Source organism: Hibiscus syriacus, unplaced genomic scaffold (assembly GCF_006381635.1).
Source record: "Hibiscus syriacus cultivar Baekdansim isolate YM2019G1 unplaced genomic scaffold, ASM638163v2 tig00110209_pilon, whole genome shotgun sequence".
In the NCBI taxonomy this organism is placed as follows: domain Eukaryota; kingdom Viridiplantae; phylum Streptophyta; class Magnoliopsida; order Malvales; family Malvaceae; genus Hibiscus; species Hibiscus syriacus.
The window spans coordinates 1,045,791-1,117,879 of record NW_024062628.1 but is presented as its reverse complement, the minus strand read 5'-3'; the positions used below and the strand labels follow the sequence as shown (position 1 = coordinate 1,117,879).

Here is a 72,089-nt window from a genome sequence, read left to right as displayed (position 1 = left end):
ATCGACTCTAATGATGTCTTTTGCGGCTGTGGTGGTGGTGGAGGTCTCACTTGATAGCCTTGATTTAGTCTTGAATTCTGAGCATTGCTGAAATTCGGATGATCCCTCCATCCTGGATTGTATGTATTGCTGTATGGATTATAAGCTCTTTAGGGAGGTCCTGGAAAATTCCCAATTGCGTTGACTTGAGTTGCTGTGTCATCTTGAATCAGTGGACAACCGTCTGTCGGATGATCAGGTAATGCACATATTCTATATAATCGGTTTTGTCATGTCTTCCCTGCAACAAGAGAGTTTACGACTTCAGTTAACTTATCTATTTTATTTTCTAAGGAATATGAACTTATCTCATGAACCCTTCGAAAAGATTCATTATTTGTGTGAAATTGTTGGGAATTTGTGGCCATTGTGGATATTAAGTCCCTTGCCTCAGTAGAAGTCATATTCACCAAGGCTCCACCGCTGGCAGCATTAATCATCTTCATTTCCAGGGGAGATAATCCTTCATAAAAGTATTGAAGGAGTGTTTTCTCAATTAACCCATGTCGTGGGCAACTAGAACATAACTTCTTAAACCGCTCCCAGTAGTCGTAAAGTGACTCTCCATCAAGCTTCTTGATTCCAAGTATTCTTCTTCGTAGTTCACTTGCTTTTGCCATAGGGAAAACCTGTCAAGAAAAAGACGATTCATTTGAGCCCATATAGTTACAGAATTAGGAGGAAGATAAAATAACCACTCCTTAGCCAATTCGGCTAAGGAAAAGAGAAAAACTCTAAGTTTTATTTGTTCCTCGGTTACTCCCTGTGGTCTCATGCTGGAGCAGACCATATGAAATTCCTTGAGATGTTTATGTGGATCCTCGTTCGGCAATCTGCAAAATGTAGGGAGGAGATCAATAAGACAAGTTTTCGATTGGTACAGAGTTTCGCCTTGTTCAGTAGGTGTCACGACTAACTCCCAGAAAGTAAGATCGGCCATCGGATTTATATTACCTGAATTCGATTCTTCTTCTGGATTTGTTTGTTGTCTTCTTCTTTCCTGAAGCGTCTGTGTGTGGATTCTCCTAGCTTTGACTTCAATCTCCAGGTCGTACTCTACTAATGCTCCCAGATTAGTCCTGGTCATAAATCAAAAGCAAACAAAAATTAGTAACGTTGACGAAGTCCCCGGCAACGGCGCCAATTTGACAACTGTCATTTTCGATGTCAAAATAATTCCTTTTTCTCAATTAATTAATAAGGAAATGTGTAGTGTAGAGAAATAAGGGTCGAATCCTCAAGGACTTAGAAAATTACAAATTTATGTTTGATGGGTTTTAAACCAGGTGAAAGACAGTAAAATGGTGGGTTTGGTGAAATGAGATTTAAATAGTAATAAAAACGATTAAATAAATAAAAACTATTAAGGTAAAAATAAGAGAATAAAGATTTTAAATGAATACCGTAAAAATAGCCTCAAGCCTTGCTTTGACTCAATTTTTTTAGATCATCGAATAAGATTTTCCCTCTAGAATTCACGTCAGTTACTTTGTCTACAAGGGCTATCCCCGTGACTCTATATTGTATACCGAATACCCAAGGCAATCTTTGATTCCGGCTTCAGTAATTGATTCTAACAACATCAATTGCCGTAGATAAATTACCGTTTAAGTTCGTCGCGACCGACTCAGATTGTTGCTTCAATAACAGTCAATTCCGATATCAATTCCCTCTTGGCAAAGCCATCTCGCCAAGTGTGTTCCCAGGAAGTCGAATTGCTTTCTATAAGCTGAATCTTCCTCCCATACATTTAATCGCAATAACCTCTTGACCAAAGTCAATAGTTGATATTGAAAACTGTTTTGATTTTGAAAAATAAGCGTGGAGATTGAGAGAGATATTCCGAAGATATTAAGGGCCTGTTTCAATTCTCTCGTTGGAATTGAGTCTTCGCGTCAGCTCTCGGCTTATGAAAAATTTAGCTAATCATGAAAAAAGTCATACTTAGCATATTAAAAACAACTTGAAAATAAAAAAAATATGAAAAGACTTTGAAAAGTAAAAAGATAAAACTTTAATAAAACTAGAGAGAAAAGAAGATTGTAATATGAGTGATGAGTTTAGGCTTACCCCAAGTGGGTATTTATAGCCTATTAAAGCCTAAAGGATAAACAAAGAAAATAAATAAAATAATCCTAAAGATATTTTTTTAATTTAAATTCAAACTTAAAACTAGTCTCCTAATGCAACTCTGCTCGTCCATCTTCCAGAAGGCGTGCGGAGGAAGTCTTCTAGAAACCGTCACTGACTGTACCTTCTAGAAACTGCCACGTCAGACCGCGTCGTGCCCAGAGTCATGCCCATGTCTCCAGCCGTGACCAAATAATAAAATAATGTAGAATGCGCCCGTTTTGTCACTAATTCTGGAAAATAAGGACCTGACGAAAATAAACATAACATGACCAATTTAGCAGCAATAGTTCCACAAAATCGAAGAAATAACAGGCAAAGATTAACGATTCTGAACACTCATCATGGTCCACCTAATAAGTTTGAATGGCCCTTACAAAAGGAAGGCCACGGCATTCTCATCTATCTAATTTGTGAATGCCCTCGTCGATAGGTGCTAATTGAATTTTCTTTACTTGATGTTGGGATTTGTGGATACAGTTTCATTCCTCATCTTTGAAAGGCATGGTGGCTGAAACTACACACAGACATTCCCTTAATATCCTGCAAATATGATGAAGTCCAAACTTAAGACAACATCAAAGTCATCAATAGGAGAGCTCCTACATATAACCGTAATTCAAGAATTGATTGCTTTCCTATCTCACCACTCCTCTTTTTTGGTGACTTTCAGCCCGCACCTCTCAATTTCCTCTGATGAAATGAATGTGTCGGTTACTTCAGTGTCTAGCAAGACCTTTGCAGCTCTTTCATTCAACATAATGTCGATACACATGAGGTTTCTCTCTAGTTCCCCCCTCAACTTATCCATTTGAGTGTGTAAAGCATTCAGAAACCAGATTGAACCCATTCCAATTTGTTCGGTGTCACTATCTTTAAATTCCTAAAAAAAAAATTAGCTGACCCTTATTCCCATATGTAATGGGGGTAAGGGGGAGATAGGATAGTAGGCTGCCCAACGCCAGGTTGAGAGCAACTTCCGTAGGAAACCTCTGAATTATGAAATGTCTTCCGTGAGACTCAATCCCATGACCCCAAGGTTAAGAACCTTGTACTCTACCAACTGAACTGGATGGTCATTTATCATTTATAGTTATCATTTATCAAGGCATTCAATGCACCCTTATATGGGCAGCCAGTCATTCGATGAGGGTCTTTACATACATAACACAACGTAAACGACCTAGATTTCTCACCATTCCGCATGGTGCATTTTGTGTGGGGTCTCTAAAGGAAAGCCTTATGTTTGCTCCCCAAGTACTTGTGAATCCATCCCTCTTGTGTCAACTTCCTCATATTACTCACATTAGTGTTACTATCGCTTGTTGGTTATCCTCTCTCACAAAGGAAATCCCCCGCTGTATAGAATTGTTAGTATAATCACTAAGATGTCACTGCAGCAAAATTGTTCTCTCTCAGTCACTGAGACATCACGCGTTCAACACTCGCTATTGTCTCGGTCACATTTCTGCTCGTTCTCTCAAAATCTTATTTTTAGTTTAAAATAGAATATCTTATATTTTTTTTGACATGTTTCGGATATCCACAATTAACATCACAAATTCTTACATAGTTACAAACATTCTCTATTAATAATACTTCTCTTAACTTCGTTCCTTCACTGTATTCCACATTCTTAGGAAAAAAATGTTTACTACTATTATTTAATAATAATAATTTAACTATTATTTGATATCTTTGGATTATTATTATTTAAATAAAAAAATTCTCATACAATTGTGAATATTTCTCATCATGATGTTTTGAAATATGTTTATTAATTAATATTTATTTTATTAGTGTAAATTATGATTGGTAATGATACTAGATAAAGATGAAATATTATATTAATAGATGCTTATATCATAAATTTAATTTTTATTCTAATCAATTTGAAAATTTTAATTATTTATATTAATTTAAATAATTAAAATTAAATTTTCAAACTAAAAGGTCAGAAGGTGATGATAATATTATAGTCGTATGAGGTATGATATTATGAACATTCTCTATCAAATTGTTAAAAACCTTCAAATAGATATAATCTTGTATTCATTCTTGAAATTAAATCTCATATAAATAATATTGTACTTAGTTAAAAGTTAAATTTAATATTAAAATTATTAGTTATCAGTATTACAAATTTGATATTAAAAATATTTAATTATTGGATTTAAAATATTAAAAAGCACTATGAAATTAAAATTAAATAAATAAAGTCAAAGAATTCCATTTCATATATTATTTATTATAATTAACATTTTACATAGTTTTTTGAACTATTTATTATATATGTTTGATTTTATCTTAATTATAGTTACTTTTATTATTTGTAATTTATTCTTTTGGTTTTGAATTACACAAACAACATATTTTATACATTTACCTATGATAACGATTTTTTAATAATAGAAATTGTTTTCTGTTATGATATAAAGTTCCTTTGTCACTTATATTCTTTTTCCCTTTACATAATTGGTGTTTGTCAATATAGCAGGTGTAGGACAATATAATATGAAGAGAGGACGATCATCCACCATCAAATTAATCAAATGAATGTGTAGGATAATATAATTTGAGTCCATTATAAGGTAGTAAGGTAGTATGTGTTGATAAACTTTATTACGTATTAATAATGTATATATATTTTATAGACGCAACTACTTGTTGCGGAAGACGGCTATCGGATAGAGCAAAATCGCAACTGATAATTTGAGAAAATAAAAATGAAGATAAAAGAGACACAAAATTTACGTGGAAAACCCCTAAAATATTTAGGGTAAAAACTACGGGCAACGGTAGAAGAATTTGACTATGAGAAAATAGGAATTACAACCTCTCTCGATCTACCAAGGAGAAAACAATGATAATTCTCTCTAGATAAAAAGGAGAAAACAACTCTCAAGAAACTCTCTAAAATCTCTCTAGTATTGGAAGAAAGCTAGAATGCTTTGGGATGGTTTTGAAGCTAAATGAGCTAGGGTATTTATAGTTGAAGCTTAAGGACTAATCTTATAAATACCCTAAATATTAGTGACTAAATTGTAATGTTCCCATTTATCAATTTTCCACAATTGCTGCTCCACCGAATTAAGCATGTGCACCGAAATTTTTGCTTGATTTTTTCAATATGTTTGGCCACTTTACATGACTTTTCAACAATCTCCCACTTGAAGATTTGATTAGAACAATCATATCTTCACACCATTCTTTCTACCTTGTACCTTCATGTTGCTTACGTTTCTGACAGGCCATAAGAGGATCGACACCAGGTAAATTTATCAGCATTGATCGCCTTCGTCATGAAATCTGCTATATTGTCTTTGGTATGGATCTTCTGCATATCTACCGTCCCTTCTTCCACCTTTTCACGAATGAAATGGTACTGAACTCGTATGTGTTTTGTCCTTGAATGAAATGCTGGATTCCTTGCTAGATGCAAGGCGCTTTGACTATCGCAAAACAGAGAGACATACTCTTGATTGTGCCCAAGTTCCTCCAATAGCATCTTCAACCAAATTGCTTCTTTACTGGCTTGTGTAGCTGCTACATATTCTGCTTCTGTTGTGGATGTAGCCACAACTGACTGCAATTTTGAAACCCAGCTTACAGCTCCACCAGCAACTTTGAACACATATCCTGTAGTAGATTTGCTTTTATCCAAATCCCCTGCATAGTCAAAATCTACATACCCATTGATTAGTAAGTTTGATCATCCGTAACATAATGCAACATTTGAAGTCCCTTTAATGTATCTCAGGATCCTCTTTACTGTATTCCAATGCTCTTTGCCTGGATTCACCATGTATCGACTAACCACTCCCACTGCTTGTGCAATGTCTGGTCTTGTGCATATCATAGCGAACATTAAACTTCCCACTGCTGATGCATACGGTACTCGAGACATCTCCATCCTCTCTTCTTCACTGCTAGGACTCATACTGGAGGATAATTTGAAGTTAATAGGAAGAGGGGTAGAAATTGGCTTACAATCTTGCATATTGAATCGTGACAAGATCTTCTTCAAGTAATTCTTTTGTGAAAGCCAAATCTTCCTATTACTTCTGTCTCGGTGAATTTGTATCCCTAGAATCTTGTTTGCTGATCCCAAGTCCTTCATTTCAAATTCCCTAGCCAGTTGTGCCTTCAATTCTTCAATATGATCTTTGTTGGGTCCTGCAACCAACATGTCATCCACATACAACAGCAATATAACAAAATCGTTATCACCAGACCTCTTAAAATAAGCACAAGGGTCTGCATTAAGTCTGTTGTATCCAAGGCACATAATGAAGGAATCAAATCTCTTATATCAACACCTCGGCGCCTGCTTTAGACCGTACAGATATTTGTTCAACCTGCAAACCAAGTTCTTCTTTTCTTTTTCTTCAAAACCTTCAGGCTGGAGCATGTAAATCTCTTCTTCAAGATTTCCATGAAGAAAAGTTGTTTTAACATCTAGTTGCTCTAGATATAAGTTCAATGTAGCACACATTGCCAAAACTACTCGAACTGTTGTTAGTCGAACCACAGGAGAAAATATTTCATTGAAATCAATACCTTCTTTTTGAGCATATCCTTTGACCACCAGTCTTGCACGATACCTCTCAACTTGATCGTCACCATTTCGCTTGATTTTGAAGACCTCATTTGTTACCAATTGGCTTCCTTCCTTGTGGTAGTGGCACAAGGTCCCATGTATTATTTTTATGAAGGGCTTTGATTTCTTCTTGCATCGCCATCATCCACAGTGAAGCATCTGAGATGTTTATTGCCTCCTGGTATGTTGATGGCTCACCGTCCTCTGTTAAAAGGAAGTATGCAATATTACCTTATATAACATAATCTGAGTGCCAATTGGGACGCCTTCTCATACGATCTGATTGACGAGTTGTTGGAGCTTCAGAACTCTCTGGTTCTTGTTCATTATGTGCTGGTTCTGCTTCAGAAGAGTCTCCTTGTTCAACCTCCTTTTCCACATGTATCTGTGTAGTCTCTGACTTTTCAGTGCTATCATTGTCTTCTTTTCTTTGTAGTTTATCTTCTACAAAGATAACATCCCTGCTGATGATCACTTTGCGGGCAGTGGGATCCCACAAGCGATACCCCTTGACTCCATCAGCATACCCCAAGAATTTGCATTTCCTGGATTTTGGATCCAGCTTTGAGATTTCTTGGGAGTTGTACATCACGTACACAATACTTCCAAATACATGGAGGTTTGAATAATCAGCTGGTTTACCAGTCCACGTCTCCATTGGTGTCTTCAGCTCTATTGCAGTTGATGGAGCTCGATTCACCAAATAACAGGCGGTATTGACTGCTTCTGCCCAGAATGATTTTCTAGGCCTGCATCCCTCAACATTGCTCGTGTTCTTTATAACAAGGTTCTGTTCATCCGCTCTGCCACTCCATTTTGTTGAGGAGTGTTCGCCACTGTGAACTGTCTTTTGATGCCTTCTCTCTTGCAAAAGTCATCAAATTCTTCGCTTGTGTATTCTCCTCCATTATCTATTCTGAAACACTTGATCTTATTTCCAGAATCAAGTTCCACCCGCGCTTTAAAGTTTTTGAAAGTTGCAAACACATCTGACTTCTTCTTAATAGGGTACACCCAACATCTCCTGGAGTAGTCATCAATAAATGAGACAAAGTATTTTGCTCTGCCTAGGGATGTGACCGGTGCTTGCCATACGTCAGAGTGAACCAATTCTAGAACACTTTTGCCTCTAGAATTTGATGTGTTGAATTTCAACCGGTGTTGCTTACTTGTTATACAATGCTCACACAAAGAAAGTGATGCCTTTGTTAAGCTGGGAAGTAGCTTTTGCTCCACAAGGACTTTCATTCCTTGTTCTGACATGTGTCCAAGTTTCTTATGCCATAGCATTGCAAAATCTGAACTACATGAGGCAACAGAGGCTTCTGCTTCTAGAAAAGTCTCTCCCTTCAGCATGTACAAGTTTGCAGCTATCTTTTCGCCTTTCAGCACCACAAGCGCTCCACGGAACACCTTCATGATTCCTTTCTGTGTTTCAATCTTGCTTGCATTATTATCCAACAATCCGTAGGATAATAAATTTTTCTTCAGGCCTTTCACGTGCCGCACATCTCGAGCAACTTTAATTGTTCCATCGTACATCTTTAATTATATGGTTCCCATGCCAATGATCTCTAAGGCATGATCATTGCAACTATACACAGATCCTCCTGAGACAGGTTCATAATGATGAAACCATTCTCTTCTTGAGGTCATGTGATATGTTGCTCCTGAATCAATGAGCCATATATCTGCAAATCTTTTTCTGCCTTCCACGGTGGTTGACGCTTCACAGCATAGAGCATCTCCATCATCTGAAGTGTTTGCGGTATTGCCTTGTGGATTGGAGTTTTTATTTAGACTCCAACAATCCTTCTTCAAGTGACCCTTCTTTCCACAGTTGTAACACTTTAAATTCTTCTTGCTCCTCGACTTCGATCTATCATGTTTGTGACTGCTGCTTTGGCCACGTTCTGTTGATCTCCCTCTCGTCGTTGTCAACGCTTCTGCTTGTTGCAGATTTACTTGTCTGTCTTCCTTGTTCTTGCGTCGATTTTCTTCTTGTAGAACAGCAGCTGCAACGTCATCGAAGACTAGACTGGTGACATTACTATTTGTCAAGTTGATGATGAGTTGATCATACGAATCCGGTAGACTTTGAAGTAGAAGTTCAGCACGTTCTTGTTCTCCTATTTTACAGCTTAAGGATGTAAGCTGAGAAAATAAGGTGTTCAGTGTATTTAAGTGCTCTGTCACTGAAATAGATTCTGGCATACGGAGAGTGTACAATTTCCTTTTAAGGAAAATTTTATTGTGCAACGATGTGGCCTCGTACAATTTGGTGAGATGATCTCATATCTCCTTAGCTGTCTTCTTCTCCTCGATACTTGACAATACTTCATCTGCTAATGCTAGATGAAAGTTTGCCATAGCATTTCCATCCATCTCGTTCCATTTGTTGTCATCTGCGAAATCCACCGGCCTTTCATTGATAGCCGCTAGACACCCGTCTTTCCTCAGGATGGCCTTCATCTTCAATTTCCACAGTGAGAAATTTCTCCAATTGAATTTTTCAATATCAAATTTCGTTGTCATAGCTTCTATTACGGATAGCTCCCACTATTTCACTATCGTGAATAGTTCTCTGGAACCTTCAAAGAATGGGTAATACCTTCTTACTTTCTTATGTTGGAGGATCCACCTTTTGGTGGCAACCACAAAGACAATAAGCAGATATTACACACTCTAATCTAGCTCGGATACCAATTGTTGCGGAAGACGGCTATCGGATAGAGCAAAATCGCAACTGATAATTTGAGAAAATAAAAATGAAGATAAAAGAGACACAAAATTTACGTGGAAAACCCCTAAAATATTTAGGGTAAAAACTACGGGCAACGGTAGAAGAATTTCACTATGAGAAAATAGGAATTACAACCTCTCTCGATCTACCAAGGAGAAAACAATGATAATTCTCTCTAGATAAAAAGGAGAAAACAACTCTCAAGAAACTCTCTAAAATCTCTCTAGTATTGGAAGAAAGCTAGAATGCTTTGGGATGGTTTTGAAGCTAAATGAGCTAGGGTATTTATAGTTGAAGCTTAAGGACTAATATTATAAATACCCTAAATATTAGTGACTAAATTGTAATGTTCCCATTTATCAATTTTCCACAATTGCTGCTCCACCGAATTAAGCATGTGCACCGAAATTTTAGCTTGATTTTTTCAATATGTTTGGCCACTTTACATGACTTTTCAACACTACGGGAATCTAAAACTTAAAAGAAGAATAACATTCCTTTAATCACTAAAGTCAGTAAATGAATTGGACCTTTTATAAATTAATTAATATGTATACACACTTTCAATATATTATATGTTTACTTATATATATATTGTTAGTATGAAATAGTACGGATTAATTTTTTATTGAGATTTCGAGTGCACACGTGCGGAAAATAATGCCTATTGATGATATATAATATACATATAATAAAATACCAACATAAATTATTATGATATTCCAACAACAAACGACGCATAAAAATAGTATGAATCGAATAATTTCGGTGGTTAAAAGAATGATTATTATTTTTAGAAATTTTTAGTTTGAACATCGATGACTATATGTATTGAGTATTTATTATTAAATAATTAAATCTTTGTAATCGTTCTAAATTAATCAAAAGAAAAAAACAATGCACCAAAACAGAGAAAAAGAAATCCCAACTAGATGTGTGTTGTGTGAAATAGCGGCTAGGTTTCACACCTGACCTGACCTGACCAAACCCTTTGTCTCAACCACGTTTAAGTTAGGGTAAAATACGTAAAATGTCCGTCGTTTATATGACAATTTTTTTGTTAAGTTATTCAGTTATGAAAAATTATAATATTGTCATCCGACTTTAAAAACTAACATATTGGTCCACAGTGGTTAATTTTTTGACAAATGACATTGCATTGATATAAATTGGAATAGTAACATATTCAGTCGTCACAGCTTTAACTGATTCTATACAATTTGATTCGCAATCTTTCTCCTCAACTCAACCAATGCTCAAAAAACCTTTGATTCTCTTGATGAGAACCAAAGTCCATCAACTACCAAAACTGTGTCCACTTGCATCTCAATCACTTATGTTAACCAAAAAGTGAGTTACAAAAGTCGAATCCAACTTTTGCAATCAGCGAGTTTGCTTCATTAAAATCGAAGGAAGAGTCAAGAAAGAGTTTAGTTCTCAATATTTCACACACACAGAGAACTGGTATATCTACTGTTACTAAAGATTTAAAGCTTCATCGCTTGCTCTATGTTCCTCAAATTACTAGGAATATATTGTCAGTGTCTAGGTTTACAGAAGATAATTCTGTTTTCATTTTAAAGATGTTCTTCTAGAAGAGAAATTGGAAGATGATTTGTATTTCTTCAATCTTGACTCGGCATCATATGGTTCTATTTACCGCACCACTGCATCCTACACTATCACTCATATCGATGATTATGTGACCAATTACACATACACTTATGTCACCACTCCCCTAATATAATGAACTTACTCACTAATAAAACTATCACTGTTCATAAGCATACCACAGCTTCCATTTTTTTAGGTCTGCTACAGTTTATTCTGGATCGTTTGAATTAGTTGAGGTTGATGTATAGGGTTCAACACCTATAAAATCCTACTGATAATATTATGTGTCATTTATTGATCTATATATTAAAATAAATGTAAAATATGAGTGTTAAATATGTCATTATACCAATTTATATTAATTCGACAACAAATTAATTTATTAGGTTTTAAAGCATATGATCGTTTTATAATTTTCTATAGTTAGAAGATCTAATAAAAACATAGCTTATAATAAAGAGACTGTTTATGTATTTTACATTTATATTTATACCATTGTATTGTTATTTTTTTGCCATGGCATCAAAGTTTTAACCTAATCTTTCAACTATAATATATAATTATAATAAATAAATAAATAAAGATCATCAACTTGAGAAATCACATTCCCTCTTCCATTTAATTTTTTCTCTCTTTTGTTTGTTTCTCTTAAGAAAAGAAATCATTGACCTTAGCTATGATTAACCCTGCCTATATCACCCTTGGCTTTTAAGCACCCTTTTCCCCATTTCCATGCTTCTTTTGTTCTCCTTTTACAATCCAACCACTCCCCTCATTAGCATGCTTGAAGGTAAAAATCTTTCCCAGATTAAATTAATAAGAAATGATCTTCCTTTTGAAGAATATGATGATTCAAAAACTGATGTTAATTTGACAGGGAGAGTGTTAATGAGATAGGGAAGAATATCAAGACAGACGCATGTTCTGAAATGGGGAGGAGACAAATGTTGGGTCCTCCAGGGAGCTTGAATACCATCACACCTTGTGCCGCATGTAAGCTCTTGAGGAGAAGGTGTGCCGATGAGTGTCCCTTCTCTCCTTATTTCTCCCCACATGAGCCCCACAGGTTTGCCTCTGTTCACAAAGTTTTTGGTGCAAGCAATGTCTCCAAGATGTTAATGGTAACAGCAACTCCCAACTCTCTTTTTCCACCGAGTTCCGAATGCACACACGACATAGCTACTCGAACTCAGATCCTCTAGGGAAACCACTTAGGCCAGTCAATAGGTTCCGATTTGTGTTTCTTATATGTGCAGATTTGTTGGGTTTACAGGAGGTGCCGGAGAGCCAAAGAGCCGATGCTGCAAACAGTCTGGTTTACGAGGCGAACTTGAGGTTAAGAGATCCGGTATACGGGTGCATGGGTGCAATCGTGAGTCTGCAGCAACAAATGCAGATACTCCAGACCGAGTTGAACGCAGTAAGAGCTGAGATACTGAAATACAAGTTTAGAGAAGTTACTACTAGTAACAACATCATCATCCCTTCTAGCCACACTCACGCCGCTTTAATTTCTGCTGGTGGGGCGCTACCAATTGTGCTCCGCCGTCTCCTCTTCCGCCAACCCCTCCTCCTCCTGCTCCGTCACGGCCTCCACCTTCCAGTGTTGTCCCATCATCTTCTTCACCTTCCACATCTAATTCTCTGTACACATCGTCAACTAGTGCAACCGGGTATAGCTCCATTTGAAGTGATAATGTTCCGTATTCCGATTAACCATATAAGCTATAATCCGATTTGTTCTTTTCTTTCTAATAAAAAAGATTATTAGTCGTAGAGTAGAAAGCTAAGAGGTGGATTTCGGGGGAGGAGACGCTGGACAAGATCCATCATTGATCGTCACACGTGCGGGTAATACGGCTTAGGGTTTGACTAAGCTTATAATAAGGAGAGGAACGTGTGGAAGGGAGACAAATAACATCTACTGATCCTGATCATCCCATGTGAAGTTGAAAACTTGTCATTAAACTCGGTTTTATTTTTTGTTTACTCACCATGTTTCCAGTGTCCTACTTCTCGAGATTTGAGTTTATGAAGACTAATAGTATTAAATTTGCATGTATCGTATAGATGGTTCTCATAATTAATTTCTTCAGTCATAAAAAATGGTAACCTTGTAGCCCTAAAAAACCCTAGTGTACACTCCTGCACCTGTGAAATGAGGTACAGAAGATCTCTGACTTACTTTCACGCGATATCCAGTCTTTTTCAGAATATACATGCATTTTTCTCCAGCTCGTATAGAATATAAAATAGAGGAAAGTGATGGAGCAACCACGATCCGTTTGTTTCTTATAATTATAATGCGTGAATTATAAAATTATATATACTCTAAGTTTTTTAGTTTATTAATAACATACGTACATCAGATGCAACTATTTTAATATAAATTCAAAAAGAATAACATTTTTTTTATTTTAATGTTACAACTTGTTAGGGATGAATGTACATGACAACAGGGTTTAAAAAAACGTTTGACGACCGCGATTTCGTCCGTGATAAAATAGTTTTGCCGCCGTCCGAGTTACCCGCTACACTCACAATAACGCCCGTGACGGCTACAGTCACGATAAACTTCAAATGATCGAAAACACGACCGCGACTACGATTTGAAACTCTGCATGACAATACGGTTTTAACTAGTAGAGGTAAATAGTATACAATTTCTTACCAATTCTCCAACGGAGCTTTTAAATTTTACTGGTTTTCAGATTATTATAACAGTAACGAAGAGAAGAAGACTATGTTGTCTAGTAGTACAACAACCCTGAAGGAACGAACAGTGATTTTTCAAATACAAGCAACAGAGAATGGGGTTACTTTTGGCTGTATATAACATATAGATGCATGCATAATTGAAGGTCAATTACGTACGTTTCACATTATATATTCTTAGAGGGTTATGGTTTTCTTGGCGTGTGGACCTCAACCTGATCGATGAGGTGAACCCAATGAAAATGCGAATAGCCTCCTCATTTAGATAATATAAGAACGAAAGAATAGATTATCATTATTATTTTCAAACAATGTATTTAAAATACCATTTTAAGGGACTGTAAAATGCATTTACCTCAGCTTAATTTATTTCTTATCTATATATGTATTATTATATTTAAAAGTTTGATTAAGTACGTGGTGTATTGCCAAAAAATATCGATTTAGTCTTGGTTAATACATTAAGTCTCAATTTTATTTTCGAACAATTCATTTTTTCTATATAAAGAAAAGAAAATGATTAGACACTAAATTAATAGATTTAAATATAAATATCTTTCACTCATTTATGATTATTTATTAAATAAATTTTGATTAAATTTTTTTTATATAAAACATTTTATTTCATTTATAAGAAACGTTTATAACAAATATTAGCTTCATTATCTTTTTTAGATAAGTAAATTCTATTCAAATCCAAAAGAATGCAGCTACTGCAACAGTACACCAATCGCGAATAAAACAAACATAAACAAGGAGTCTAAAACCCCAAACAGAATAACGAAAGAAACATATCCAAAGAAAATCATAAGACAGCATCAAAACAAAGGCACTCCTAGTTAGGGTCCTCACATTAATCCCCAGTTTCAGGGTTGTTCATTTGGTGGCCGACCGAACCGAATTACCATTAACCGAAGTAATCAAACTTTTTTTTAACTGTTTATCGAATCGAATTTTTTTTCGAAAATGTTAACCGAACCGAATAAATTTCGGTTAATTCGGTTAATTTTCGAATTAACCGAAAATTTTTAAAATTTTCTAATTCATATAAAAATTAAATATTTTTTAATTCAAAAAAAAGTTTATAATTAATTTAAATAATATATAATTATAAAATAAAAAATTTATATAAATTTTTTAATTAATTAATATTGATTTAGGTTTAAAAGTTATTAGATCTTAAATTATTAATTGGGTTTTAAATGGTTTGGGCTGAGCCCATATGTTATATAGAATATTTTTAATATTTTTAATTCAAAAAAACAGTTTACAATTAATTTAAATAATATATAATTATAAAATAAAAATTTTCTATAAATTTTTTTAATTAATTAATATTGATTTAGGTTTACAAGTTATTGAATCTTAAATTATTAATTAGTTTTAAATGGTTTGGGAGCTCATATGTTATATATAATATATTTAATATTTTAAATTTAATTTCAGTTAATTCGGTTGATTAACCGATTTCGAACCGAATTAACCGTTAATCGAATTCTAAAAATATTCTTAACCTTTAACCAACCGAACTAATTCGGTGGCCGACCGAATTAACCGAACTAATTCGGTTTAGTTGGTTAACCGAATTAGTTCGAAAATTTGAACACCCCTACCCAATTTACACGAAGTTGTAAATTCACACTATCATGTTTATCCATGCTGCAGCCATGCAACTTAGAGCACACAATGTCTTTAACTTTCCCATACACAACCTCTGAAGACGCTCAATTCCACTAAAGAGTTTGAAATTATGCTCCTCCCATATATAATACAAGAAGCTAGTCCAAGTAATCTTCAAAATACACACAATTAAGGATTTACCTTTCAACTTACAAACCACCCACTCTAAGTTCTCCTCCCAACCCCTTAGCCTACAAGGCAACTTGCAATTCTGCATAACTTTGTCCCAAACACTACAAGCATTTGAGCAAGCCTATCCTTCGTAGGGAGCCTTTCAAGAATGGGCATCCAAGACACAATGGAGAGCTTAGGAACATGCAAAGGAAGCCAAATTATCTTCTGCCAAGTAACTTTCTCCCTCTTATGCCTTATACTCTCCCAAATCCATATACAATTTACCTTCCACTATTAGAAAAAAAACCCCTTTAATGACGTGCATTGCACGTCATCTATGGGTGCAGATGACACACAAATGCACGTTATTGAAGTCACCGTCATAAATCTCAGATGACACGCAACTGTGTGTCATAAATATATACGCGCATTTATGACATGCATTTATAACGCACATTTATGACGCACATTGCGCGTCATTGAAGCCCCCGTCATAAATGAAAATAACACACATTCGTGTGTCGTGATTGTGTATCGTAAATTTTATATATATATATATATATATATATATATATATATATATATATATATATATATATAAGCAATCCATTTACATACAATATATTAACATTAAGTTATCAAAAATATTGTAATCATATGTCGATAAAAAATATCACGGCATAATAAAGTTTGCCACATAAGATACCCATTCTTTACTAATAACATCAATGTCATGATTTGTGTATTCTTCTTTCCCATCGCCAACCTAAGTAAAAAATATAAAATAAGTATATAATTTATACTTATTTAAAGTAAAGTACATAACTATCAAAGAGTACTAAAATGACCAATTTTATATATGCATTCTTTGAAGCATATGTAAAAATAAATTTTACACATTTAATTAGTAAAACTTCTCATATAAATTATATATATTATCATGGCTCGAATTCACAGTTTTCAGTCTTGCTAACAAGTACTTGCATTAATTTGTTTATAATAGCATCCTACTTGAAGTCCATATGATAGTTGTATGACTAATGTGTATGTATGATATGACAAATGTGTATTAGAAAAGTTTGCTTACATTCTTATTGACCAGCACTTCAAGTCCGTTCTCGACTATCTCTTTCATAAACTTACAAACATAATATCCACACTTGGTACCTCCCGACTGACGGGGACACTACAAACAGTTTACAATAAACGATTAGTCAAAATAAAAGCTGCAATTCAAACAAGGAATGATCGATCGAAATCCTCACCAAAACATTGATCCAATTGAGGCTAACCCTTTTGTTAGATCCACTTTGAGCAGTGTACAATATCATTGCCCTATAAAAATTGATGAAATATATCAAAGAATATACTATAATGTTTCGATAATTTATGTTACTTACACATCAATAATCTGCTTCAACTGCTGATTGGCATTGGTGGGCCCCAAGGAATCAAGGTAATAACAACTTGTTGCTTTAATATCTATCACCGCCAACACCCAATGTCTTCTATAAAAACCAAAAACCAAATTAAGTTACTAAAATATATTGATAATCAAATGAAAAAACAAATGAAAAAACAAACCCATGATTATATGGCACTAGGACGATGTTATTGTCCTTTCTTAGAGACAATCGATCTGTAATGCTTCGAATATTTGAATAATAACATATTTAAAATCATATTGGAATAACCCTTTGTTTTTTGTGCTAAAATCATATTTAAATAACAACAATCCAATATTTGAATAATAACATGAAGATATACACACACGATTCTCTCCATTTTCTTTCCAGAAAGACATGCTTCTAATATCAGACTCGATTTTCTACATATAGAATGAAAAGAAAATTTAAGTATGAAAAACTCTTTTTACTCACATTGTCAATTCAAAGTAGGGCCTCAATGCCTTCTCCATGCCTTTCTGCATAAAAACAATCCTCTCGGGGATTTCTCCTAGTAGTAATCGAACAATAATGGCCCATTTGTTACATTGAACCCGGAAACCAAGTGCTGTGACATGGGCTTTCCTAGAAGCTTGGAGGAGACACTCTTTGGCATCTGCGTACTCCAATTGGATTGTCCTAATCTTTCCCAAGTAAAAGAGGTACTGGCAAAACTACAGAGGATAACCTTTCTAATATGATAAAAAGCTAACTGTAAGTTTCTAAAGCTACAACCATAAAGGTAACCATGCCAAACCTCCAGGAAACCATTTAATAACCATAAAAATACAACTCAATTGGATGAAATGAAGTGAGCGTTATTCTCAGCCCATGGGTTACTTTATTATTTACTGTTCAAAGATAAAAAGTTAACTAAGATTATGACTTGCCTGTTGGTTTGAATGAGCTTCAAATCTGGGTTCCTTTGATCTCAGTTTCTCAGCTTGGTCATATAAATTATAATGAAGGAAATTGCGAAGTAGCAGGTTAAGAAGCGTTTCATACATGATAAAAACAGTTATATATAACACCCTAACACATCAAAGATATAATTGCTCAAATATTTGAAAATTTACCATATCCAGCTCGTCATGGCGCAATGTTGCAATCTAGTGCAGGGCTAGAAGATTATTGTCAATTAAAGATATGCTAATTAGACCTAGAATATCACATAGTACTTTTGATCATGTATTCTAGAAACATACATACTGAGATTTCCATAAAATAAAACACGCATCAGAATATATACTAAAGACAACATACGATAAGTCAAATTTGAATAAGGTATAGCTTACCTCCTAATTTCAGCAAGGGTACCCGTGAGTTCATAGCAAAGAGAATAATAAAAGCACAACCTCGCAGCTAGGATATCGAGGGTTCTCCTATTCAGATTCTTCAGCCAAGCAATGTTTGCATATGAGCATGCCTTCGCCTGAAACGAGATAACATTATGTACAAAGAAATAGGAAACATCCTGATGAAGTCATTTGCTAATGTACCTCATCGTATTTTTGTTGATCAATCAGAAATATCAAGAAAAGCAAGTAGCAGTAGATTTCTAGCTCTAGCAGGGAAAGCTTAGTAGGAGGCTGAGCAACTGAGGTTGCAGTATCAACTTCCATCTCATGCTCATTTTCCTTAAACAAATTCAACAATTGGAATATTAAAAGAACAATCAACGCAAGACTAAATACGTTAAGATCATTTTACTGTCTTTGTACACAAAAATATTTCTAAGGTGAACATGAAGGTAGACGAGAGGAACTTGACTAGCAACCATTTCCTACTAAACTGGTGAAGGTGACGAGCTAGTCAAGTCTGATTTTCAATTCTTCTAATTAACCAATACATCTAGTCTAGCATAAGAGAAAACTAAAAACAAAAAGAAATTATTCCACATGATAGCTGAATATTGCAATGCCCCATCAAAAGTCTACCTTAGGAAGGTATGAAGAAAGACGAGTAAGGGCCTCGGATCCAAGGCTAAGGGTGAAAGTGAGGAATGAGGACAACATAGACGGCTTCAACTTCCTTCTTAAAGCCATAGTAAGTCTTATAGCCCGCAAAATACGACGAGCTTCACAGTCATATGCATCGATCTCTATCAGAGACGCAATTTCCTTCAAATCTAACATAAACCAAGATGAATTTATTCAAATTCGAGAAATCCCACAAGTTCCTAGTTCAGAAACATTAGAAAATAGCAAATCAAAGTTCTACCACCAGACATAAAAAATATACGTGCGAGAGGAGGAATGGGTGTTATAGATGCATAGATGGAGTGAGCTTACGGTGCAAAGTGGATGGAGAAGATGAAGTAACGAAATTGTAAGGAGTTGTTGTTCTTTCATCTCCACATCTTGAGTCATTTTTAAGAACCTGAAACAATTTCAAGTAGAAATGAAACGTAAAAAATAATGGGAAAAAGGTGAAATTTCGATTATGGAGATGCTTCCAAGTCAAAGGCAAAAGGGAGAAAATTTTGACCTTTGATTCATGAAACGAAGTGCTGGATTTGTAGGAAACAAGAGCCGAGCTTGCAGAGGTCTAGGGTTTTCTTTGAACTTTTTCGTTGAATCAACAATAGGTCTAGGGATAGAGGAATCAAAGAAAGCGAAAATAATCAAACTTTATATTAAACCAGTGGATCGACCGAGAGGCCTTGTGAGAGTGCAGATTTTGCTGTGCTAATCGAAATGCAAAGAGAAAAAGGGGGAAGCATGTGTGCGTGAACTGATGCAAAGAGAAAAAGGGAAACATGGGTTTAGTGTGAACTGATTATTGAGGAGGACTAGAAGCGGGAAAGGATGAAAATAATAGGGGATATTAAAAGACGACTTTTAGAGATGACACACAATGAAAAATATACTCTGTGTGTTTGCTAAAATTTTGGATTATGACTATTAAATATGACACACATTATTGTAAGTCATAAATCGTTCAGATTTTAAGAAACATGACATTTTTTTTATGATACATTTTTTGCAAGTCATAAATTAGCGTATGTCATTAAAGGTATATTTTCTTGTAGTGTTCATTTAGTTCACTCCACCTGCAAAAGGAGCCTTAGCCTCTCCTCTCAAAACTTGATCAACTTCTTCAGGATCCAGCTTTGATACGACTTACATCCAGCAGACCAGTAATCCTGGTCCTTCAAAGCATAGTCCTTGATCCAAACCACCCACAAAGAACCCTCACATGCAAGGATGTTCTGAGAAGACCAAAAAATCCGTCAGTCAACTTATAGTCTTCCTTTCCCGGGATGTCTCAGGTACGGTAATTTTACGACTAAGAAAATGTGTTATCGGAAACATTGTTTTTTTTTAATATTTTCGGTAAAGCGCTACCTAAAACATTTTTTTTCTACCGAAAATGTTAATATTAGACGTTACTTAAAATATTTAACATTTTCGGTAAAGTGCTACATAAAACATTATTTTTTTTTACCAGAAATGTTAATATTAGATTCTACCGGAAATTAATTAGCGAAAATGACATTTTCGATGAAAAATAATGTTTTATATAGTGTTTCACTAAAAATGTTCAAAAATAATAATATTTTCGATAGAGTGGCCGTATATTAAAGCTACCCTCCTTTCCCCCGTCTGTTCGCAGCCTGAAAATCCCATTTGCTTTGCCATAGTCCATGTAGCAATAGCTTCTTTTAAAATAACTCTAGTTTATATTAGTATAGCATGTTAATTGTATTTATGAATCTGGAGTGAGTGTATGTGTCATTATATTATCAAATTATGATAATGATAGCTACACGTTACCTTCGGCGGGGGGAAAGAAGATATAATTAGGTAGTTGAACATTTCCTTTCAGGCAACCATTTTTGAAAATTCAGTGATGCAGACCAATAGCTTTATTAATTAATGTAAGCCTAGTTATTCACGATAATAATATATACTTTTTATGTGTATTCAAATAAGATGTTTGAATTAAACCATTATTTGAAAATTTTATAATCAACCCTTAAAATTTTATTTGATTATGAGTATTTAAATACTAATTCAATTAATATAATATTTGCTTTAATATAGTAGTGACTATACTAAGATAATATGTTTTTAAAGTACACAAATGGTCCCTCAATTACAGGATATTATTTTATTGAGTCTTCGATTACTTGAAAGTTACAAAATGATCCCTTAACTATAAGACGTCGATTTGTTGATTACCATAACTATTGAAAGTTCCAAAATAATCATCTATTTATTCATACGTTCCAAACTTATAATGTTTTGTTAGAAAAATTTGTTGCCATCTGAGCTAAACATTAACTTGCTCGTCTAGATACGATAAAATATGATCTAGAACTATTTGAGTTGTATTTTGTGGATCGAGTCTCTGTTTATATTATGTTGTTGAATCAATGCTTGAAAGCAGCGACGATGCCAGTAAGCATCATTAAAATATAAGTTTACAATATTTCAATCAATAAGTTAACGTACAAGCCTGTACAGGTCTAACCTAGGTTAGGCGAACATCAGTTTTTTTTTTATAAAAAAAAAAGACGAGTTTAGAACATGTGAATAGCTGAGTGATCATTTTGTAACTTTTAATAGTTGAAAAACTCAACAAAAACAACATCCTATAATTCAAAGATCATTTTCATACTTTATCCTTAACTTATCGTATATTCTTAAATTATTTTAAGAAACCGATGATCATTATTTTAATGTAATTAAAAAATTAAATAAGTATTATATTTTTATATAAGAAAGAAGGCAGTATTTTAATAATTGTTATATATATGTCGCAACGGTCTTTCAGTTGGGCCCCGGAATTGGGCTTCGACTTAGAAAAATGTGGATTGGAGTCGCCACCGATCATTTATTTAAAAATAAATGGGTTGATCGGATACCCTATTTCTTACCTGATCTGCGTCTTACCAGAAATATGTCGGGCTCGGGAGTCGGTTACGGTCAAGGAAGGATTAGCACCCTTGAACCGCCCTTTCGGTACTACGTAATTTCCAGTTGTCTTAATTAAGAAAAATAACAAGTTAAATTAAAAGGTAAAGTTTCGATCCTAATTACTTACCCTTGATTGATTTGAAAATATCCTTTAAAAAAATCGAGAAATGTATTAGATAAACAAGGTAAAGAAAACAAATAAGATACAAGGGAAAATAAAATAAATAAAATAAATAAGTAAGATAAGAAAAAAAATAGTAAAGTAATAATTATATATAGTAATATTTGAAAAAAGGAAAAAAAATATAAATAAATATATATATATATATCAAAGTATTAATAAAATAAATAAGCTATATATATACACCAAATACTTAAAAATAGAAAAGTTACCCTCCCAATTCACCAAAAGTGGGGGGCTTTAGTAAGAAATAAGACAAAAAAATGGGCCCTCTAGGTTAGTAGTATATAATATAATGTTTAATAATAATAATGATAAAGACACAAAGTTTTTTTTAAAAAAAATAATAATATAATAATAATGAAAAAAAACGAAAATAATAAAAAATAATATAAATATATAAAGTTATAAGATATATTACATAAATAAAGAAATAATCAAATAAAAATAATTAAGAATATATATATATTTAATAATAGGTATATAAATAAACTATTAAAAGTATAAAAAATATATACGACTAGATAAAGATAATTACAATATATATATAGTAATATTAGACTTATAAGTAAAATATTAAAGAAATATATATATATATAATAATAAAATATAGTAAAAAAATAAATGAAAATAATTTAATATATATATATATACATATAATAATAATAACATGAATAATAAAAATAAATGAATAAAATATCTATATAATAAATAAAGGGACAAATATAGATTTTTAAAAAAGTTCTTCCCCTTCTTTAACCGAAAATCAAACCGGTTTTTAAAAATAAGCCTCGGGGTAGATCTAGGTTCGAAACTTCGAAACCCCACCCATTTTGGTCATCGGCGCAACCCACGTTTTGGGTTATTCGAACCAAATCTCAAGAAAAATAACGTGCACATGCAAAAGAAAGAAAAAAGAAAATGCTACCTTTTATTTCCTTTTCGAATCCTTTACAATAGTTTTGCCTTTGTATCTTCTCGTGCTTTCCTCTATGTTTTGTGTGTAAATCGTGTGTTACAATGGTGAGTTACAATGGCTATTTATAGTGCTTGTGGATCATATCTTTAGAAATTTAAATCTTAGTAGAACTCTATCCTATTTTTAGGAGTTTGAATCCTAGCAAAAGTTTATCCTATTTTTAGGAGTTTGAATCCTAGTAGGACGAAAATGTGTGTTGACAGCTGCCCCTCTTTGCCCATAGTCGTGTAACGGGGATAGGGCAAAGATTAAAAGACACATTTTTCGTTCAGTGGAGTTGAAAATTAACTCTGGTGTTTCAATAACTCCCTGTCGAATTGAGTTACGGATGACTCCTCCATCGTGAAGTCGAGTTCATCTTGAAATGATATGAAATTGAAGCCGTAGTTCGGAATTTGAATCAGCACGTGGCTTCCCGTTACCCTTCGGTCTTCTTCTCGGTTTAAAGACCTTGGATCGGAATCGAACTCAGAAATCTTCATTGACAGATAGCTTTTTCTTGACTTAAGCTATGTTGTTTGAAAATGGTTGTTTGTCACTAAGGCACGGCTAACCCAGGTCATCTTCTCGACTTGAAAACCTCGACTGCAACCGAAAAGTAGTGCGATTGATGTGTCATCGAGCTGAATGGAGTCGAACTCGACAATTTTGAAGGTAGATAATCCTTCTTTGAGTTGGATATCCTTCGTCGTGAAGTTGAAATCCAAGTAAGTAGCATTGTTCCGAGTCCAATATCCTCCGTCGTGAAGTTGAAATTGGCTCTGGAACCGGGAAATTATTTGTTGACAACCAGCCGTCCCTTCGTTGTGAAGTTGAACTTGTGTTGTCTCGAGTCCAATATCCTTCGCTGTGAAGTTGAAATTGACTCTGAATGAAATTTTTTTGACAAGCAGCGGTCCCTTCGTCGTGGAGTTGAACTTGCGTTGTCTGGAGTCCAATATCCTTCGTTGTGAAGTTGAAATTGGCTCTGAGATTGGGAAGTTATTGTTGACAAGCAGCGGTCCCTTCGTCGTGAAGTTGAACTTGCGTTGTCTGGAGTCCAATATCCTTCGTTGTGAAGTTGAAATTGGCTCTGAGATTGGGAAGTTGTTGTTGACAAGCAGCGGTCCTTTCATTGTGAAGTTGAACTTGCGTTGTCTGAAGTCCAATATCCTTCGTTGTGAAGTTGAAATTGGCTCTGAAATTGAGAAGTTGTTGTTGACAAGCAGCGGTCCCTTCGTCGTGAAGTTGAACTTGCGTTGTCTGGAGTCCAATATCCTTCGTTGTGAAGTTGAAATTGGCTCTGAAATTGAGAAGTTGTTTGTTCACAACCAGCCGTCCCTTCGTTGTGAAGTTGAACTTGTGTTGTCTCGTGTGTCACGATATCCTCCGTCGTGGAGTTGAAATCGTGGATGTTTGGCTTTGAGCTAGACATCCTTCGTCGTGAAGTTGAAATCTATTCTCGAGCAAATTGTGTCGTTTCAAGAGAAACTGTCTCAAGGGAGACAAAATTTATTTGAAGGAAAACATATTCAAAGATTTCATTAAATTGTTTTCAAAGTTTATGTTTGGAGAGAAACTGTCTCAAGGGAGACAAAATTCGTTTCAAGGGAAACTATCTCAAGCGAGATAAAATTCATTTCAAGGGAAATGTTTTCAATGTTTATGTTTCAAGAGAAACTGTCTCAAGGGAGACAAAATTTTCTGTTTCGAGGGAAACTATCTCAAGAGAGAAAAAAAAATCATTTCAAGGGAAATGTTTTCAATGTTTATGTTTCAAGAGAAACTGTCTCAAGGGAGACAAAATTTTCTGTTTCGAGGGAAACTATCTCAGGAGAGAAAAAATTAATTTCAAGGGAAATGTTTTCAAGAGAAATTGTCTCAAGGGAGACGAAATTTTCTGTTTCGAGGGAAACTATCTCAAGCAAGATAAAATCTTCTTAAAAAAAACAGCCTTGAGTGAAATGAAATGCCTTTTTTCGAGTGAAAACGGTCTCAAGCGAGACAAATCTTGTTTTAAGAAAAACAATCTTGAGTGAAATAAATCTTCTTTCGAGAAAAACAGTCTCAAGTGAGACAAAGTATGTTTTAAGAAAAAAAATTTGAGTGAGATAATCATCTGCATTAAATGAGACTGTCTTAAGTGAGACAAAGTTTATATTGGAAATGTTGAATCTGGAGATGAATGTCGATCTTTCAATCTGTCAAGTTGGCTTTTAATCTCATCTTCTCCTGAAAGATCTGTAAAATGTATATGGATGTAACTATCCTGATGATGTATGCTTGATGTATGCCCAAATGAAATTTATTTGCTGTTGAATTTACCCTCAAGGGAGGAAAAATCAAGGTTTTTATTGCTCATGATGATGAATTCAAAGATGCAAATTTCATGCGTCATGTATGTACGTGTTGATGTATATGTTGAGATGTGAGGGGAATGGATGCGTGTGCAGTCTTCATTCTGACTTAATTTGTCTTCATTTCCACCAGGGTGTACTCTTGCAGACCTCAAGACAAATTTTCCTTCCCTTATTAAATTTTGCCCCAAAGATGGTTTCCTTTGCCTCTGTTTCGATCTTGAGCTTCGGAGCGATATTTGTTGAATTCCAAGATATGCTTCCAGAGAACTTATGTTGTTTGAAAATGCTTTTCTTCTTTCGAATTTTCAAAATTTTGAAAAATATCAAAAAGAACTTTTGAAAAAGTTACCTCTTTCTAGGTTTCACAATTGAAGCAAATCATAAAACATGAGTTCATTGGATATCAAAAGAATCAAACACTCTTTTAATCTTTGATAGCTACAAATCTTTGACAAATATCAAGATCGAAAAGTTGGTCTAGAGGTGGGTTTGTTTTATCGATTTGGTTATCGTGAAGATCATGGCATGCCCCTCTTTCTTGATTTGGTATTTTGATCAGAGGCGAACAAAATGACACAACTAGCATAATCAATGACTAGACCTTTCAGAACACTTCTGTTACAGTTCTCTGAAATCTTCCATTTGTTCAAGTTTCATAAGCTCTTCTAACAAAGGTAGTGCAGAAATATTGGTCTAAAAAATGAAATTCTTGAGTGCTCGTGTGAATTTGACTATAACAGGTGTTTCTCAACTCCCTTAGTCTATTATTACCGAAAATTTCTTTTTAGATGAATTTGATTTATTTTGCCATTGTCTGGCTAGCCGAATCCATAAAGTCAGGGCGTTCAACAAATTGCTTTAGAGGGACAGCTTATAATCACTTTTATCAGGTTTAACTGAAGGGTTCATCTCATCACACAGTCTTTGACCTGAAAAAAGCAGTGGAGCAAACACCGAATTACCAATTGTCCGAGCAATGTCATGATTTGAATGTAATCTATTCATAAAGACAGGGCTTTCGAGTTTCCTCTATAACCAATTGCCTTAGTGGAATAACTCAGCTTTAGAGGGACAAATCACTGAAGTCATCACAAAGTCTTTGGCCTGACAAAAGCAGTGGAGCAAACACCGAATTGCCAAGTGTCCGAGCAGTGTCATAGTTTGAACATAATCTATTCATAAAGCCAGGGCTTTCGAGTTTCCTCTATAACCAATTGCCTTAGTGGAATAGCTCAGCTTTAGAGGGACAAATCACTGAAGGGTTCATCTCATCACAAAGTCTTTGGCCTGACAAAAGCAGTGGAGCAAACACTGAATTGCCAAGTGTCCGAGCAGTGTCATAGTTTGAACATAATATATTCATAAAGCCAGGGCTTTCGAGTTTCCTCTATAACCAATTGCCTTAGTGGAATAGCTCAGCTTTACGGATTTAATTTATTAAGATTGTCAAGAAGAACCTGTTATAGTCTAAGTGTTTTTGAAAGTCAAGGGATCTCATCTTTAGAGTTTAATTTCCAAACAACTGACCTAAACTAGATTTGCTTACTCGACTATTCCATCTGTGAAGATCATTATCATCCCTGAACATCATAAATAAGGGTATAAACCAATTAGTTTTGCAATCTCATGTGCTAGTTGCCCTATTCTGTTCGCTCTTAATACGTGTCTGAATACCAAACCTTGGATGGACTCTTCATGATAAGAGAAAACTTAGCTCGGTAAGAGAAAAATATGTAGTCTGATGTATCTTTTAAATTAGGACTAAGGGGTCTTTGTTTTGCAGGGTTCAATCTTGTCATTTGTCAAAGATTTACAACCTCAATTATTAAACAGTTTTTAATTGAGGTGATATTCAAGGAATTCAAGATTAAAATTTGCTCATCTCCTAAGAAGGAAGCATTTTATTTAAAATGTTTAAACGTCAAGTGACTTAAAATGTTCACGCATAAGAAGTACGAAAGAAAAACAAGTTCAAACAAGATAATATACTTGATAATGCAATAAAATTCCTAATGGATGCCCCATATGACTCTCGATCAGAATGCCCCATTACATATTGAAAGTGAATGCCCCTGAATCGATCAGATCTTGGACCTTACGTTTCAATGCCCCACAATTCTCAGTGGTGTGCCCTGAGCTCCCAATATGATAGCTGCATACGGCGTTAATATCATGACCTTCAGGATATGGGGCCTCTCTAGGTTTGGATTGAACTAGAGTCACAAGATTTTTCTCAACTAGCGTTGGGAGTAACTCCTCATATGTCATTGGGATTGGACTGATGCAAATCTTTTCTTTCCTTGGTCCTTTCTGAGTTTGTTTAGAAGTACTAGACGATACAACTGCAACAGTTTTTTGGACTTGAGACTGTAACACCTTTGTTGGCGTTGTAGGTACTGACATTGTTGATATCTCCCTCAATTTTTCCTTGTTTTATAGCTAGCTCGATCATCTCACTAGCCATAACTAGATCTGAGAAAGTTCCCGATGTAATTGCCACCAGGTGCCCGAAGTAAGGTGCCTTCAGGGTCTGTAAAAACAGCTTTTTAGTTTCATTTTCATCCAAGGGTGGATGAACTTGGACAGACAAATCCCTCCAACGATGTGCGTATTGTCGGAAACTTTCATTGTGCTTCTTTTCCAAACTCTGTAGCATAACCCGGTCTGGTCTCATATCGTTGATATGTTTATATTGTCCAGGAAGGACTTGGCTAAGTCTTTCCATGTTTTGATATGAGTTCGGCTGAGCTGGTTGTACCAACGGACAGCAGAACCGGACAGGCTCTCCTGAAAACAGTGGATCAGGAGTTGGTCATTCCCTCCATATCCTGTCATCTTCCGACAGAACATAGTGATATGGGAAGATGGGCAGCTGTTTCCATCAAAATTTTCAAACTCAGGAACTTTAAATTTTGGCGGAAGCACCAAATCTGGAACTAGGCTCAGCTCTCTTGCGTCCACTCCATAATAGTCATGATCCCCCTGGACCAACTTCATTCGATCTTCTAGCATCCTGATCTTCTCTTCTATCTTCTTCGCTTTGTCATCTTCATCGAAATTCGGGATACCGTAATCATCTGGACGATTATCAAGATTAGTTGTGGAAGTTTGCACCTTTACAATAGATGGTGCTTTTCTTTTGACAGCAGAAGAGTTCTCTTGTGGTGTTGGTATGATCTCGGGTGAGATAACCACCTGTGGGGTTGGTGATATGATTACCCCTCCGGAGGAACCTCCCTCTACTACACTAGCTTGCTGTAATCCAGATAACTTGGCCACAATTTGATCGACCAATGACTCCTGGTTCTTCTTGATGGACTCCAAGGTGCTTTTACTATTTTGAGCCAACCTGTCTTCCAATTCTTTTTGCAGTCTCGTCATGTTCTCCTCGAGTTTTTCCATTCTAGCCTCCATTTGTCTCTTCTTTGCTCGGGTATTATGCGGATGATGCGTATTTAATGTCTGTAGTGGTAGACTTGATGTTTTCTCTTTCGCTTTCTGAGACATGTTCTGTTTGTTAATACGAATGTAAAAACATGGAAAATATAGAAATAAACATGAGATATAGAATGCAAAATATGCAATGCATGATGTATGCAACTTAGAGGCACTGATCCAGAAAAAGTGTTCATTATTATAAATAATCTTTATTCAGACAAAAATATCTTATCTTGTAAGAGACATAAAAACAATCAAAGGTACACTCGGATTAAATCCTCTAAACCCTGAATAGCTTCTAGTAGATTGACAAGTCTTCTGCCTTCATCCGTTACTGGTTGAATACCTTGTCGAACCACTCCGGCTTCCCTTGCCAGGCCATGAAGATGACGGGCTACCTTCTGTACTTGATCTAGGAAGTCTCGGATGGTTGCGTCTCTGGCCTTCACCCTTTGTTGTGCTTGCTCCCAACGGAAACGTCACTGTAGACCTCTATCAAAGGGCACTATCTGAAGCTCGGCTGCTTGCTTTTTGAATCCATCTATGATATCTTCTAACTCATCTATTTTTTTGCCATCTCTCTCATGCTGTTTCTCCAGATCAGTCATCTGGATTCTCAAGTGTTGGTTTTGATGTTGACTATCTGCTAAGCGTCTCTGAGCAATCTTCATCTTTTCCTTCCAGGCTCTCTCATCAGGCCCCTCAAACTTTCTTTTCAGGCTGTGAGCTTCATCTTTCCAGTACTCGGAGGACATTTTCAACTTGGAGTTATCTTTGACAGTATCTTGATACCCCTTTCTTAAGTCTTCGAGCTCGAAACAAACTCTTTTTTGTTCCTTTTCCAGTTTGTCTGCTTTATCTTTCTGAGAATCGGCATCCAACTTCCACTAATAGCGCTCAGCCTCAAGTTCTTTTATCCTCTGCATTAGTGATGAGTCCAATCAATTATCCATTTCTCGTCTACTCCCGCGACTCTGGCCAGTGTACTCTTGAAAGGCTGACTTTTGGTGTGCTTAACGTAGACTCGCCCTAGTTTGATGTTTTCACAGTGTAGCAGTGTAGTGTATTCTTCGATAGTAGGCACCATGTCCTCCCAGTTAAAAGTGAAACAACTGTATCCCGGGTTCCAGAATTGGACCATGGCTCTAATCAAGGGCTCATCAATCCTAACGTGAAGTAAAAGTACAATGTCACCGTACCATTGGCTGAACTTCTATTTCGGATCATTCTTCCAACTGTCCCAGATATCTTGAAGCTCCTGCACATTGTTCTATTTTAGGCTGATAGATGCGTAGCTAACCAGCTCTGACACATAGCTTTCTTGAAGGTTGTCTCCCTTTTCTTTCTTAGTCTTCTCGGACCATAGTCGTACCTCGGGGTTCTTAGTCTCTTGTATTACAACACCTTTGTCCATTAATGCAGATTATTTATTGTTAACGAACACGTTTTTTTTTATCAACACCTCTTTTGAATGATGCAGATGATGGAAATAAAATAAAAGAGAGGAAAAAAATGAAAAGAGTTAGTAAGGTAAAGATAATAATCAAAGCAATCATGAAAATAAAAGTCCTACCCCCACATGATATCTACCCCACATGCTTATTATTCCTACCCGGACATGATCTCTATCCCGCAAGTTGATTTTGAACAAGTCCTAACCGCATAAATTTATAGTTCACATGTTTTTGAACAGAAAGTAAAGCAAAAAATAATTTCGGCATCCTAGGGTTTAAAACGAGGTTTTGGGGTGGGCCCTAACTCCTTGTAGTCTCCGGGTTTAGGTTCTAAAAAAAGGTACTCGAGTTCTCCTTGTCGGTGCCCCCTTGGGCTTACCAGACCCTTAGTCCTAAACCCATCACAAGCTTCTATGGACTAAGTTAAACTCGAGAGGAAACATTCCCTTATGCCCATACGGAGAATAAATTCACACGAAGGCATAAGGTATATGAATCCCGAATGTTACTTGCTAGGCCCATACGATGAATAAATTCACACGAAGGCGTCGCTTTCACCCCCACTTAAAACGGGTTCAGAGCTCGGGTATAGAGCCTTTAGATGAAAAAAAGAAAACTTTGAAGGCTGAAATCATGAAAAAACGATTAGTCCAACTATTTACTCGAAAATAATCAAAAGTAAGTAAAAAGGATCGAAATATTACCTTAAAATTTAAACTTACCTTTTTCGTTAAAAAGACAATTGGAAATTACCTTAGCCTGACTCACTTACCGTCCCCAGCGAAGTCGCCAAGCTGTCGCAACCGTCTTTCAGTTGGGCCCCGGAATTGGGCTTCGACTTAGAAAATTGTGGATTGAAGTCGCCACCGATCATTTATTTAAAAATAAATGGGTTGATCGGATACCCTATTTCTTACCTGATCTGCGTCTTACCAGAAATATGTCGGGCTCGGGAGTCGGTTACGGTCAAGGAAGGATTAGCACCCTTGAACCGCCCTTTCGGTACTACATAATTTTCAGTTGTCTTAATTAAGAAAAATAACAAGTTAAATTAAAAGGTAAAGTTTCGATCCTAATTACTTACCCTTAATTGATTTGAAAATATCCTTTAAAAAAAATCGAGAAATGTGTTAGATAAACAAGGTAAAGAAAACAAATAAGATACAAGGGGAAAATAAAATAAATAAGTAAGATAAGAAAAAAAAATAGTAAAGTAATAATTATATATAGTAATATTTGAAAAAAGGAAAAAATATAAATATATATATATATATCAAAGTATTAATAAAATAAATAAGCTATATATATACAACAAATACTTAAAAATAGAAAAGCTACCCTCCCAATTCACCGAAAGTAGGGGGCTTTAGTAAGCAATAAGACAAAAAAATAGGCCCTCTAGGTTAGTAGTATATAATATAATGTTTAATAATAATAATGATAAAGACACAAGGTTTTTTTAAAACAAATAATAATATAATAATAATGAAAAAAACGAAAATAATAAAAAATAATATAAATATATAAAGTTATAAGATATTATATAAATAAAGAAATAATCAAATAAAATAATAAGAATATATATTTTTAATAATAAGTATATAAATAAACTATTAAAAGTATAAAAAATATATACGACTAGATAAAGATAATTACAATATATATAGTAATATTAGACTTATAAGTAAATATTAAAGAAATATATATATATATATATATATATATATATAATAATAATAAAATATAGTAAAAAATAAATAAAAATAATTAAATATATATATATATATATATACATATAATAATAATAACATGAATAATAAAAATAAATGAATAAAATATCCATATAATAAATAAATGGACTAATATAGATTTTTAAAAAGCTCTTCCCCTTCTTTAATCGAAAATCAAACCGGTTTTTAAAAATAAGCCTCGGGGTAGATCTAGGTTCGAAACTTCGAAACCCCACCCATTTTGGTCATCGGCGCAACCCACATTTTGTGTTATTCGAACCAAATCTCAAGAAAAATAACGTGCACATGCAAAAGAAAGAAAAAAAGAAAATGCTACCTTTTATTTCCTTTTCGAATCCTTTACAATAGTTTTGTCTTTGTATCTTCCCGTGTTTTCCTTTATGTTTTGTGTGTAAATCGTGTGATACAATGATGAGTTATAATGACTATTTATAGTGCTTGTGGATCCTATCTTTAGTAATTTAAATCTTAGTAGAACTCTATCCTATTTTTAGGAGTTTGAATCCTAGCAAAAATTTTATCCTATTTTTAAGAGTTTGAATTGTAGTAGGACGAAAATGTGTGTTACAATATAATTATACAGACAATGATCACCTTAGCAGTATTTCTGAAAATAATATTGAGGAGCCGAAATTAAAGTGAATAAAAAGCAGCCAGAAAAAGTTTGTTTCCATTGGTTCTGCGTGGCACTGGGGGATGTCTCAGGAAAGGCGGGTTAATATACGGTTAATATACAGCATTACCGGATACATTAAAATGTATTTAATAAATTCGGTTTAGCGGTACCTATTATGTTGACAACTAATAATGTTTTAGGTAGAAAATATGAAAAACTATTAAAAAATTTGGTAACCGGTAAACTTTGGTTATCGGTAAGTATCTATCCTTTTTATAAAAGTGTCCATACGTTTAACATATCAAGTAAATTTTACCGGTTTTGTCATAATGAATCTGGTTTTGTCATATTTTTACTTGTTATATTGTAAATTATCTATCCTTTTTATAAAAGTGTCCATACTTATTTCACTGTGAAAATATATTTATTATTATCTTTAGTTAATATTGTTAAATTTAAAATCTAAATAATATTTTATAAAATATCAAAACAATCAAATAATTTTTTGTGTAAATGAAATTATTAAATTAATATTGTAGGTGGAAAACATGAAACACTATTAAAAAATTTGAAACATAAATTACATAACTTTCAAAAAAGTATATATCATTTTTATAAAAGTGTCCATACTTATTTCACTGTTGAAAACATATTTATTATTATATTTGGTTAATATTGTTAAATTTAAATGCTAAATAATATTTTATAAAATATCAAAACAATCAAATAAAATTTTGTGTAAATTAAATTATTAAATTAATATTGTAGGTGGAAAACATGAAACACTATTAAATAAATTGAAACATAAATTACATAACTTTAAAAGCAGTTTTAAATCCTAAAAAGTGTCGATACTTTTAAAAAATATATCGATCCAAAACGATATACCAGGTAAAAATATGATAAAACCGGTAACAAAATGATAAAACCGGTAAATTTAAAAGTGTCGATACGTTATATAAGGATCGACACTTTGTGAATTTAAAAGAGAAGCAGTTATAGCGCCTATAATGTGTCGATACTTTAAAAAAAATATCGATCCACAACGATATAACAGGTAAAAATATGATAAAACCGGTATCAAAATGATAAAAACGGTAAAATGATACCGGATATATTAAAAGTGTCGATACTTTCGTAAGTACGTGTAATAAATTATCGACACTTTCAAAGAAATAGGTAATTATCCTTTCGAAAGTATCGACACCTGACATAAAAGTATCGACACTTTTGTATTTGTATCGATTAAATATAAATAACATATCCGATGAAAATATAAGCTAAATATCCTCTGAAAATAGATAGAACGGACGAGTTTTTGAAATCGAAGAGTAATTGTTGCTGCATTTCAGAAGGCGTTTCTAAAGCGAAGTTTGTTTGTTTGTTGCTGCAGTCGAATCGAAAAGTATGTTGTCGAAACCCTAATTTTTTATTATTACAGTAATCGCGATAGGGTTTTTTATGTGTTGTTTGGGGTTTTGGAGTAAGGAAGCATTTGGGACCGATTGCAGGTAGAAATAGATATTCAAGGAAAAATATAAATGTCGATACTTTTATTAAATATTATAGGTAGAAAATGATATTATAGGTTGTATAAATGTGCCGACACATTTTGGTGTGGCCATTCAAATTCTTTTGAAGAAAACCGTTTTACCACAAGAGTAGTTATCTATATTTGTATATTGAAAAGTGTATGTAACAAAATAATTTGATTTGCGTAAACTGATATATGAAGGAAAAATGGAGTCAATGGGTTGGAAAATTGTTGGTGGAGCAGATGACTTTGAAATTGAGGCCGAGACTCAAAAGCAACCAAAGGGTGGATATATGTACTTCTAGTAAGTATCAATGTCTTTTTGTTATTATTGTTGAAATGGTAATTGGATTAAAGTATCGATAAACTTTAAATTGATTACAAATTTTAAATGTTAACAGTATGACCGAATGCAAAAGGATGAAGGGAGATGGCACACAGAGCGGTTCGGTATGTAAAATGAAATTGACATTGAGTAGTATTAGTATTTAGTGTTAATGTATTGATTAAGAAACGTTTATGTTTAATATTAGGTGAAAAAAGATGTGAGGTCCAAATGGAATTCAATGAGTGATGCTGAAAAGGAAACATCACACAGTCAAGGAATGATAGTAAAGAATACAAAGAACGGAGGAAAGCACATGAAAATAAGGTATTCATTAAACTTGTAAATACGTTGATACAAAATATATAAGAACTATAACATTATATATTGTTAAAAAATGTAGGAAGTGTCGACAAGATGCAGCATTAAAAGGGTGAATTTATTAATTAAACACCTTAAGGAGAAGGGTCAGTTGAATGTGCTGGGAGAAATAGGTTTTGGATCGTTGATCGGAGTAAGGGATCGACCTATTCGGAGGGAATTGTGTCGATCCTTGATGGCACAATTTGACGTCAGTCAATGTATGGCTAAGTATGGTGATTATTCATTCCCTCTAGGGGTATCGACTGCTGCAGCCGTATTGGGGGTACAAAACAAAGGCAAAAGTGTTATAGAAGTCTGTAGGAGTAAGAACTGGAAAGCACTTGCCTCCAAATATGGTTTGAATCATAAGGTGACATATACTGAAGTTGAAGAGGATATCAAAAGTGGATCTTACTTGGGGGATGAGCTGAAGGCCCGAGTTCTATTGTACCTTGTCGGTATATTTCTTTGTCCAACGGGTGATACGTCAACGAACAAGGAATATATGAAGCTCATTTGCGATGAAGGCTTGAAGGGTGAATTCAATTGGGCTGAATATATCCATTCGAGATTGATTGAATCAATTATCACCTTTAAAAAGGGCAGCCAGAGATACCTCAAAGGGTGCATAGCAATCTTAGAGGTAAATGAGTTGAATCACTTTTTTGTGTTTTTATAAAAATTCTAATTTTATTATAAATGCAGGTTGCACTGTTCGATTTTTGGTCGGGCTGTGAGGCAGTGCCGGCTTATGAAAGAACCGGAGTGGCACGCATCCGTGCATGGGGGAAGGAAGAGGTGGTTAGAGTGATGGTGAAGTTGAAGTTGGATAGAGGGAAGAAGCAAGAAATGGTAATAAATGTAATTAAATAATATTAAGAATATAATCAATGTCTTAATATTGTAATTTAATTTTTTGAAGGTTATTGGCAAGGATGTAGAGGAGGCAGTGGAGGCAGAGGAGAAGAAAGGAGGGATGGTTGTATTGGGGGATGAAGGTGAGTGGGACGACGGTGAAGCAAAACAGAGTAACTTCGACATTTTGATGTCTGAATTGGCTGATATCAAAAAAATCCAATTTGAAATCATGCAAAGACAATCAAGAGTCGAAGAGAAACTTGATCAAGTCGTAGAGAAACTCGAGAGGCATAAGGGGGTAGTGGAAGGAAAAATAGATGGAGTGGTGAAAGAAGTAGAGGTGTTGAGGGGTGAAGTGGTGAAAGAAGTTTCGGTGTTAAGGGGTGATATTAAGATGGTGACGGGAGAAAAATTTGAGGGAGTGGTGAAGGAGGTTGTTGATTTGAGGAGTGAACTTACGGGGGTGAAGGGGGTGGTTGATAAATACTCGGATGAAGGAGCTCAATTGAAGGGTGAAATAAAAGATATGAAGAGCTATGTAGAAAAAAAGTACGATGAACTGAAAAAATATGAAGAAGAAAAGAGGGAGGAGGAAGAAGAAGAGATGGAAGAAATGAGGAGGAAGGAAGTCGATGTCATTTATACCGGAGAGTGTTATAGCAGCAGTTTTGGATTCGGAATGTCCTGCACCCCAGAAGAAGAAGCAGAAGGTAAGTTTAATAAAAGAATACTTAATTTGATTTTTATTATGTTGTTGTGACAAAAATTTGTATGCAAAATTGTAGGTTGAAAAAGCGGACATTCCAACCGGAATTGATGACATCGAAGCTGCAATTTGTGATTATTTATGGAATAGCGAGTTAGAATCGGGGTAAGTGAATATCAATTGTTTTGTGAGTGATATTTAAATATTTCATGACAAGATATTAATCCTAATGATTCATACAGATATTCTGTAATATCAATGGGAAATCAATTCGCTACTGTATACGACGTTGCAACGTTGAAGCTACGGAATGGGTTGGCGGTGTGGTAAGTAGAAAGTAGAAAATAAATAAAACTTATTGAATATGTTCTGATTGTGTAATTAATTTTGTTAGGTTATCGATTTGCTCGCCTGGACCATATGCTACGATTCTCAAAAGTCACACGGAGGATTGGCTACCTTCCATACCTCTTAGTGGTGAGTTAAATTAAAAATATTGAAAAGTAGTGTTATAGACGGTAAATTAATATGTTTGTTGCGTAATTACAGCAACAGGCGTTGGAAGGCAACAACAAAGAAAGTGTTGAGGGTATTTCTACCTTCTGGGGTGTCATATTGGATAACTATGTGAAATTCACCGACTGTGAGAAGGTAAGACACCATACCAATTGCAAATGATGTTTTCGGATATAGAATGTTGAATTTTGTCAAATTGGGTGTGAAATTTGTTGCAGATAATGATCACAATAAACTACCATAATTCACATTGGTATCTGTTGGTGTTGGATATGGTAGATCATGTTGTAACAATATATGATAGTATGTTTACAACTGAAGCAGCTAAACAGAGAGTGAAGGATGCTAAGAGATTGGTATGTATGTATGTATGAAAGGACATTATGTAAATTATAATGCATAATTTTTTGGTGCATAACTTCTTCTATTTTAATGCAGATTAAAATATTAGATTCTTATAATAAGAAACGCATTTGGGTTGAGTCATGTGGATCTCTAGGAAAGTATCCCTTGAAAAATTTCAAATTTGTGGAGCATAAGAAGAATAAGCAATTGAATGGGTATGAGATGTTATCACAAATAGAAAGCTTAATTTATGCAGTATTCATCATATTGACATGTGTGGTTTTCAAATTTTGTAACAGATATGATTGCGGCATGTATGTGATGATGTGGATGGAATCGATCGGTTCTACAGGGGCAACTGGTGATTTTGTAAGTGGATAGAAAAAATTGTTTGTGGTAAAATTGTTAAAAGTCGTAGATTGAATGCTGTAGTTGACAATACTTAACGTTCTGACAATTTGAATATAGGTTGTTGGAGACTGGGATCGATCGCGAGTATTAAACGATCTCGTAAGCCACAATCAAAATGAACGAAGACAGGAGATAACAAAAGCTGCAATATTACATATGAATAACAAAAGGATGCAATGATGTAAATGTCGAGTTAATTTTGTATAAGATTTATAATTTTGTATACGATTTATATTTTTATGTGAATATAATTATGAATGAGATGAGAAAAGTTAGCAGTATGTTGTTGTACATGTTTCTTATACACATTAAGGGTCATGTCGATACTAATAGTTTGTGTCGATATTTTTTTTCCAGAATGAATTAAAAACAAGGTGCACCCATAAAGTGTCGATCCATATATAAAAAGTGTCGATCCCAAAATCATCGAACCCAAAAGTATAATGTAATATGTAATTTTTAATCTAACCGGTACAATTATACCGGTTTTATGAGAGAATAAGTCTAAATAATGTGTCGACACTAATATAGTTTGTGTCGATATTTTTTTCCAGAATGAATTAAAAACAAGGTGCATCAATAAAGTGTCGATCCATATATAAAAAGTGTCGATCCCAAAATCATCGAACCCAAAAGTATAATGTAATCTGTAATTTTTCAATCTAACCGGTACAATTATACCGGTTTTATGAGAGAATAAGTCTAATAATGTGTCGACACTAATATAGTTTGTGTCGATATTTTTTTTCCAGAATGAATTAAAAACAAGGTGCACCCATAAAGTGTCGATCCATATATAAAAACGTGTCGATCCCAAAATCATCGAACCCAAAAGTATAATGTAATCTGTAATTTTTCAATCTAACCGGTACAATTATACCGGTTTTATGAGAGAATAAGTCTAAATAATGTGTCGACACTAATATAGTTTGTGTCGATATTTTTTTTCCAGAATGAATTAAAAACAAGGTGCGTTAAATAGTTCATTACTTGTGACGTGCCAACACCGACCTCTTTCAATGTTGTTGCCTCATCGATATCAGCCTTACTTACAGCTCGATTAGAACGCATAAATGGTGTCATAGCAGATGTGCACAATGCATGATTATGTTTCTGATCAGACTTACTTATAACCCACTGATCGTTTGTATTTGTTGCTGTAACTACGACTCTAGCCTTACATCCTGTTCTTGTGACTGGCGTATGAGCACGTTGACGATCAACAGTATTGACTTTTGATACTCGAAACCCTTCTTTGGAACAACAAAATTCTTGTGTCTTCACATTCCCTTCCACGTCAAGCCGTGTTGTTCCCTTACGTGCACTAAACCCATGTTCCCGTGCGAATCCCTTGTAAAAGTGCCAAGCTTGATCACGTGAACAGAAGAGCTGACCAACCAATCTGTCAGATTCATCAACATTATGTACTTCATGGCATTCCTCGGTTGGCTTAACATTGTCTACATCAGTATTATCCATGGCAAAAATTTTGTTGTGCAAGTTCAGTGCTCCAGGAGTTGATGGATATGTAAACGAAGGTTCATTTGAACATGTTTCTGTAGTTAAAGGGTGGGTACAACATTAAATTCGCAGTACATATTTAGGTATGTACAATAACTACAAGTATATTATCATTTTAAATTCGCAGTACACTGTTAAAAAAATTGAAACATAAATTACATAAGTTTTAAAAAAAGTATCGATCCTTTTTATAAAAAGTATGGACACTTTCAATAAAATAGGTAAACATATGATGTAATAGGTAGCCCTTATATAATGTAATAGGTATCGTTTATATAATGTAATAGGTAGTGGTTATATTGTAAAGTGTCTATCCTTTTTATAAAAGTGTCCATACTTTTTCACTGTGGAAAACATTAATTTAAGGTTATCTTTTGAGTGAGTTTTAAGATATTAATTTAGTAATTATAGGCGTCTAATGATTTATTTTTTACGTTACGGTATATTATTATTAAATTAAAAATTCTAAATAATATTTTATAAAATATAAAAACAATCAAATAATTTTTTGTGCAAATGAAATTATTAAATCAATATTGTAGGTGGAAAACATGAAACACTGTTAAAAAAATTGAAACATAAATTACATAAGTTTTTAAAAAAGTATCGATCCTTTTTATAAAAAGTATGGACACTTTCAATAAAATAGGTAAACATATGATGTAATAGGTAGCCCTTATATAATGTAATAGGTATCGTTATATAATGTAATAGGTAGTGGTTATATTGTAAAGTGTCTATCCTTTTTATAAAAGTGTCCATACTTTTTCACTGTGGAAAACATTAATTTAAGGTTATCTTTTGAGTGAGTTTTAAGATATTAATTTAGTAATTATAGGCGTCTAATGATTTATTTTTTACGTTACGGTATATTATTATTAAATTAAAAATTCTAAATAATATTTTATAAAATATAAAAACAATCAAATAATTTTTTGTGCAAATGAAATTATTAAATCAATATTGTAGGTGGAAAACATGAAACACTGTTAAAAAAATTGAAACATAAATTACATAAGTTTTAAAAAATATCGATCCTTTTTATAAAAGTATGGACACTTTCAATATAATAGGTAAACATATGATGTAATAGGTAGCCCTTATATAATGTAATAGGTATCGTTTATATAATGTAATAGGTATCTCGCATGTAGTACTTTATTCCAACCATGTGACAAGTGTGACAACTCCATCAACTCACAACTCAGCTTTGAACTCAATCAATATTGTCTTTTAGCTTGATGGTTCATAAAGCATGTTACTTGAACAGTATGAATCAATTATGCAATTTTCATGTTCAATTTAACACTGCATTTCAAATTCATTTCATATGTAATTGGAGTTTGAATTTAAATTTCAATTTGAGTTTGAATTTCAATATATATTTCGGCTCCACTATAAATATTAGCCCAAGCCAATATGCATGTTATCATTGATTATTCCTAATTTCCATTGTTTTTTCCAACGTATAAACGCGAGGGAAATCCCGACCATTTTATTTTTTGGTCAACTTTAAAGCGTCAGAAACGTTTCGGGCGTATGATCTGGGTGGTATACAAGAAATGTAACAAATAGCAACTAAAATCATAAGTTGAGTACCACCCAAATCATAAGTCTGAAATACTTCCGATGCTCATCAAAATCCAAAGCTCATATGGTGCCAAGCAAAAGGAAATCAAAATCCAAATCTCATATGATGCCAAGCAATAGGTAGTGGTTATATTGTAAAGTGTCTATCCTTTTTATAAAAGTGTCCATACTTTTTTCACTGGAAAACATTAATTTAAGGTTATCTTTTGAGTGAGTTTTAAGATATTAATTTAGTAATTATAGGCGTCTAATGATTTATTTTTTACGTTACGGTATATATTATTATTAAATTAAAAATTCTAAATAATATTTTATAAAATATCAAAACAATCAAATAATTTTTTGTGCAAATGAAATTATTAAATCAATATTGTAGGTGGAAAACATGAAACACTGTTAAAGTATCGATCCTTTTTATAAAAAGTATGGACACTTTCAATATAATATAATGTAATAGGTAAATTTGCAATGCTATCGGTATAAATATACCGGTTTACTTATAAAATAGGTAAATATAAGCGCTACCTATTACATTATATAAGCGCTACCTAGTATGTTATTGTACTTTATAATATTTCCGGTTAAATAATATAACATAACCGGTCTAAATTTTAACCGGTCACTTGTTTAACCGGTCACGCCGTATATTAGCCGTTTTTTAGGCGCCGCACCGCAGAACGACCCGTGGCACTGACATAGACAATATAACAAACTTTAGTCTATTATCATGATTAATTTGTCACTGTAATGAGCCTCGTGATATTGTTCCCTATTAAATTGTAGGATGGCCAGCCAAATTATGGCTAAACTATTGTAATAATCCCTTTTGTTTCATAAGTTTTTTATTTTCTCCTATCGATTTTTTTTTAAAAAAGTAACATGACAGTCATTTACATTATCGTTTCATAATATTTTGGTCACTTACGTTATCATTTTATAACGTTTTAGTCATTGAGACATTAAATGTAATTAGTTCAATGATGTGATAATTAATAAAAGGGGTTAATTTTTAATTTAAATCCTAAACATTAAATAAAATATCAATTTAACCTCTAAACTTTAGATAAAATATCATTTTAACCCTTGAACCTGATGAAAGTCTCCCACCATCAGACGTCGCTCACCATCATTACAGGTTATTCTCAACAACAGCTAGACCCCAAAATTTCTAGTTGACTACTTTTTGACCTCATGAACATGAATATAATGTTTTTATCATAAAAAAGCATCAAACTCCAAAAATCCCTTTGCCACTAAAGCTAATTCATTATGAGCAAACACCTTTACAAAAAAAGTATGTTACAACCAAAGCATACAAGAAACTAGGTAGTGGGTCAAATTAATATTTTATCTAAAATTCAATGGTCAATTTGGTATTTTATCAAAAGTTCAGGGGATAAATTAAAAATTAAACCTTTTTACTAATATGCCACGTCATTAAACTAACTTCATTTAATGTTCCACTGACCAAAAGAATTATAAATCTATAAGTGACCAAAATATTACTTTTTAAAATTCGATGAACAAAAATAAACACTTATGAAACCAATGTGACCATTGTGGTAATTCACCCTTAAATTATTGAGAAAGTGAGAAGCTGTCGACTCATTTGATTAGGTTTTAGTTTGGTACGCATAAAACGAATGGGGAACAGTGAAATAATCACCAAACCTCTGTTTAAGCTTTCATTACCAGCGGTAAAAACCGTTAACGGATCCAGATTTTGCAGAGAAGCAAAATCATAAACAAGTGATTCACTTGAGGTTGAAAACTTTTTAAATATCCATTGAATTGCCTACAAGGCCTATACCATGTAACCTCTAGGTTTAGTTTTGTATATGTATATTCTAGTCGTGCATGGCGTGCCGTAAGTAATGGGAATATTTAAAGGCGTTTAGGAATCATGGACCCCAATGTGTTTGAAAAGCTGGACGCCGCCCACACCGATTCCTTGATGAATTCCTGTCATGAAATTAATTACTAATATGCTTCTTAATAGCTACATAATCTTCACCTATCCAACTTGTTCTATACATCCAAATACCAAGTCATGCATGGCTTAGTCTTAAAGATTAGGTGACCTGCCGGTGTCACTGTGTTTTTGGGGTCTATATATATGTTGCCCTAATGACTAATGCTCCCACCACCCTTTCATCTAAACGCCTCTGCTCTTTCTATCTTGTTCTGGTTTATAATTTGTCTGATATAGCAGAATGGCTGCTTCTTCTTCTTCATTTGGTGTTGTGTGCATGTTTGTTGTGGTGATTTCGATGTTGGGGGCACTACGTATGCTGATCTCTCCACAAATTTCTACTCGAAATCGTGTCCGAAGGTGTTCACTGCGGTTGAGTCGGTAGTTGAATCAGCAGTGTCGAAAGAGCCCCGTATGGGTGCCTCACTCGTCCGCTTGTTCTTCCATGACTGTTTTGTCAATGTATTTTACTCTGTTTTTAAAACCCTTTTCCTTCTATACACATGCACATGCATATATCATGGTCATTTTAATAATGGAGTTTCACGTTGAAAAATATCCATCTTGGATATAGTCAAAAGTTCAACCCCCATGCATATATCTTATTTCACTGTGTTAGTTAGCAAGCATCGGCTGCTAAATACCTTTCAAACCATGCATGCATTTCCATTGGTGGACTCAACAACTACAAGTTTTATTTTACTGATTAAGTGTATGTTTGATGTATAATTATGACAGGGATGTGATGGGTCACTACTCCTCGACGACACTTCTTCTTTCACGGGGGAGAAAACCGCGGCTCCCAATAATAATTCGGTGAGAGGATTCGAGGTCGTCGATGCCATTAAGGCACAGGTGGAGAAAGTTTGTCCTGGTGTAGTCTCTTGCGCTGATATCTTAGCCCTTGCAGCTCGGGACTCCGTTGTTATTGTAAGTAATTCAATGAAAAGAGTCAAAACCTTGAAAACAAAATGATAGATCACAAGAAATAAACTTGAATTTCATCGGTGCAGCTCGGAGGGCCCGACTGGGACGTTAAGCTCGGAAGAAGGGACTCAAAGACCGCCAGCTTCTCCGCTGCAAATAGCGGTGTCATCCCACCTCCGACTGCCACCCTCGGCCAACTCATCAATAGATTCAATGCACGAGGCCTTTCTGCCAAGGACATGGTTGCATTATCTGGTACAATATTCTTCCTAGGGTAAATTACTATTTAATTATCCACTTATTCTCAGGTTCGGTTTTAATTACTCAATTATTTGTTTCTTCAAAACCTTACCTAATGTTACGTTTTAGTAACTCGATTATTTATTTCTTAAAAATCATATTTAATGTGACAATTTTTAATTTTTTTCAACGATGATGTAGCATTATCTTATTTGTCTGCATAACTTTTAACTTTTTAATGGTGGATAATTATAATAGAACCAAAACGTAAAGGTGTGATTTTGAGAAGAAAAATAGTTGAGTTACCAAAACAAAACCGTGAAAATAGGTGGATGAGTGAATATGTAGATTACCCTTCTTTCTATCTACAGAAAAAAATTCCTTGTCGTCCTCTCCTGAGATTTACTTGTTAGTTAAATTGCTTAATGTTCACGGTGCTGCCGGCAGGGGCTCACACGATCGGGAAGGCAAGGTGCGTGCTCTTTAGAAATCGGATATACAACGAAACGAACATCGATGGCTCATTTGCGAAGATAAGACAAAGTAGCTGCCCGAGAACCAGCGGATCAGGGGACAACAACCTTGCACCACTAGACGTGGAAACCCAGAATTCTTTTGACTTGAAATACTTCATAAACCTCTTAAACAAAAAGGGTCTGCTCCACTCGGACCAGATACTCTTCAATGGCGGATCCACCGATTCGTTGGTTAAAACATACAGCAGCAACGTGAAGACATTTTATTCGGACTTCGTTACTGCGATGATAAAGATGGGAGATATTACGCCGCTCACCGGATCTAATGGTGAGATCAGGAAGAATTGCAGGAGGCCTAATTAACCATTTGTATCGTCGTCGTAGCCTCGTAGGTAGGGAAGCTAGAAGAAAAAGCTCTACTTACCAGCAAAAGAAAGAACAATTATTCCACCAAAATAAAGCATGGTAATGTGTGTTCGAATTCCTAAAGGAACACTGTCGTGCGTGTATTTTGATGAAAATTAATGGAATATTTTCCTTTTCAACTTAGCAATGCAAATCTTACCTAATAAACTTAAATCTTACCAGATCTTAAGCACAATGGTTGATAGGTTGTGTATATTCTCCTTAGATATTCAAACACGAAAAGCAGTGTTGCTTTCTCTTTTTTCTTTATATTATATACTCCTATACCATTGAAGGAGTAAGTTGAAAATAAACAAGTGCCATCCCTAGTGGTCAGAGGCTGACCTAAAGTGGGTGGGACTGGGACATCCTATCTGGTAATGTTTTTGAACCTCAGGAGCATCTCCTACAATGTATGCAGGAAGAACTTTCTTTTCTTTGGATTATGTTAATTTATGCATGATGTTTTTGTAGGCTGCATTTGTTTTTCTGTTTCAAATAAAGGTAGTTTATAATCTTATTTGCAAAAAGGAAATAGTATTAACCTTTATTCCTAAATAAGAGTAATGTACAAATTCCATGTCACCCTCCTTCAATTATCTCCATTTCTAACTCCCAAAAACTTTAGAAAGTCTGCATTGACTTTCATTATTTTCTTTTTCCAAATAAATCAACATTAGTTAGGGGATCAGTTAGCAGTTTCTATAAATAAAATAAGTTATGGAAAAAAAATTCTGAAAACAAAGCAACTTAAAACACTTTTATTGTGGTGACTTTTTTATATATAAAAAAAAAGAACTTAAGCTTAGCAAGAAAATACTTTTTTTTATTAATAGAGAAAATAACCGATTAATACAACAGCCCAGAATCTAAAATTGAACACCAGAACACTGCATAACCGCTCCTGCATTCAAGTTTCAACACCAAAAACAAAACAGATTACATAACAGAACTCTCACAGTTCAAGAAACCTACTGACAATATCAGTAAATACGTAAACATCATATAACCTGAAACATATGCTACCATGCCTTGAGCATCCTGCCATTCATCTGTTGTTTGCCCCATTAAAAATAGCATTTTCTTGCTAAGCTTAAAAGAAAAACAAAGTCACGAAAAATGAATGTTCTTTAAGTTGTTTTGCTTCCACATTTTTTATTCTTTACTTTCTCACTATATTTTTATTTATAGAAACTATTCATTCATCCTTAACCATTTTTTATTTATTTGGCTATAGATAATAATGAAAGAGAGCCAAATATCTTGCTCGATACTGGAAAACTTTGGAGTTCTTAGATAAGATGAGATGCAAAGCTCCATGGCCTGCTTGAAGCTTTACATGCTACAGGGAAACTAAATCTCCTTTCTGTATGCATCTGAAGAAAGACAATTGATTCCTCAGAAAGTCAGACTATTGCAAGCTCCATATTACTAAAGTCTAAACGCTTGGTAAAGGGAACATATGAAAAGCTCCATATTGCTAAAGTCAGACTATTGCAAGCTCCGAATGGAGCACTCTTAGACTTTCTGAAGTTTCTAGAATTAGAGGAGGTGATGATTGAAGGAGAAGAGTGACATGGAGTTTAAATTGTACTACATTACCCTTTTTAGGAATAAAGCTATTTTTTAAAATAAGATTATAAACTACCATCATACTCTCACGGTGATCTCAACCATTCATGTAAAGTTACATAATTTATTGCTTATGTGGATAATCTTGGAAAGTGCTGCACCTAACACTACAAAAATGCGAACAAAATTTGTTGCTATTTTTTGTGTTTCTGCTGCCTAAATAGTTGCATTATCTTTAGATGAACTCTGTACGAGATAAATATTTTAAGCATTTTTATATATATAGCTAAAGAATTACTCACTTTGCGCAGTTAGGCAGGTGCCAATTGAAGTCCCCTGCTTCTTCTGATAAGGTTTTCTTTCTTTCAAAGAATCCTGCAATTTCATCTGATCATTTGATAACGAAGGAAACTACGTCGTTGGGTATTTCTCGTTTCTCTGGTGACCAGGTACCATAAGTCCAATTTCTATTTGGAAAATCAATATGACAAACCATTTATGTATGCTGATGGCAGTGGGTCATTTTCTTTTCAGAAGCAAGCAAAGCTCTGAAGGCAGGTACATTAAAAAAATACAATTGCAGATGATAATTGACCATCTCATATTTGATTTGTATTAACAAATTTTAGGGGCGGTGTATGATTAAAGTGATCAATGTTAAGGAATTCGTAAATATAATAAATCAAATATAGTCAATTTAATACCATTGCTATAGTACCCACTAGAAGGATAAAGAGTTCAAACGCATTTAAAGAATTGGAGAGATTATGTCCAGTGAAATTGACACAAGTAGCAAAATCACCATGTTGAGCTTATTATTATTATTATTATAGAGAGAATCATTTTTGTGAAATACCTTTCTCCCCATTCAGTACATACAAGTGTCAAATAAAACTTAGGGTAAGGAAAAAGAAGCAATAAAACTTAGGGTAAGGAAAAAGAAGCAACCAAGATCAAACACCTTTATCACTAATCCTACTACACTCTTCAATAACATAAAAGGCCTTCAAAAATGAGCTTCCTAAACAACAGCCTCTACATTTCAATGCAAACATTCAAAAGACGAACTTTTCTTCATCTGCTCCGACTGATGCTGGTTCCTCTCCCATCCCTTTGGCAGCTTCAGCCACTGAATCACTTATGTCAAGCAGATATTGCAAACGGGACAACTTTTCAGGCTCAGGATTACATCGTGCATATACATCGAAAAGATCAGCTACCTCCTCTGGAACATCCCATGATAGTGGCTCCGATGGCACAGCCTTGTCACAAGCTAGCAAGTCATTAAGTGAGGAAACCTACAAAACCAGCAACAAAGCACTTTGAATTTAGGAATTAATTGACCTTAGTACGAATACAAGTATGTTGACAACAAAAACTATCATACAGAAACCAAGCTTTTCAATGTTCCTTACCACTCCCAGTCGGTTTCTCTGCCGTAGTAGCGCCACAGCTTGAATAAGTGAATTGGACAACCTAGTCCGTGCAAGATCATGAACAACTCCTTTTGCCTTTTGAGGATTGACCTTGAGATCTGCTGGGATCTTCTCATACACTTCTTCCTCGTCAAACTCTCCGGTGCCTGATGAGAAAATCTCATCTACAGTTTTCTTGAAGAGGTTTTCTCGCAAACTCTCCGAGATCATGTTGTCTAAATCAACACCTGATTCCTTAAGTTCCCTTATCTGCTTAATGTTGAGTCTCCCTTGACCAATGGCTGTTTCAAGGGCAGCTGCCATTTTGGTAGTTGTTATGCTCTTTATTATTTTTTGTGCATATTCTCCAGGCAAGCCAACACTCTTCTGCAGCTCAGTGAGCTGCTCAATCCTAGCCTTTGTTAACTGTCCATCAGCTAAAATCACCTCAGCTTGTTGCTTAAAAGCCTGCTCCGCCAAACTTCGATGGACATTCACTGTCTCCTCACTAGTCAACCCAAGGATCCCACCAAGCTGGTTTAGTAGAACATACTCTGAATCATCCTTCTTTGTGGTTATTTGAGCACCAAAAGGAATCCTGGTGACTTCTCCTGTCAGACAATATAACAAGTATGTCTTGTACAGGTCCATACGGTCTCTTTCGGAGAGGTCATCTTTGAGTGTTATCTCTGTTTGGCCTGGCTTGCCCAACTTTTCCATAAGTTCCTTGTTAGGTCTTATTTTCCTAAGTGTCTGAAGCGATTCCCATTCATCCTCTTCATCATTTTGTTTTACTTCCTCTTTAACAGGTTCCTCCGATGGAGCATCGGAAGATTCCCCTTTGATGTCTGCCACCAATTCCGTGACAACCAAGGTGTTAAAGGCAATCATCTTCTTCAGTTCTTTTGCAGACTCTGTACGATTATCAGCTGATCGAGACCGTTTCACATAATTCAAGAAAACCTTACGGACCTGGGCACATATATGATAATTTCAAGCAGAGAGAAAGATGTAAAACCTAAAGCTGAAATTTAACAAAATGAAAACAACCATTGACACAATAATCATAGTGTGTACTCACAGCCTTGCTGGCAATTGACATGGCCGCTTCTCTAGTTAATCGCAAACCACGTGCAGCTTTCCTCACAGCATTCTTGACATCAGCATCATAGCCATCAACACCAGAAGAAATAGCATCTTTCACAGCCTGAAGCAATAATTCACAATTAGAAGACAATGGGGGACTGCAATAAGACAAATAATCACGTGTTTTGGTTCCAATAATCCACATGAGATTTTTCATTTTTCCCAGTTTTCCATATCAATACGACAGTCAAAAAGACTTCAAAAATTTTACTGGGGCATAATGATTACAGATGTGCTGACGCACCAATAGTTCCAGTTTTCATTCAACCTCCAGGACTAGAGATACAGTTCAGCTGATGAGATGCCAATGCAATACTAAGAGCATGTATTTATTCCATTTTCAAGGGTAGAATATAAAACACTAATCGTTCAGGGCAAATCCTGAGAAATTTAGAATTATAACAATGAATACCTAGGCCGAGACAATTTTACCTTCTCAAACAAACTGCCACAGATATCTGAGTGAGCAGCATCAACAGTTTGCTGAGGAATGCAGAGCGAGACTCGCACCTTCAGCAACGCAGCAACATCACTATCATCCAGCTCCCCATCAGCTACACATTGTTGAAGCTTTTTCCGGTATATTTCTTGAAACAAAATAAACATTTCAGACACTTTTAAAATAATATTTCAATGGGTGTGGAAATTTGCAAATGAAAAAGAATCCCTATGGGAAAAGATGATGTGCAGCAAACACAACGTTAGCAACTTATCCCTGTCAATTAGCAACATAGTTTCACCTCAAGATTCATGGATTTGGAAAGGAGTTGTGAACAATTATTTGAAAAATGATGATATTGGAGGATGTTTGAGGTCTCATACTAGGACTCAATTGGGAAATGGCAAGTCTATTTCATTCTGGAATGATGTTTGGGTCAATGACTCGCCCTTGAAAATTCAATTTCCCAGGATCTTTGCATTATCAAATAATAAAAGGGGTAAGGTGGCTGATTTTGGTAGCTTTGATTAAAATGGTTGGGTGTGGAATGTTCAAATTAGAAGGAACTTATGTGAATGGGAATTGAACCAATGGGTCGAATTAATGTCAACACTAAATTGTTTTGATGTAACTGATTCAATGGAGGACTTCCTTTCTTGGTTTGGGAAGGGGATGGTCTGTTCTTGGTTTGGGAAGGGGGATGGTCTGTTCTTGGAGAAATCCTGCAGGTTGGCACTAACAAATAATCCTGGAGTTTGGAGTTTGCTTTTACTGGAAAAAATGGGTTTGGTCAGGTTTGGCTCCTCCAAGAGTAGAAACCTTTCTTTGGCAAGTCTCACACCAAAAATTGGCAGTCAAAATGGAGCTGAAGAAAAGGGGTTCCTTTGAAAGACGTTCAATGACTTTGTCAAAAGAACGAAGAAACAGTCCAGCATCTTTTCATCACTTGTTCAGTTGCAGGGGATCTTTGGAACAGATTTTTCAGGTTGTGGGACATATATACAGCTTTGCCTCATGATCCACATATTTTGCTAAGTTCATGGTCTGAATTAAGGGCTAATTCACACATATGGAAATTCATCCCGGGAGTAGTTCTTTGGTCTATTTGGAAAGCAAGGAATTTTTTTTATAGAAATAAGGCCTCATTAAAAACCCCCTTCATAACTATTAAGTTTTGTAGAACTCCATAGTCATTGGAAATGGGAAAAGAGTGCCCAGAATTTTATTGCCAAACATAAGAAATACAACCAAAACCAAACATAAACAATACAAAGACATCCATTACAACAACCCACCAACCCCATTCTCACCAATCCACAAACCTGACCTCTCACTATCCTATTCCTGATTTAGCTAAACAATCAGCTTCCCCATTAATACATCTGTTAACATGCCTAGTAATAACATTAAAATTCAGCACAGTCTTCTAAATATCTCTGACCAAATCAACATAGCGAACCGGGCAAAGATTCGGGTTGTTGATCCACTTCAAAGCAAGAGAGGAATCACTCTCTAAAATGAGAATTCCCTTATCCCTTCAAACCGATTCAAAAAACAATTCTAACCCTGCTTGGATCGCAAAAATCTCTGCAAGAATCGAAGGGAAAGGTCTTGTCGCTCTAGAGAAGAAACCCAACCTCTTATTATCATCATCCCTTAGGACTCCTCCAATACCATTGCTTCTCCAGTCAAAACTAACAACCCCATCAACATTCATCTTAAAATAACCCGATGGTGGAGGACACCACTTTAACTTAGACAAACCAATCTTAGTAGGGGAACGATGCACATCCGCCAAGGTTAAGTCACCCACAAGGCTATCAACCTGTATAGAGAATTCACTGTTTTTAGCCAAGAACCATGAAGCCACCCTATACCTCACCAAAAAGAATAGATTAGTTTTATCCATCTTGCCATTCTCGAACACTATCTGATTCATGCAATTCCAGACAGTCCACAAAATGGCACCCAGCAAAAATTTCCAAATAACCGAATTAGGCCTTAACTCCAACCATGAAAGCAAAAACCCTTTAGGATTATTGGGCAGTACTGAAAATACATTCCACAAATGAAGGAATTTCACCTAAATCTCCCAAACCAGTTTACAAGAAAAGAACAAGTGACTCACCGATTCAGACTCCAATCCATAGAACGTGCATTTTGAATCCTCAATATCTTTCACACCTCTGCTCAGTAAAACAGCCTTGTCAACCAACTTCTGGTGGATAATTTGCCAAAGAAATACCTCAACTTTAGGAGGAACTAACCCCCTCCACACAATCTCAGACCAAGAAACATCTGGCTCAAATAAGCTTGAAATTAATCTAATGCATGAATGAACCGAAAACACTCCATTCCCATTTCTTTTCCAAGCATAACAATCTTCACCCTTCAACAAAAGGCGAAATTCCTCCTTAGCTGAAAATCCCACACCCACTCTCCATTACTAATACACCCAAAATCTGCAACAACCCCATCCTTGAAAATTCAGTCTTCAACGGTAAGTTACAATACAAATCCATCTGTCATGCCAAAACCTAATTGAATCTCCCTTTCCCACCTGCAACATTAGATGATTTCAAAAACATAACCCAAATGTTTCATTCAACCGATAGTTATTTAGAACTCCTTTCCAAATCCAAGATGCACTAGGAGGCAAATTATCATCCAAAACAATAGATCTCCTATCAACATTATACTTACAACAGGTCATTTTCTTCCACCAAGAATCCTTCTCACTTCCAAACCCTTTTTCCCAAGAGAGCTATTCCTCAACTTTAGGTCCGAGATACCCAAACCCCCAAATTCTTTATTCAATTGTTTTTGATAATATGAGTCTTGAAATATCCTCTCTCTTCTTCATAATCAAATTTAGGTTGGCTAAATGGTTTCTAGCTAAGTTCCCCCATGTTCAAATTCAAGTTGATTTGTTGGTAGGGGATCTCTCTCTTGTAGACAGGCTTCTTTGTCGGCATGTTCACAAAAGTTTGATACAAAGCTGACATCCTCCCCCAGTAGATTTTTACAAATTTAATGTTGATGGGGCTGTTAAGTATGATGGGATGGCTGGTGGAATTGGAGGTATTTTGAGAGATTGTAACAGCTTCACTTTGTCGACTTTCTCTGTTATTGTTGGTCCTGGCCCTCCTCCTTTGGCTGAGTTGAAAGCTATTAAAAAAGGCATTGACATTTTTCTATCATCGGATTGGGCTTTGAAAGGAAGACTGATTTTAGAGAGTGACTGCAAATCTGCAATAGATTGGATTTTGTTGCCTAATTCTGCTCCTACTTTTTTCAGTTCCCTTGTTTTGGATATTGTGTCCTTGGTATTAGAGAGGGCGGTTATTATTAGATTGATACCTAGGGGTTGTAATTGGGAGGCTGATAAATTAGCTAAGGAGGGGATCGGTTGATTGTAAGGGTATTTTTCTACGAAGCTTTAATGGTTTTTGTTTAATCTGCTTCCCTAAGTGTATTGGTGTATTTTAATGTACTAGTTTTCTATATAATAAATTGAGGCACTCTTTTCCTCCTTCCGCTAGTTGCTCTTTTTTAGAGTCAACTAAGAGGGAGGTTTTTAATAAGGCCTACTATTCCTATCAAAAAATATATATTTCAAGGTTGAAAACAGAAGAAAAAAAATACTCTAATAGGGAAGATAAAAGTCTCAGACTTTTCTTTTTCCCAACCCTGCTTATAATACCTTCATGGATCTCACTAGCCTTTTGAGGATCAAAGTGCAATTCTTCACAAAGATTTTGGAGGAATGCAGCCTTGCTATCTGCCATCTCTAGGTCACCGCTCTGAAAGGCCCCTGAAAGTCGTTTTTGATATACTTTTGACGTGACATCAAGCATGATAGCTTCTGCTTCTTTTTTACCCAAACCAAGTATGTTCCTCAATTGGTTCAATGCAGTTAGCTAAAGTTTGAACACAGAAAACAAAAAGAAACAAGCATTAGGCAACTAAAAGACAATTTGAGGTGAATTACAAAGATAATGCATCAAAACCTAGTAAACCAAGAAAAAGAATATTGAAAAAACGAATTCTATGAGAAATGGTTTTAATTGATGAAACAAACTCTCCCTGTTGCTGTTGAGAAAACAATGAGACTAATCAGCTAGTTTATCACCAATAAGTTTAATGTTTCCACGTATTCATGATTCATACGCTGAATCAACAAAAAGGAGACCGGACTGAGTTCCCATAAAATTAACAGTTATGTAAGGGCAATAAGAAAAGCCTCCAAAGTTCAATGCTCTTAGGTTTTGTCAAGAGGTGGGATTAGAGAAGATTAAAGGACTCAACCAGATCAACAGCAGGAAAAGGAGCAAATGTTCTATAAATGGATCTTAATGGTTCTTTGATTTCATGTGCTATAAGAATGAGAAACAAATAATTCAGAGTAATATCCTGGATATTTTAAACTTGACCAGAACCTTAATCTTTTCCATACTACCAAAAACTCAGAAGGTTCGAAGTTACAAAAAGAAATAATCATACCTGTTCAACTGCTATAGTAAAAAGAAAAGCTTATAGAATTTACACCTAAGCGTACATAGATAGAACAATTCCAGCACAAGCATCAACTACTTAACAGTTGCATAAAATAACAATTCAGATTTACTGTTTCAGCCTCCTTTACACCATTATCCAAGACAACCCAGCTTGATATTCTTTTTCATAACATGATACGGATCATTTCCTTTAAGAAATATTACATGGATTCAATCTTCTTCTATCAATAAGATAAGTTGGAGAAAAACAAAACTACACTGGATGAAACGTATAAGGATTTTTCTGAACGAGTGATAGTGTTTCTGCCAATAGGATTAGCTTAAAATAAAATTTAGATGTAATTCTTCACAAAAGGTAACAACTGCTATATAAAGGAATTTGGATGTTCATCGAACCTCTCAGCTATTAAGACCCACCATGATCAAAATGAACAAGAATATAGAAAGAAGGAATTCAATTACCTTATGATTTTCCATGCGACCACCAGATAAAGAATCTGTTACATAAGCTCTGTAAAGAAGCTTCAAGTCATCCATCTTCCTGTCACTATCATACTCACCACCTGAACCAGTCACAAATAATGCTAGTTAGTGGTTTTGTAATAGAGATGCTCAAACCACAACTATCATAAACATTAATCATAAATACTTCGTAAAAGGAAAACAGGTTTGCGCACCCATTTTATACAAAGGCAGGCAGAATTTCACAGTTGACTCAATTTTATTATATGCCTAAATATAAAATAAAATAAAAGCGAAGTACAAATGACAAGGTCTAAATCGTGCATCTAATCAAAGGACCAGGGAGCATACCAACTAGAGAGACAGGATCAAGCCCACGGGCAAAACGATCAGCATCTGGATGTTTACTCAAGGAGGTAAGCAAATCATTGAATGACAATATCTTGTCAAGTTCTTCCACGGCTTGCTTGACTCCCCCACTGAAAACCTTATTTCATTAGTTGAGCTAACGGTACCAAAGCAAAAATTTTAAATATTAGCAGTAAGGAGAGAACATTAATAATCAGAAGCCGATGCAGAAGTATATGACGACATTTAAGCATTTTCATTAAGGAAAACTTTCTGATTGAAAAGATATAAACAGCATTAAGTCTAGGTATTTATAACCGTACGCAGTTCTTCCCCTAGACTTCAGTCCTTGCAGTGCCACAAAAATATTTTCTTCGACTAGCTTTCTTTTGTGCTCGATTAACAGATCCTTGGCAAGCTACAAATAGGAGAACAACTATATTAAGAACAATTATACACCAATGCCAAAAATTGTGAAGAATGTACCTCATCGGAAAGTTTGTATTTCAGTTGTGCTTCTCTAAGGGAGACAAGCAGTTCCTCATCAACATCTGAAAATAAATATTTCAAACCATATTAACATTAACAGTATTAATTGGTAATCATACAACCCTCTCAAATTCTAAAATGGTCAAATATAAAATACAACGCAGAAGGAACATCCATGTGTTACCTCTTCCAACTGAAGCTAACTTGGAAGCATACAATTGCTTGGCATTGTCACGGATAGCAATCTCAACCTGGAGGCACAAATTGTACAGATGGAGCTATTACCAATTTTTACGAAAAGCGTGATTTTATTATCAGATTTTCAAAATTTGAACTAGCACGGTGGCATTCACGATGCCAAAAAAGGGAATAGAAAAAATTAATATTAGGAGAGTATAACAAAATATGAGCAATGAAATCCGGGAAAATAATGATTAGAACTGATAAGTACCTGAGAATCAGTGACCTTAAAAACACGCTTCCAAGGCAAAAGAAAAGATGATGCATCTCCAAAAACTAGAGTTGAAACATAAATCAGCTTCTGAAATGCCTGTACTGGAAAGGAACTAGAAGTGGTCAAACGCCATTGCATCCTCCTAAGTTTCTAATTCATAATTTACAATGCTTAGAATGACAAGTGACTGACCCGCCGCTGCTCTAAATCACCATCACGATCTTCAGCCTCAAGCCTAAACCTAAAGATTTGCCTACCAATCTAGCAAGCAATATAATAAAAACAATTTTGAAATATTCGTCAAACACAAACATATACACAGAGTGAACAACACAAAATTACCTCCATATGCACGGAAGCTGCATCAGGGTCGTCAATTCCCAACGCATTTTTGAAACTAATTATGGTTTCAACTTCATCGCCTCTAAGATTTTCACCTCCAGAGGGCAGGACCGATGATAGAAACCTGTAAACGTTAATGATTAAGAACCAAGCCTTGCAAAAGAATCCTTTGTCTAAATAAGGGAACTGATTAAATAGTATCAAACGTACCGAGAGTAGATATCACAAAGCTCCATGTTAAATGCCTCATCCTGCTTGCTCACTCCGTATCTGAATTATTGTAAACATTGAAAAAGACTAACAGTGAAATTGGTGAAAACAAAACAGACTTGCACCATCTTTTCAACTTAATCACAACAATAATTGGGTAATATTCAAAAGACGTACTTTTTGGCAATATTTTCAATATCCTCTCTCTTGATAGCCTCGGGGCCATCACAGGCAGCTACATAATTATGCAAAGTAACAGCCGCGACTTCCGGAACAACGGCGTTCACAGCATAGGCAGCGGCTCCACCAGCCGCGCCGAGAATGGCTGCTCCACCTAAGGCAGCATTCCGATTACCACCGAATCGAAGGCCGAGACCGTATCCAGCGGCTAGAGCTCCGGCGAGGATGACAGCAGAAGTGGCTAGTCTGACAGGCGGTGACAAATTCTGAACCAAGGGTTGGATGCCAGTAAGCTCCTTGGTGTCTCCGAAAATGTTTGGTTTTTCTGTTTCAGAAGAGGAAATGGATGGATGGGATTGTTCATGGGCAGAGAGGGAGTTGCGGGGGAAAGAGACCCTGAAACGGCGTCGTGAGGAGGGGAGGGGATTGGGGGTGAAAGGGAATAAGAGAAGAGGGCGAGGGTGAGAGGAAGAAGTAGGAGAGACGAGGAGAGAGGGATTCATGGGCTCCCTCGGCGGCTTTCAGGGTGTAGGGTTTAACGGAAAGGAGGAACAAAAAGGAAGTAGCCGACTGAAAATGGATAGGGGGGATGAGAAAGATAAGAGCTTAAAGATATACAACCCGACAAAATTCCAAGCCCTCTACTCCGTCTTCACCTCTTACCGTCTTCACCTTATACCGTCTTCACCTTATACCTTAACCTTATGTACCCGATGCATGGTTCATTTTAGAGTAAATTATAAGGCTAAACTACAAAAATAGTGGCTTTCGTTTGAGATTTAAAATTTGTTTCTCATTTAATTCAAAATAACATAAGATTTAATTAATTTCGTTTCGTTTTAATTAAAAATGTGGTCATTGAAGGTTAAAATTGTATCATTTCCTTGTACATAATATGTGGATTAAGTTTTTGTCACTTTTTTTCATATTTGTATACTTTTGGTCACTTATGTTATTGTTTTATTAAGTTTTGATCACTTACATTGTCATTTTATTAAGTTTTGATCACTTAGACATTGAATGTTTTTAGTTTGATAACGTGACCTACTAGTAAAATGGTTTAAATTTTATTTTAACCCCTAAACTTTAGATAAAATATTAATTATGAGTTTTTTGTAATTTTAAATTAGTTAGGGATAACATTTCTATTTACCCATTTTTTAGTATTTTCTTCCCAACCCCCAAAATTGCTCGTCTTCTCTCTGCTTCTTCTTCAAACATCTCTACTGCATTGCAATAGCCTTCTTATTTGTAATTATTAGTTGTAGTTATTTGAAGTCAAATTAGGTGAATTCTTAGTTGTAAGAAAAGGTATAGAAAGAAGTAATGAAGATCGTGAAAAAATGTAGAGAAATTCTCATTAAAACTCTGAAAAGATTCACCACCACGGAAATGCCACAACCTTGAGTCAAGAAAACTAGAGTTTCTTCAATGGCGGTGTTGTTGATAACGCAATACTAGGTTTCTATCTCCGACACATTGTTGACCAACAAATCCCTGTGATGCGAAAAATTGTTAAGAACGTTCGTCGCATCTGAACGTGATCAACCTCCACGGCATTTACGAGAATCAAACTTGTTGGGATTGAATCGTCGATGAAGCTCAAATTGATCAATCGAAAGATTTTTGTCAAGAGGGGTTGAAGTGGATTTGAGAAAAATTAGGTAGTAATGAGATTTAAAGATAAGGAAAATAATGCACTAAGAGTTATAGTGGTTTGACTTTCTCAACCAAAGTCTACATCCACTACCTTAGCTCCTCACCAAGGATTTTCTAACAAATTCACTAATTTATTCTTTTTTTTTTTTTTTTGCATTAAAGAGATAACCTTTATACTCCCTAGCTTTTCACAGGCTAAGCTAGAACCAATCCCCTTTTACAGGGTAAAAAGAATGTAAACAAGAAAACCTCACAAGGTAGGGTGTTTACAATATTTAAGCTCGCAAAAACAAAACCTAAGGATATACAATTAAGCTCAAACACAAATTTTTTATATGTTGAAATTTTTATACAAGAAAAAGAAAACTAAAGATTGAAAAGTTCTTCTCTTGAGTTTAATTGCTTGGATAGGTGTTCTAACCCTTCTTCAAGTGTCCTCAACTTATTTTTATATGTTGGTTTGAGCTTATGGTCGTTTCTAGCCATTGGGATGATTTGGAGCCGTTGGGGATTAATTCTCTGTAAAATAAAACTGCCCGGGATAGGGAGTACCGGTACTCCTTTCATGAGTATTGGTATTTCCTTTGTTATTTTTAAATAAACTAGTCGTTACTAGCCGTTGGGCCTGACCAGTATCGATATTATGCTCATGGTATCGATACTACTATGTAAAGTAGTATCGGAACTCCTTTGAGTATCGGTACCTATTTTGCATTCTAGAATTTGAGTCGTTTGGAAAACGCTGGTAGTATCGATACTACCTAGAGAGTATCGATATTTCTCTTACCTTTGGTATCGGTACTACATGAACGGTATCGGTACTATTCATGCAGTATCGATACTACGTACCCTGAAAAATAGTTTTGTGATCAAATTCTAGTTTAATGGACTTTGAATTATTTTTGAAAACTTTGAACAAATTCAATTAGTCCAAAAAACATTTTACCTTAATTTGTTATATCAAAATATTATAAAACATGGTTCAACAAAACTGGTGTTCACTTAGTATTGGTATGACCAAAAATAGTTGCATCCGAAAGTGTAGGGGTTAAAATAAAATTTATATCATTTTAATAACGACATTCAACGTCGAGTGATCAAAACTTAATAAAATGATAAAGTGACTAAAACTTAATAAAACAATAGCATAAGTGACCAAAAAAGTGTACAAATGTGAAAGGAAAGTTACCAAAACTTAATTCATGTATTATCTACATGGAAATGATGTGATTTTAATTTTACATATTTATCGTGTCACATCAACAAACTATTAAAGGTTTAACGGCCTTCAGGGACGAAGCTCCCTTAAGGCCTAAGGGGACCCGACCCTATTAAAATTTGTATATTCGATATAATTTTGGTTTAATAATATTTTGGTTCATGTAAAAATAAATATTTAAATTTAAAAAAAATAAAAAAAATATTAAATATTTAATCAAGTAGCGGTCGAACTAAAGAATGATAAGTACGTGTTCTCAAATTTTTAGTATAATTACAATTTAGATCATTGTAAGTTTAAATATTAGACAAATTAGAAGTTGTCTTGTGAATTTTGAGTTTTTTATTATAAATTTAAGGTGAATACAAGGTAGTATATGTACAAAGACTTTCAACGTATTTGACAATGAACGCTCATACCCCTACATACGCAGTTCTTGAACTCGGGACCTCAATGATAACAATAATCCCCTTAATCACTAAGGTCGCTTGTTCATGCTGAATTTCGAGTTTAAATACTTAATAAGTCTTTATATTTTTATTAAATAGTCTAATATTTCGGCCCCTGTCAATATTTAATTTTGGCTCCATCCCTTACGCCGTTAACCTTTAGTGACCACATCTTAATTAAAACGAAATGAAAATGATCAAATCTTATATTTTTTTAATTCAATGAGGAGAAGTTTATAAAACTCAAACGAAAGTAAGTATTTATGTAGTTTACCCAAGATAATTATGATCATTTAATTATAGTATTTTTTATTAGGGTAAACTACTTGAATGACCGCCCAACTATGGGATTGGTATCAAAATGACCACCATTTTCAAAATTGCGTTAATATGACCAGTGAACTATTTAATTGGATTCAATATAGCCACCCGGCGTTAGTATTTAACGGACGAGCTTACGTGACATATAACAAAATATATATATTAAATATTTGATCCTCAATACTTGTATATTCAATCAATTTGGTTTTCCCTTGATCTAAGGTTCAAATCCCCCTAACACCAATATTTGTGGCTTTCTTTGGAATTTAATTTATTAAATAAAATTAAAAGTAGGAACAAATTGATTGAATGTACAAATATTGAGGATCATATATGTAATTATATAAATTTCGTTAACCACCACGTAAGCACTTCAGTTAAATACTAACGTCGGGTGGCTATATTGAACCCAATTAAATAGTTTAGTGGTCATATTGATGCAATTTTGAAAATGATGGTCATTTTTTATACCAACCCATAGTTGGGTGTCATTCAAGTAGTTTACCCTTTTATTATTATTATTTTAATTTTATAAATCAAATTATTTAAACGATGTAAATTAAATTATTTATACATAACATTTAACAAAAATATTAACGTGGCAATTAATAAAATTAATATAATTATACATTTATTTCTCAATAGTTACACATTCTATGAGACTTAATTATAATTTAATTCAATAAATTTAATCTTATAATCATATAGTGATATGTGTCACCAATTTATTAGAATATTTTTATAATTTAAATTTATTTAATTTAATATATCATTCCCTCAATTATACCATATGATTAGAACTTTAGAAGAAAAACTAGTTTTTAGGGAAGAGAAAAAATCGATTAAAATTGACTCGAAAAGACTTTGTAATACACACAAAATTTGACTAATGACTAAAATACAAAATTTGAAAGTTTAGTAGCTAAAGTATAAATTTAGGAAAATTTTAGGACCAAGATAGTAATTTTTCCAAAAAGAAATTTTATTCCATAAAGAAATTGTTTATCCCAAGAATAGATTCTCTATGAAAGTCATATTTCGATCCAGAATTTTTGTAAAAAACTATTAAGCGATAAAATATTTGGATAATCGGATCGAATAGGAAGTTTACAAAAATTTGAAGGATAGTAGTATGGGGTTAGAAATATTATATTTATATTTATAATCAATATAATTTAATACGGATTAGTGGAATTAAGTGGATTTTCCATGTTAAAGTGGAATAGTGGAATTTAAGTGACTAAATTGAAAGTTTGGAAAACTGAAAGAGCAAAAATGGAAACAAATAAATATGATTTTTATATTTATTTATTGTTAAGAAAATGTTGATAAAATGATGGCATGGAGGTAAAAATTAAGATTCATTAAGGGCAGATTTGAATTTTGGGACTAAAATAAGTGTATATAGATATTTTGGGAGAAAACTAAGGAAATCTTCTTCTTTCCCTTTAACTTGAGTTCCATTGAAAATAGGGCAAGGTATGTTTTCTTCATTTTCTTCATTTTAGTTCCTTTTCATTTGATTTTTGGATTAAATTATGAAATAGAAAAATGATCCATGTCAAATTCTCTATCATTTGGTGATAATATTTCATTGTTTCCATGCTTGAATCATTGATTTGATTGTTAGAGTGGATTATGAGTAAGTTGGATTTTATTGATTTAAGGATAGATTTTTGTGTTATTAATATTATAGAGTTGTTTTCAAGTTTGAGTAATCATTATAATCATTTAGAAATGTTTAAAGATGAACTTTGGTTAAGGTTAGGGTTTATTGTAAATATTAAATTTTGATTTTTTTTATACGGAATTGATTGAGATTGCATGAAAATGATGGTACGAACTTGAATTCATGCATATGGGTTCATTTGATAAGCTCATTTGATAAGCTAATAGAACTAGTGAATAAGCTAATGATGCAAATTAGTGAAATATGTCTAAATTGGTAATCTGAGCAGTAAATTTATAAAATCACCATAAATTCTACAAGAATGATTAGAAGATGATTTTTATACCTTTGAATTTGTAAATCAGTCTAGCTTTGTTTAAAATAAATGACTACTGATTTATAAGTGTATACAAAAACATATGAATTTTTAACCAATGATAGGTCAGAAATTTGGACAGATGATTATGCTAAAAACATATTCTATAAGCTACATTAGAAAATTCGCCATAAATTGTAAAAGTTGAACTAGAAAAAAGTGTCTTATATGGTTAGATTCTTATTTGAGTCTAGTTTCTAATGGTAGAAATGGAATAATTTTAAAGTGCCTAGAATAATACAGAATAATATTCCTTTGAGGATAGTGCAAATTGTCATAATATGAAATTGAGATAAATTATGCATTTTATGATACTCTTATGTTACATGATATCTTAATTATTTGAAATGATCCAACTCTATTGTCTTAGCATGATAATTATGACATTTATCATATAATGAGATTATGAGAATTTCATGGAAATGTTGTTTAGAGGATGAATTCGTGCTTGAATAAAAATATAATCCATGCTAGGAAAACTTAAATGTATTCGGCCAAAGGGAAATAAATAAGGAAAAATTGTGGGAAAATCATATAAGTATTAGAAATGATGTATGACCAATTCTACATGCTTAAAATATGATTTGGACCAATTTGGAAAATTGTGAAAGTATAGGGACTTAATAGTATAAATTGAGAAATATAGATATTAATGTGCAGTTGTTTAATAATTGAGGTATTATGTTGAAATTGAATGTTGGAGTGTTAAATTTTATATTTGGATGATAATTTGGATCAAAATGAAAACTTGTGAAATTATAAGGACTTATTTGAAATTTATGGAAACTTTAGGGGCTAGAGTAAAATTACTCAATGGATGATGTACTATGTTGGAATTTAAATGTTTGAATTTATTTTATGATGGTTGACTTTAGGATTAAATGGACTACATTGAATAAAATAGAAAAGTTGAGATGAAATTTTAAAAGAATTTATCCTATGGTTAAAATGATGGTATTATGGATTTAGAATCGTATTTGGAAGGTTGTAAGAGCGTAAGGGCTAAATCACAAAAATGGAAAAAGGGTAGGAACTTAAATGGTGAATGTGCAATTGTTTAAGTATTATATTGAAGTTGAATATAAATTAATTGGGATAGATTTTGTAGAATGTAGAAGTTAAAGGACTAAATGGTATATATGGAGAAATTATGGATTAAAGTAAAAATTTAGTATGAGATGATATATGAAGTTTAAATAAATTCTAAAGACTTAGAAGGTTAATTTGGTAGAATCAAGTTAGTTTTTGATTTGGTAAAGAATTTAGTATCGAATATACGTAAATGGTATTTCTAGATTATCTATACAAATATGAATTTATTATGAAAAAGGATATGATTTTGAAACCTTCATATAAATGTTTTATATGAAAAAGGATATAAGATTTAAATAAAAAAACATTGTATAAGACTTGAGAGTCAGTGATACATAAGATGGAGTGATTCTGATTTTGATCTCGTGCATTTGTATACAATATAGTTACTGGATACATTTATGTATTTTGGATCATAGGTATACTGTTGTTGTGTTATACAGTACATGCGCATTCACATAACACTGAATGTGTTGCATCTACAGTGCAATCATAGAGCACCAAATGTGCCACATCTAAGGTGCAATCAAATGACATTGAATGTGTTGCACCTATGGTGCAATCACATTGCATTAAATGTGTCATACAATTACATATCACAGGCATATATGTTGCATACAGGACACTAATGTGTCATACAACTACAAGCAGTTATTATTCTGCACACAGGGCACTAATGTGTCATACAATTACTAACAATTTATGTTGCATACCGTACAGAGCACTCGTTTCTAACTCGTGTGTCCTGTATTCTCATGATTATACATTGTGTTGTAATTATGAAACTAAAATATATATAATACAGTAAAAGATACAATACAACAAAAGATAGAGAACAGTAAAAGAATCAGTAAAAGAAACAGTACAATAAGAAAATTAATATAATAAAAGAAATAGTAAGGTGAAGGAAACAATATAGTGAAAGGAACAATACAAAAAATAAGAACAACATACGAAAGAAACGGTACAAAAAGAAAGGACAATACTAGTTTAATTATTATGTTCGATATCAAAGTTTTACATAAAGTTCGATTTAACACTGAATGGTTTAGATGAAAGGTTGAATTATAAGTTACTTATATATTAAATAATTAGGATAAATCTTATTTAATTAATTAAATTATTTTATATTATATTTTCACACGATGTTTTATACTAAAATATATATATATGATTTAATAGGTATGAGTTAAATAGGTTGAATACGAAAGTAGATTTTGTAATTAATAATGGTTTCTTTAGATATGTTTGACTTGATCAACGAAGATCTACTAAATATAATATGGGATAAGAATGGTAAGATTGACGTCAAGAGGGACGTGGCAACTGTCATAATAAGATAAATTTTATATTAATTGATATTTCCCATAGTTATACAATAATTTCTTAATCTAAATTGTTGTTAAATTGAGGACAAAACATATGTACTTAACTTAAGAAAAAATTATATGCATAGTATGAAATTATAATAATAGTAGTTGTTAACGGGAGGTCGTGTAACGATAGACAACAACTATAAAGGGTATGTTTTAAATAAATCAGATTATAGAAAATACAGATGTTTTATTATATATAGTGAGATAAAGAATATTATAAGAGTTGAACCAAACTGTAAAGTAATGCGAGAAAATGTAATAAGAAAGGTGAAAATATGGTAAGTTACTAAGTGAATTCGTATGAATGTAGTAATAAATTATGTTATAAAGAATATTAAGTTGATTTTTAAATTAGGCAACTTTAATTATGATATGAAACAGTGTTAAATTGCCTAGCTACTACCTAAAAACGGACGTGAACTGAAAATTCAAAATATTAAATGGTGATATTATGTGATAATATAGTTTATAAAAATTGTAAATTTTATAAGAAATAAAATTTTATCGACTTTCAAACAGTAGGTGTTATACAGAAACAGTGTGACATCCTTAACTTATATTCGGGTACAAATGCAGGTTAAGGGTGTTACAAATTTTGAGTTATGATTTTATAAACTCGATTTGAAAAAATTTCAAGTTCAAGTTGAATTATAATATAAAACTCAAATGACTCGAATAACTTGAATTTTTTTAGTAATTAGTGAATTGATTTTCAAGTTTGAGTCGAGTCTTTCAACCCTGTATGATATATGTATATCACATATGAAAAAATATCGATGTATTATATATGGCTATAAAAACAATTTAAAGGAATCAAATAATATCATAATATTATAAATACCAACAATTAAATTTAAACAAAAAATTAAAAATTCGAATCTACTAAAAAATCAAATCAAATTTAAATTATAGAATAAAACTCAAATTTTATTAAGTTTTGATCACTTACGTTGTTATTTTATTAAGTTTTGGTCACTTGAACGTTGAATGTTATTAGTTTGATGATGTGACCGTTAGTAAATTGATTTAATATTTATTTTAACCCCTAAACTTTAGACAAAAAATTAATTTTTTGTAAATTCAAATTATTTGAGAGACAATATTTCTATTTACTCATTTTTTAATATATTTCTCCCTAACTCTCAATATTGCTCATCTTCTCCTTGCTTCTTTTTCAGACATCTATGCTATATTGAAATAACCTTCTTGTTTCTAATTATTAGTTGTAATTATTTGAAGTCAAATTAGGTAGGTTCTTAGTTGTAAGAAAATGTATAAAAATAAATAATGAAGATCATGAAAAATATAGAGAATTCGCCATTAAAACTCTAAAAAAGATTCACCACCACGGCGATACCACAATCTCGAGCTGAGAAAACTAGAGCTTCTTCAATAGGAGTGTTATTGATGACACACTACCAGGTTTCCATCTCTGACACATTGTTGACCAACAAAATCCTCGTGATGCGAAAGATCGTCAAGAATGTTCTTCGCATCCGAATGTGATCGACCTCTACAACATTTACGAAGATCAAACTAACGTTCACTTAGTATTGGTATGACAAAAAATAGTTGCATCCAAAACTTTAGGGGGTTAAAACTTAATAAAATAATAATGTAAGTGACCAAAAGTGTACAAATATAAAAGGAAAGTGACCAAAATTTAATTCATGTATTATCCACATGGAAATGATGTAATTTTAATTTTACATGTTTATTGTGTCATGTCAGCAAACCATTAAAGGTTTAATGGTCATTAACCTTTAGTGACCACATCTTAATTAAAACGAAACGAAAATGATCAAATCTTATGTTTTTTTAATTCAGTGAAGAGAAGTTTATAAAACTCAAACGAAAATAACCATTTCTGTAGTCTATAAAATGCGGAGGAACTCCCAAAATATTCAAAATAGTCAATCGAGTTTACAAAAATAGAATTACGGTTGAATACAATAAGGGTTTATAAATAATAAATGCTCTCTAAATGACTTAAATGTACTATGGGTGCTCTAGTCGAACTGATCTATTGCTCTGGAATGTCTGTCGACGATAACTCCCCACGAAGTGCCTACTAAGAACCTGCGCACGAAAACACATTCTGAACGCTAAGCTTACGAGCTCAGTGCCTCAATAATATATATATTATACTACTTGTAGTCACTAGATGAACTAACTGGTGGCACATGTATGCAAATATGAGTCACTATTACTATATTAATTTGTGGCTGACATCATGGTGTGCCTGAGGGTTTCTGCATCTCGGAGCTAATGCACCCCTCTAGCGCTGTTGGAAAACCCAAAGTACTTGGGGTGATATCCGAAATTTTGCATCGAAAATGTACACTCGGTCAACTTACTCTATTGATTCTTGGGGCACCTGTACCCAGTCGACTACTGAGGTTCCTTAGCACAGACCTAGATCCACTGTGTACCACCCCCAACCCGTATCCGACCCAGATACGAGTCTGAGATGTCACATTAACCTTTCAAATCATATACTTGTACAAAATCGTAAAAAATTCAATTTATTTTAAATCAAACATCATTATTTACATAAATTTTACTAAAGAGTTTACAAACCAAATCAGAGCATGTCTGACTCAAATCTTTAATTACATGAAAACTATATTCATTAATATAAAATACATATAATTCAATTCTTTTTGATCTGATCCTTGGAAAGGAAAAGCTGACATGACTTGCCTATCTTTGCTCATTTTTCTCTTCTCGGAACCTACGTATGAAAATACTGACACGCTAAGTCACAGACTTAGTGAGGCATATAAAACTTAAATATAACATCTCATCACTAACTCATACTATGAACATTTCATATAATCATATTAAACTATAAAACACATAATGAAACAAAAACATAAATACATACATATACATATAACCTCATTATCCTTATTGTTATTCTTATCATTATTAACATAACTATCATAATCACTGTTTAAAATCATTAAACTATTTAATGCATACAATCTTGCGATTAACATTTATAAAACATCAAACAATACCTTTCACAAGCAAAGCACATATCATCACACAAGGTTTCTTTAGGTTATCTCTTTTATTAGCCCATGGTACATTTTTAAGAACTAAAGATATGTGAGTGCATTGAGGTTGTGCACAAATGTTGTCACCACAGCTCATATAATTTGCACTGAGTGCCATATAAAATGTCCCAAAGGACCGCGTAGAAATGTCCTGAAGGACCACATAGAATTGTCTCGTAGGACCACATAGAAATGTCCCGTAGAACCACATATATATTCCAAATGACCAAATATATGTCTCGAATGACCGCATATATGTTCCAAAGGACCACATATATGTCTCAAAGACCCGTATAGAACCCTCGACTCTTTGTATGCCAATTATACCCTCAACTCTCATATCATATAACATGGGCTTTACCATTTACATCATTTCTCATATTCATATAATCATGTAGTTCACTTACTCATAGAATATTTTCATATGATTCATATCCACATGTCACATGTTCACATAATCACTTAGGTCAATAACACATAGCTTATATCATATTCTCATATATTCATATAGATCACATAACATATAAATCATGGTCACATAATATATATCACATTTTCATATAGTTAGATAGGTCATTACCATATAACATATGTAACATATACATATCATATAACATGTAATACCAACCATGTATATTCTTATAATACAAAGTCATAACTATAGTTTAATTCATGCATTCATATATTCAAAACAGTGAAAATAGACTTACCGCAAGTCTACTTTCCATATATCAATATACATAGTAATAGAAAACACTCACCTTAGCCTCACTAGTCCAAGCAATCACTTATCTCTTTCTTGATCGATCTTATCTCATTGACTTATTCGATACTTGCTTTCGTTCGCTATCTACATGATACATATAATCGATATGAATGTTTTAATTTGAATCACTATTAATCAATCGTATATAACATAAGCTACACAAAGTACTTAATTCACCATTTCCATATGAGTAGTATCGGTACCCAAGATACAATACTGATACTTCTATCATATGGTATCGATACTATACTCCAGTATCGATACCCCATTTCAATTCTTGAATTTTTCTTCATAATGGTATTAATACTTGCTCAATGGTATCGATACCCCTAGTATCAATACTACTCCTTTTGTATCGATACTTCTTAAAGATTTCAGCAGATTTTATCTTATGGTATCAATATTGTTCCTTTAGTATCGATACCCCAAGCTCAAACTCTACTCATTTTACTTTGAATTATCGGTACTGGATGAATAGTATCGATACCCAATGCCCAAAACTTATTTATTTTACTCAAAATTTTTCCAAAACTTAATTAACTTCCACTCTGCTAACTTCTTTCAATTCATTAAACTCAAATATACTTATTAATACTAACTTATATTACTTAAACACACTTAAACATCTAGACTACTCATACAACACTTGGAAAAAAAATCACACCAATTATCCAACCTATTCTTAATTCACTTCTATTACTTCTAACTTCTTAATTAGACCCTTGACAAGTCAAATATAACCTCAAACTTCACTTACTAACTATCTCTCAATAATTCACTTAAAAACTCTTTACCTTCAATCTTTCATAACTTATTTATCTTTGAGTTTTAAGCCACCTTAAGTTTTCCTTAAGCTTTCTTAACACTCCAAGAATCAAAACCAGCTTTAAAATGAAATAAATGATCAATAGGAAACATATTTACCTTAGCCAAGCACTCACGTGGAGAGGAGGAAGAAAGGATGGAGAAAAGATTCTATATATCTCTGATAATTTTCCTTTCCTCCACGTGTTTATAAAAACACCCCTAATGAATATTTAATTCATTTTACTATCAAATGACCATTATGCCCTTTCCATTTCCAAACTTTGCTATTAAATCCAACACCAAGATACTCCAATTAAGTCCATGAACTTATCAATTTTTTGAAATTGATCACCAAGTTTCAAAAACTTATATTTTAGTCACTAGCCCCGTTTTTGGGATGTTACAAATCTCCCCCTTTAAGAAAATCCGTCTTCGAATTTTCATTGCACACATGGATAAGAATATCGTTTGTGCAAATCTTCTAATGTTCTCATGTTACTTCCTTTACTAAATCTTTCATGTTTAACGTGAATAGACTTACACTTTCACTCCTTCAATTCTTCATCTACATTCAACCCTTGTAAATCCATATAATGCTACTCATCATATAGATAGTAACCCCAATCCTTACCACACTTTTAATCAACATATTCATATAATCATGTAGTTCACTTACTCATAGAATATTTTCATATGATTCATATCCACATGTCACATGTTCACATAATCACTTAGGTCGATAACACATAGCTTATATCATATTCTCATATATTCACATAGATCACTTAACATATAAATCACGGTCGCATAATATATATCATATTTTCATATAGTTACATAGGTCATTACTATATAACATATGTAACATATACATATCACATAACATGTAATACTAACCATGCATATTCTTATAATACAAAGTCATAACTTTACTTTAATTCAAGCATTCCTATATTCAAAACAGTGAAAATAGACTTATCGCAAGTCTACTTTCCATGTATCAATATACATAGTAATAGTAAGCACTCACCTTAGCCTCACTAGTCCAAGCAATACACTTATCTCTTTCTTGATCGATCTTATCTTGTTGACTCATCTGATACTTGCTTTCGTTCGATATCTACACGATACATATAATCGATATGAATGTCTTAATTTGAATCACTATTAATCAATTGTATATAACATAAGCTATACAAAGTACTTAATTCACCATTTCCATATGAGTAGTATCGGTACCCAAGGTACAGTACCGATACTTCTACCCTATGGTATCGATATTGTACTCCAGTATCGATACCCCATTTCGAATATGGAATTCCTCTACAAAATTGTACCGATACTTGCTCAATGGTATCGATACCCCTAGTATCAATACTACTCCTTTGGTATCGATATTGTTCCTTTAGTATCGATACCCTAAGCTCAAATTCTACTCATTTTGTTTTGAAGTATCGTTATTGGTTGAATAGTACCAATACCCCATGCCTAGAACTTATTTATTTTACCTGAAAATTTTCCAAAACTTAATTGACTTCCACTATGCTAACTCCTTTCAAGTCATTAAACTCAAATATACTTATTAAAACTAACTTATATCACTTAAACAACATAAACATCCAGAGTACTCATAGAACACATTGAAACAAAAATCACACTAATTATCCAACCTGTTCTTAATTCACTTATATTACTTATATCTTCTTAATTAGATCCTTGACAAATCAAATATAACCTCAAACTTCACTTACTAACTCTCTCTCAATAATTCACATAAAAACTCTTTACCTTCAATCTTTCATAACTTATTCATCTTTGAGTTTTAAGCCACCTTAAGATTTCCTTAAGCTTTCTTAACACTCCAAGAATCAAAACCAACTTTAAAATGAAAGAAATAATCAATAGGAAACATACACACCTTAGCCAAGCACTCACGTAGAGAGGAGGAAGAAATGATGGAGAAAGGATTCTAGATATCTCTCATAATTTTCCTTTCCTTCCATATGTTTATAAAAACACCCCTAATGAATATTTAATTTATTTTATTGTCAAATTACCATTATGCCCTTTCCATTTCCAAACATTACTATTAAATCCAACACCAAGATACTCCAATTATGTCCAGTTTTTGGGATGTTATACACTGACTATCAAAATCTTTTAAGGAGATGTTTCCCAAGTGTCAAATAAGGCTAGTTTTATGTAATCCTAATTGTTATTGTTTCTATTATTTCGTTATTTACTATTGTTCTCACTTATAGTTTTATTTGCTATCATACTGATGTATTCGAACCCCTCACGTCCAATACCTTAACCATTAGATTAAAAATCCAAAAATGATCATGAGTTCCAATATTGACCTTCCAGTATCGATACTAGTTGACTGAGATAGGTTGTTTGACCAGATGGGGGGTATCGATTCTTACCAGGGTATCGGTACCAAATTTGGGTTCAATGTTTAAAATAATTAGCTCAGTATTGGTACTCTTATTGAGAGTATCGATACTCCCTTGAGTATCGGTACCAAAATTGACTACTGGAATTTGATTTTATGTTCCCAATATCGATATCACCCTATGGGTGTTGATGCCTATCCTGCAATACTGATACTCTTTGGTGGGTATTGATATTTCTTCCTAAAATTTGTATTGTTTTACTCCTAACTGAAGAACAATATCGATATTATTCTTCTAGTACTGATACCTCTACTAAAAATACCCAGTTTTAACCACGAAAGTTGCCAACCTTTGCCCCAAAACTTCCCATTAAG

At 33.8% G+C, this 72,089-nt stretch overlaps 1 protein-coding gene and 3 pseudogenes across 1 annotated transcript; 2 read left to right on the top strand and 2 right to left on the bottom strand.

Annotated features, from left to right (window-relative positions):
• The first annotated feature begins 12,003 nt into the window (after positions 1-12,003).
• LOC120113466 lies at positions 12,004-12,860 on the top strand (annotated as a pseudogene).
• A 4,171-nt stretch (positions 12,861-17,031) lies between these two features.
• Positions 17,032-19,449, bottom strand: LOC120113480 (annotated as a pseudogene).
• Positions 19,450-43,127: 23,678 nt separating this feature from the next.
• Positions 43,128-44,990, top strand: LOC120113524 (annotated as a pseudogene).
• A 2,430-nt stretch (positions 44,991-47,420) lies between these two features.
• Positions 47,421-57,181, bottom strand: LOC120113523 (protein TIC110, chloroplastic-like). Its single transcript, XM_039134661.1, has 15 exons — positions 56,521-57,181; positions 56,344-56,403; positions 56,134-56,257; positions 55,984-56,052; positions 55,789-55,887; positions 55,522-55,588; positions 55,335-55,399; positions 55,172-55,266; positions 54,852-54,979; positions 54,501-54,601; positions 53,225-53,441; positions 49,515-49,669; positions 49,018-49,143; positions 47,937-48,908; positions 47,421-47,819 (listed from the first exon to the last, which is right to left on the bottom strand). Exons 1-15 carry the CDS (start codon positions 57,024-57,026, stop codon positions 47,577-47,579), a joined length of 3,027 nt encoding a protein of 1,008 aa, XP_038990592.1. The 5' UTR covers positions 57,027-57,181; the 3' UTR covers positions 47,421-47,576.
• Between the last annotated feature and the right edge of the window lie 14,908 nt (positions 57,182-72,089).

What these genes read in the sequence shown, in the direction of transcription:
- LOC120113523 (XM_039134661.1), bottom strand. Translation starts at nt 57,026, where the DNA reads ATGAATCCCTCTCTCCTCGTCTCTCCTACTTCTTCCTCTCACCCTCGC. An exon ending in GTGATTTAGAGCAGCGGCGG is followed by an intron (nt 55,888 to 55,983) that starts GTCAGTCACTTG and finishes TTTCCAGTACAG; the next exon opens with GCATTTCAGAAGCTGATTTA. An exon ending in TGTCAATTGCCAGCAAGGCT is followed by an intron (nt 48,909 to 49,017) that starts GTGAGTACACAC and finishes ATATGTGCCCAG; the next exon opens with GTCCGTAAGGTTTTCTTGAA.